The sequence below is a fragment of the Mytilus galloprovincialis genome, chromosome 11 (assembly GCF_965363235.1).
Source record: "Mytilus galloprovincialis chromosome 11, xbMytGall1.hap1.1, whole genome shotgun sequence".
Classification (NCBI taxonomy): Eukaryota; Metazoa; Mollusca; class Bivalvia; order Mytilida; family Mytilidae; genus Mytilus; species Mytilus galloprovincialis.
Window position 1 is genome coordinate 47,062,248 of NC_134848.1, and position 60,948 is coordinate 47,123,195.

Below are 60,948 nucleotides of genomic sequence, written 5' to 3' on the forward strand. Positions count from 1 at the left end.
ATATCCAGTATTTGCCCATGCGCGAAAATGTAACAAAATTCTCTCAAAAACATTTGAACTATTTAACATATATTTAGTGTTTTGGGATTTCTAATGATATTATGAATTGGTTTAATAACATTTTTTAAGGTTATGATACACATGTGTTTAACACTTTTGCGCATGTGCAAACTATTTATAGACATCAAGAGCAATTTGTATGCACTACCAAGCATTTCTCAGGTATTCGATGGTTAAGGCGAAAATGTGGTTAATCCCGGAGAAACATCAATTGTAACTGCAGATCAGCCACTTTTGGAAATGCCTAATCAAATTCAGTGGGAATGGCCTGATTTGTAAGGAAAAGATAAATGTATCATAATGTTTGGTGGATTGCACATTGAAATGACTTGTTATAAAACTCTGGGTGATATATTGCGTGATAGGGGATGGACATTTCGTCTTACTGAAGCCAATATTGCAACACCAAGAACAGCAGATTCTTTTTATGTATTTTCAAATGTACATAGAACTAGACAGGCGTATCAGACAACCGCATGTATTTTGCTTGAATTGTTAATTTCGGATTATGAAAGCTCAACTCAGAATGTATAATTATTTCATGACTCTGTGTCGTTCAATGAGTTAAAAGACTCGTGTAAGGAAATAGAGTCATGTCGACCACAGTTTAATTCCTGGCGTCCAATTATGAAGTAAGAACTTCTTCTGATTTTGGTATTATGCTCATTTCATGAGTGAGATTTCGTACTTTTCAAAAAGTCCATATAAAGCGCGAAAACGTATTGTTTTAGGTCTTGATGGTGTAAATTATGCTAGATCGTTACCGACCGTCTCCGAGATATGACTTCTCTTCCCGAACATCAATCACAGGTGGCAATGGAATTTGAAAATGAAAATTTCACTGTCCGTAAGACCAGCAAATGTCTTTCTTATGACAAAATTGATCAGGCACAAAAACAATTGTGAAGGACGATGTTGGTGCCATAGGATTAACCGAAGATCCCTTTTACAAAAATGGATGGTAGCTGGACAAGGAGTCAGTATACTAGAAGATGAATTTGAAAGATCTAGTGGTGTGGGTCATTCTACAACAGACGAACGACAAAATGAAGACTCTACGAAAACACAAAAAGATTTCTTTAAACAGCTTTAAAGGCATTGTAAAGTGATGAACGAGTTTGGAAAATCATTACTAGAAGAGTCGTCAGATTTGTAAAAAAAATATACTCCATTTAGGAAATTGTTGATTCGGAAACAGGTAAGATATGGAAATAAACTTCAAAATATTGGTCTAAACAAAACGAAGATCTTTTGAAGCAAATGCAAAACGAAGGAGAACCTGCTTTTTATAACCAAATAAAAAGAACAACTTCCTATTTTGGCCACAAAATTAAACTGGAAATGTCTTTGTCAAAAACAAAGCTAGAGAACCTTAAAAGTGATTTCGATATCTTTTCTAGACTTTTCCTTTCTTGTCACAGTAGACAGTTTTACTTGGAATATTTCTTTATCCATAAAAGCTAAACTGCTCCTCCGTCTTTATCTCAGGATGTCACTTGAAATAGTGGTAACTAATCACTGATCCAATGTCGGACGCATTTATCGTTGGTGGGGCAGCAATGGTTAATTCCAGGGCACAAAGTTTTGCAAAAATATATGATGATTATGCTAATGATGTCATACTGCCTTATATAAAATCGTGCATCGATAAGTATTAAAAAGTAGACATTGTATTTGATGTTTACTAAATGAATAATTTAAAGGCTGTGACAAGACAAAGGCAAGGTTCTTGTGTCAGATGGAAAGGTGTTGATTCTGGTAGAACACCAAGGGTTTGTAGCAGTTTTCTATGTGAAGATGACAACGAAACGAAATTGTTCAAGTTGCTTGCTGGCAAAATTGCTTCTTAAGAGACTCATTAAAATGTGTATGGTACTCATTGTTAAAATATTCTTTGCAATTTCAATAAAGATACTTCCTATCTACCCCCTTGTAATCATGAAGAAGCAGATACACGAATGTTTCTCCATGTTTGGCATGATTATGAAAAGTGTTGTAAAATGTAATTGTATATAGTACTGACACAGATGTAAAAGTTTCAGGAATTGCAGCAATCACAAAATTAGATAGAACAAATTGTGGATAGTTTATGGAAGAAATTACGTCTTTTGATGGCTTCCTGTACGTGACATATCAAATGCGTTTGGTCCTTGTGTAGTTGCTCCTCCTTTAGTGTCCATGCATTCAGTGGATGTGGCACTTTGTCGTATTGTCGTGAAAAAGGGAAGATGTCACCTTGGCTAACAATGGAAGGTTTTCCAGATGTAAAGGACGTTTTTTTTTTGGTTGAAATATGAAGCGAGGCACGATGTGTATTGTTTGCCAGGAAGCAGCGGCATTGTGATGCAATTCCGCCTACAAGAGGTTCTTTTCCAGAGCACATCTAAAGATAAGTATATCAAGGAGGAGTTGTTTGGGCTCAGCCTGATTCATGTATTCTACATGCACATGTACCAAGTCATGAACACTGGGGTTGGATGAAAGAAAGAATTTAATTTAAGTTAATTTGATGGAAATAATAACATATTTTCTACGTATTTGCCGTCATTTTTTAACCGGAAGTCACCATTTGTTTTCATTTATGTGTTGCTTTGTCGTACTTAGGAACTGTTTTTAACGTTTAATCATAACTAACTTGAATTATACCTATTACACATCTTTCAAGGATTAACATCCCTTGTGAGGTTGCTTGAAAGTATAAAAATTGAAATTTTTGACTTTTTGGTCGGCATTTTAAACCTAAAGTCACCTTTAGTTTCATCGATGTATTGTCTAGTCGTTATTTAGGAACTGTCATTTACTTTTTATCAAATCTAAAATTGGATTTTACATATAACACACCTTTCAAAGGATTAACGAATTATTGCCAATTTGTAATGACGCCATTTCCGAAATGTGTGGTGGCCATTTTGAAAAAAATGATTTTTATTCTGGCCAGTAGCGGATTTTTCTTAAGTATCATTAAGTCAACCTTTATACCAAATGTCATGGTTGTATCACGATTTGCACAATTATGTCCATAATATCTCCCACTATGTGATGTGTTTTCAAATTCATCTCCCAACAACTTCCTGTTTACCGAACACTTACATATTTTTACGCTTTTAAATTATTCACTTGCGGTGGGGGTATCATCAGTGGGCAGTAGCTCACAGTTTCACTTGTTTTGAAATTATTCACCTTTTATGTGTATATTTGTTTAGCACTCTGTATTGTCAATACAATTGAATTTTATGCAACTGTCAAACAAGTGAGAGATTTAACTAACTATAGAAGCAGGTTTAATCCATCATTTTCTACACATGGAAATATCGTTCCAAGTTAGTAATATGACAGTTGTTTTCCATTCGTTTAAATATTTCATTTAATAAATTACTTTCCGATTTGAATTTTCCTTGGAATTCGGTATTTTTGTTATACTTTTTACGTGGTTCATTAGTCATGTTAAGTTGACCTGGTTGTGTCTATTTCTCAAGTATGATAAGTAATATATCAGCTGTATTTGGAGTTTAGAATTATTGATTGGTGATTGCTCGACAGGGTTTATCAAACCTTTCTTTCATTTTTATGGTCAATATTTATTAATAGGTCGTTTTCTCAGAAACTGAAGGCAAAGTCTAACTATATGTGGTGTATGGTATATAATGTGCATCTATATGTCTGGTAGGGTTCACCTAACCTTGACCTCATATACACGAATAATTGATAACGATTATTATTGAAACCGTCGGATTACATGATTTAAAAATTAATTCAAATATGATGTATAAAGCAGGCGTTCAGCGTGTGCACCTTTATTATATGATATCGAAAAGAGGTTTAAATTACTATTTGTGGCTTGAGTATCAATGTCCTTGTGATAACTCTTGAAATGTATTGTACTGCTTGCATGAAAGAAACAAATTTCAAGCAACACTTATTTTTAATATTATAGATAAAGCTTACAACACTGAATGCCTGCATCTTCGATTTTCACGTTTATCTTATCAAATACAAAATAGCAACGTACGTTGTAAGTTTTAAAATATTTAAGTAATACAATTCCAAAGAATATACAAATTTGCGAAAGAATGTTAAATATCTTCACTTATTCATCCATTTAAGTAGCTTGTATTTGTTGAATTTGGAAGTAGACCTTTTTCAACAAATTGTCGGCATTCCTATGGAAACGAACTGTCTGCCTCTCCTTGCCGATTCCTTTTTATATTCATATAAATCAGAGTTCCTTCAGACTTTTGTCAAAAAACAAGAAGATCAAAGAAGCCAGGTTATTTAATTTCACCTTCAGCTATATTGATGATGTTCTCTCCATTAACAATCCGAATTTTTCTGATTGAGTTCCATTTATATATCCCCCATAACTAGAAAATAATTATATATAAAGAAACAACAGACACGGCATCCTCTGTCTCAATTTTAGATTTATACCTCGAATTTGACATACACAATCTCTGTACCAGAATCTATAACAAACGAGACGATTTTAATTTTGAAATGATCAATTTCCACCACCTTAGTAGCAATATACAAACTTCACCTGCATATGGAATATACATTTCCCAACTTATCTGATATTCAAGAGCTTGCAGCTCCTACTCAGACGCATCGCATCGTTGTCAATATAATGGAATTTGATGCGACTGTCATACAATTTAGAGGTTAATCTAGCCATAAAACTAGGTTCAATCCACCATTTTCAACATAAGAAATTACCTGTATCAAGTCAGGAATATGATAGTTGTTATCCAATCGTTTGATGTCTTTTGATTTTGCCATTTGATAAGGGACTTTCCGTTTTGAAATTTCCTCGGAGTTCAGTATTTTTGTGATTTTACTTTTTATATAATTTTAAATATGATGACAACACTTTCAATTTAGTCCTTTTTGGTGGTAAACTATACAACTAGGAAAACTACAATAACTTTTAGCATTGTGGGGACCGTCGAAAACAAAAACACATTCCAAATTAAAAAAAGCGTTAGCAAAGCAACCGAACGAAATAAGGTCAAACTTAAATGTATGAATGATTTTTCTCAATGTATATTACCTGTATATTAACTACCTTTAAAATATGTAAGCCATGGATTCCTGTTAAGAATAACCATGAAATGTCAATACAAAATTAAGGGAAGGAATTTTGAGGCATTACAAAGAGAAGTCCAAAGGAAGCGAAACGCAAAATTTGCAAAAACATTCTATATTTAATCTAAATAGTGAGCAAATAAGGTTGACACTGTATGTGTCGTATGAATCTCATATTTAACAGTATTATTTTAATTGCTATGGAAGCTAACATTTCATATTCAATCTAAAACTTTAGGACCCCTCTTTTTGGTTTAGTTTGTTTTTTACCACATTTGTTCTGTACATGGCAATACACCAGAAGTCGTTATAACCTTACAGCTGCTTATTGCATGTTTTCTATTCATGATTTGAGTGACATTTGTTAACTGTATCTAAATAGTTCATTGCGTACTCGATGTAGTTATGCAGGACATATTTGCGAGATTTTAGTTTAACAAAAGCCTAACAACGTATGACCGTAAAACATTTCAGAAGCAAAAATAACAGACCTTAACGAACATATCAAATACAGTTAGATTTACTCAAACTATTTTTTCTTTGTGTTGATTGTTGGATCGATTGCTAACATATTTTGATGTTATTTACAAAATACACGACAGTCACTCGGTAAACCTGATACATCGGTTGGTCTGTTTATCGGGTCGGTTATATGTCGTTTAAGAGTAAAACGCACAATTTTATGATAGACTGTGTCAAATATACAGATGCTTTGCTCATTTTTAGAATCAAATAAAAAAGATAAAAGTGTCTGCCAAAATGATATCTATCACAGAACATTTTCCAGCTGTAAAAACATTTCATAGTCTGCGCTTGCGCAGTTTTCAGTAAAACTTAAAGGCGTCACGCAAGTATGTGGTATTTATGCTTATACGCGTATCATGTTGTTTAGATAAGAGGCGAAAAAAACACATTTTTAGATATCATTCACATGTGCAGCAGGATTTACTTACCCTTCCGGAGCACTTGAGATCATCCCAAGTTTTTGGTGGGTTTCGTGTTAATTATTCTTTAATTGTCTGTGTTGTGTATTGTGTACTATTATTTTTCCGTTTGTTCTTTTTCATTTTTAGCCATGGCGTTGTCAGCTGTTTTTCGATCTATGAGTTTGTCTGACCCCCTGGTATCTTTCGCTCCTCTTTTAAAGGACACAAAATACTACTTTGGTTCTAAAAAAATAAATTGACATTGGTAAATACTTAATAATTGCAAACTAACGTGAGTAATACCACATTTTAGTGAATATTAGGGAAATAAAGTCTACTAAAGGGGTTGGAAAATATAAATTGTTTCAGTTAGGAGTTATTTAGATAACGACAATAGTGTACTGTTATGCTTTTCAATTCAAAAAGAAGAATGAGATGTAGTAGAAAACATGACAATACGGTGCAACGGTATCCTTCTAGTAAGAGAATTTTATTCTAACTTTGTTCGCATTTTATTGAAGGATATGTCACTCCAATAATATTTGTTTTTAATTCTCACCCGATATAAGGTGTGATTTGCTGTGGACACATGTGCTTGTCATTTAATTAAAACATTCCGAACGACGAACACCACCAACCCTTTTTAGGATTAGCCAACATTGTTTATGTGCAACTTATTTGAAAAAAAAATTCCAATATACATACACGGTGGGTATGGTTGTCCTGCGAGAGAACGTTCTGTGCTGGTGATTTGGTCCTGTCAGGTGCTGGTGGGTCCTGATTCTGTGCTGGTGGGTTTGTTTACATTGTATCAGAACGGCAATAAAACGACTGTTTTGTTGCTTAATTTTTCTCTGATGCGTCATTAGTACCATGCAAAGTATATTACAACAATATTACATTGCAAAAGTCGTGCAAGCTCGTTAAACGGAATTGTCATGACGCGGTGCTGGTGATAAGAAAAACGGTCCTGGTTCTGTGCTCCTATGTCCTGGTTCTGTGCCTTTATATTTTAGTTAAAAGTGGCATATATTCAAGATCATTGATGCTGTACTGTTATTGACTAATTAACTGTTGTCTGCTTTCTTGAAATTGACATTGTTGTGAATCTGTTTACTGTTATTATGAGAGAAAAAATACCCCTATTTTTTTTTTTTTTTTTTAAATTAACTGTAATCTTATTTATTGGCCTGTTAATGGAACCCTTCTTGCCCCCTTTTAACTTAAAGATAAGAAAATATGTTTACGATTTTCGGGATTACGATCATTTTGCAAGATCACCAAAATACGTTGTAATTTTTACAATACTTATATAAAGTAGATGATGTGTATGTTTGTTGTCAATGGACAAATTTCCATAAGAAACCAAAGGAAGTATGTGTTAACGACCATACGTCATCGTACGACCTTCAACAATAACCCATAAAATAAAAATGTAAAAGGTTTTTGCATAAAAATGGAGAGCAAAAATATATAGAATTTCTTTTTTTTTTTTTTTTTTTTTTACATAAATAAGGCCGTTAGTTTTCTCGTTTGAATTGTTTTACAGGGTCTGATCGGGGCCTTTTATAGCTGACTATGCGGTATGGGCTTTGCTCATTGTTGAAGGCCGTACGGTGACCTATAGTTGTTAATGTCTGTGTCATTATGGTCTTTTGTGGATAGTTGTCTCATTTGCAATCATACCGCATCTTCTTTTTTATAAAACAATACAAATCTACACACACAAAAAAGTGGCTTAATTTCAACTGGTTATCAACCCGAATCGCTATAAGATCATATATAAACTCACATGTGTCGAGGGGTTGTGTGAGGTTCATGTATTGTCTTGGCGTCCGCAATTACAAAAAGATCTTTTCTGAAATTACTTGACCAAATGTTACCAAATGATTTTTCAATTAAGAGTGAATCTAGGAAAAACATTATTCATCAACAAACATGACCACTGTCTGTTAAAATGTATTCGAGTTTTTAGATACAGCCGATTCCATTGAGTATGTAGGCAAAGGTAATATCTTTGGTTAGCTTGCTTGTTAGCTAAACCGTGACTTTTCTGTTCAGCAAGCAAGATAACCAAAGATATTCCCTTTGTCTACACACTCATTGAAATCGACTTTAATATTGCAATAGTTCAAGCAATTAGGGCAAAACTTACCGAGTAAAAAAAATCAAAAGGCTAATGTCTATCTACGTTGCACATTTCAGAAAATTCAGATCAGATAACGAAACTGGGTCCAGCAACATTTATAAGCAATTTAAGATTTTGACCCCACAGTTTCCATTCACCACAAATATTCTCGTTACAACGAATCATTTTAAATCCAAAAATACCAGTTGCAGCCTTTTGTTTATCTATTAATATATGTATACGGATAAAGTTATGAAAGACAGCAGGGTCACCAGGGTGAGGAGTCCATGTCATCTGAAATAAATGCTAAGCATAGATCTAGAAAGCGACAGATAATCATGACATTAAAAAAACTCTCTTCTTTTCGACTTTTTTCGAACAAATTGACACATAAAATGAATTATATAGTATTGTGGAATTTTTAACTTGTGTTCAATTCATTGGTTACATTTTTTACTAGGATAACAATCCTGTCAAGTATGAGTTGGGTAAAATATTTCAGAAAAGAAGATGAAAATGTGAAAGTTTCCGTGCGTCAGGTGCAACAGCATACGAACAGCTAACATGCCTCGTCAGGGTGGAAGCTAAAAAGTCCACGAATATTTGATTTAAAACCTTTATTCGTTCCAACAAAGTTATTGAGATTTTGTTGAGGATTTAACCATCTACGACAACAAGAATGTTTTTTTAGAATTTACAGCTCTTCTATAAATATATGCAAAGCAAACTATTGATCAAATTGCTTGCTATGATTGTTTGGATGTTTTTAAACGACAGGTAAGTAGTCTGTTTACTATATACTAGAATTTATTTGGACAATAAACATTAACTTCAATTCCTGTCAGTTTATATTTGTCAAATCAAATCCCAGTATGTATTGAAACTCCGCCTACCTATTGTTTGAAAACATCCAAGCAAACATATCAAGCAAGTCAATCAAAGTTTTTTTTTGCATGCTTTTATAGAAGAGCTGTACTATATAATGCAAAGAAGCGTTTAAGTCTTTCGCCAAAAAATACTATCAATTTCTTTTTGTCCTATGTAAACTTCCGTACCATTCATGATCATTAAATTGAACTGTAAAATATTTCTTGGTACCTTCTTAATTCCTTTATAAGTCTTATGTAAATATAATTATGAAAATAACTGTTGTGAGCACAAGCACACTTTTAAAGTTCTGCTTCATCAAACATTAAAATGTGAACTTAAGTTTTGAGACTTTTTTAATCGACACGATATCTTAATAACACTATTCTTATTTTAGATACAATATATTGTTATCTTATATTGACGAAAGATGTTGCATTTTTATGTAATTATGTAATACAAGTTACGATCATTTGAAAACATATATTAAACAGCCAAATGGATGCACAAGAGCTAAAATAGGAGTCATAGATCCTATTGACAACAATTATCTGCCCAATTTTATTGATTTTGTAACATTTGTTTCAAATATGACCAACTTCTTATCCAAAATCACCAGCACCGTATCAGGACCCACCAGCACAATGACAGGACCCACCAGCACAGTATCAGGACATGAATAAATTGAGAAAATGCTAAATTTTAATAAATTGCAATGTTTTTTCACAAAATAGTTTTGTCGTGTGGATTGCGGTATAGAAAGCGGACTCTATGAGCATTTTTGTTTTATTTTTTCAGTTCTAGATTTTCTGAAAATGAGCATTTTTGTGTTACGCTTACTGAAACAGTGTAGATGGTCAACTTTTTAATGGTTTATATATGAACCCATAAGAAACAAAATTGAAAAATCTCAACTGTTTTCTCCCATTTTTTATGAGTGAAAATGTAAAAAATCATCATTTTCGTCTTTGTTTACATTTTTTCATTGATCACCAGCACCCGTCAGGACCGAATCACCAGCACAGAACGTTCTCTCGCAGGACAACCATACCCACCGTGACATAGATGCTTGAAAATACATTTGATCTCATTTCTCCAGTTTAGAATTTTTTTTATAGAAGTTTAAATGATAGAACACCAGTGGGTATGAGGTAACCACCATGACTCACAATCAATTCATGCAGAGAAAGATGCAATTTAAACAAGTTATATACGTTTGAATAGTTTTCAGGAAAAATTGTAAGTTTTAGCATCAACATGGTTTTTGCCTTAAAATATATCTTGTTTGTATTATAACTCGAGGCTCTATATAGCCTGTGTCGCTCACCTTGGTCTATGTGCATGTTAAACAAATGACACATATGGATTCATACAAAATAGTTTTTTGGTGATGGTGATGTGTTTGTAGATCTTACTTTACTGAACATTCTTGTTACTTACAATTATCTCTATCTATAATGAACTTGGCCCAGAGGAAAATATTTTGTAAAAATTTACAAAAATTTACAAAATATATGAAAATTGAAGAAAATTGACTATAAAGGGCAATAACTTAATAAGGGGTCAATTATTCATTTTGGTCATGTTGACTTATTTGTAGGTCTTAACTTTGCTGTACATTATTGCTGTTTATAATCTATAATAATATTGAAGATAATAATTACCAAAAGATGAACAAAATTTCTTAAAATTACCAATCCAGGTGTAGCAACCCAACAACGGGTTGCCTGATTGGTCTGATTATTTAAGGGCAGATAGATCTTCACCTAATGAACAATTGTATCCCCTATCAGATTTGCTCTGAATCCTTTGGTTTCAGAGATATGAGCCAAAAACTGCGTTTTACCCTATTGTAGCCATAGTGGCCATATTGATTCGCGGGCGGGGTCATTTGACATATTTTAAAAACTAGATACCCTAGTAATGATTGTGGACAAGTTTGGTTAAATTTGTCTTGTAGTTTCAAAGGAGAAGATTTTTGTAAAAGATTACAAAAATTTACGAAAATTGTTTAAAAATTGTCTTTAAGGGCAATAACTCCTTAAGGGGTCAGCTGATCATTTTGGTCATGTTGACTTATTTGTATATCCTACTTTGTTGAACATTATTGTTGTTTACAGTTTATCTCTATCTATAATAATATTCAAGATAATAACAACAAATGACAAAATTTCCTTAAAATTACCAATTCAGGGGCAGCAACCCAACAACGGGTTTTTCGATTCATTTGAAAATTTCAGGGTAGATAGATCTGCATCTGTAAACAAATTTACTCCATGTCAGATTTGCTCTAAATGCTTTGGTTTCAGAGTTATAGGCCAAAATCTGCATTTTACCCATATGTTCTTTATTTGGCCTTGGCAGCCATCTTGGTTGGTTGGCTGAGTACCGGACACAGTTTTTAAACAAGATACCCCAATGACGATTGTGGCCAAGTTTGGTTAAATTTGGCCAAGAAGTTTCAGAGAAGAAGATTTTTGTAAAAGTTAACGACGACGAGGGCGACGGACGACGACGGACGGCGGACGCCAAGTGATGAGAAAAGCTCATTTGGCCCTTTGGGCAAGGTGAGCTAAAAAACAACATCTTCTTCAATATAAATTGATTGTCAGGTTAGTTAAGTTTTTGTATTTCCCTTATAGGTCCTTATTATGGCATCAAATTTGTTTTTTTTAATTTTTTCTCCATTTTACAAAAACGAGCTATACCGTAAAAACATCCATTGCAAATTAATATCAATATTGAAATTTATATCAATGTAACAGTATATCTTTATGTCTTTTCATGTCAACATTCAGGTGTTCAGTGACCAAATACATGTAACATAATACTGTTGGAAAGTAACTTCATTTCTTACCGAATGAATGCATACAGATTTAAATCAGGTTACTTAGTTTTGATAAATATGACGTGACAAAAATGACAAAGGTTATTTATCATGGAAGTAAAAAATGTTGAAAATACGGTATGTGTATTGAAATAATGACTGAACATGTGTGTACACTTCTGTTTTACAATGTCTCTTCATGTTTTTTTTTATTCAAGTGTCTTTCCACATTTTGTTCATTTATTATCTTCGTGATGTTTTTTGAAAGATCAACATATTGAGATAACCGTCGAAGTAACTAACCGTGAAATAGATACATAATTTTATATCTGAACTTCTTTTTTTGCATTAACGTCAATTTATTTTTTGACAACATTGTCAGATATAATTTCTCGTCCAAGTACTTTTAAATGTTATGGCTTTACAATTCATTTTATATAGCGAATACAAAGACGCTTGGAAGAATAAATAAGACAGTTCTACTGTTCTTACTCCCGGATCGTCTGCGTTCAGATAATTAATCAACGGAAATGAACTAGGGTCAATAACCGAAAATCGTAATCCAAAAGGCTGTGAAAAATTTCCGTTTCAAGACTTCAAGACGTTACAAAACACTGACCATCATTTAAGCTTTTTATTTATGATTTTTTTTCATGACGGTACGTCCAAATTAAAGTAAGGCGTAAAAAAACTGAAACCGTTGGTATTGGCCCATGTATTCGAAAAACAATATTACCCCTTGATTATTATTGACAGAGTAACGCCATCTGTATTGCGCCTGTTGAATATTCCTTATTAGGGCTGATATGATCGTATTATCATTTATGTAATACAATAGATTTCTACAATTTGTAAGTTGTGATGCGTCAAAGGACAAAATTAATTGAAAGTATATATTAAGTGAAGAAGTGTTTGTGTTTTGTTTCAATGGAGAACTACAATAAACGGAAATAATACACACATGTAAAGGGAAACAACAAACAACAAACACAGCGTGAACAGTTCAGATATAATTTTCCTATACAGAGGTGAAAGAGCTGGTAGTCGACTCATATCTTATTTATTAAATTGGCTATTATTGTCTTAATTGGCGTATTTAACAGATTTATAACTATTCTGTTAACTATTTATTCATGCACTTTATAGACAAATAATATTTTCTTACCTCGTGGTGATTGATGAGTTTTTGAATGCGAGTCATTTCATACTTGATAAATTTGACCATCCGCATGACTTTTCTTTTGCGAAAAGACGGCATGTGCCAGATTCATTTCTTTGTTATCTTAATAAATACAATTTTAATTTGCATTGCACTATTTGAATATAATTCGTTTCATACAAGCTTGATAGATTGTTTAACAACATGAAGACATATCATTCTTACTTATAAAGTAAACTTATCAAAGATACCAGGATTAAAATTTTACATATACGCCAGACGCGCGTTTCGTCTACAAAAGACTCACCAGTGACGCTTAAATCAAAAAATATATTAACAGTTATTTTGTCATGTGATGTTCTCCCTTATTTTGATTAATCGGATAACTACATTAAGATATAAAAGAATATATATGAAGAATCCTTGTAAATAAAGGCAACAGTAGTATACCGCTGTTCAAATTCATAAATCGATTGAGAATAAAACAAATCCGGGTTACAAACTAAAACTGAGGGAAACACATCAAATATAAGAGAACTACGATACAACAGAAACACAACATTAAAACGTAACACACACAGAAACGAACTATAATATAATGTAAGGTCTACATGTCTGTCAACCAAGGTTCACTTAGCCTTGACCAGGATCAGTAATCAAGTCCGTTTCTTAGATTACTTAAGCAATAAGTCAACTGTATGTGTATATATTCCACAATCAGGTTTCATATGACCTTGAACTCATTCTATTTGATCATTTGACAATGTAAGTTTTGCTGGTTTTTTTTTTGGTGTACGGAAAACCTTTTAGGTGTATATGTTTGTCTTGTAGTTTTATCTGACTTTGACCTCGATTTCATAGTTCAATGATCAATGTTAAGTTTTTAAAGGTTTTGTTTGTTTATCAGATACGAAAAGCAATAGTCAACTACTTTTGTGTCAAAAATGTCTAATTTCGAGTACCATGTACCTTCATCTCATATTTTTTTTTATCCTGGTATCTATTATAATTTTTTTTGCAACCACTGGGTTGATGACACTGCTGGTGGAGATTTATTTCCCCGAGGGTATCACCAGCCCAGTAGTCAGCACTTCTGTGTTGACTTGAGTTATCATTGATATGTTAATAATTATAAATGATCTGTTTACAAAACTTTGAATTATTGAAAAAACTAAGGCTTTTCGACCTCAGGAATAGATTACCATAGCTGTAGTTGGCAAAACTTTTAGGAATTTTTGGTCCTCAATGCTCTCTAACTTCGTACTTTGTTTTGCTTTTTAAACATTTTTTTAGATTCGACCGTCACTGATGAGTCTTTTGTAGACGAAACGCGCGTCTAGCGTAGATGTACAATTTTTATCCTGGTATCAATGATGAGTTTATTTTCATACTCCATTGGGAAGCAGGTAATTTCGTACCTTGACCATTTCGTACCCAAATTTGCCATTTCGTACCCAACAGTTACCATTTGGTACCCACGATTGTATCAATCAATTTCGTACCCTATGGGCCAAATTCATCTACCATTTCGTACCTCATGGAACTATTTCGAAATATATATTTGTAAAGTTTTTCATGATTTTGATGTTTAAAAAAAAAATAACATACATACAATTATGCAACTAGGCGTTGCAATTTATATAGAACGATGATTGGTTTGATTAAGTAGCAATTAAAAACTTTTATAGTTATAATTACACTTTGTTTGTTTGCCGGATTTATCATTAATTAATTGTTAAACTCTTGAAATATGAAAAATGGTTTACATATAAATCTTCCATTAAGGTACGTAATAGCACATAAATGAAACACATTTAAGTCTTCCATGAGCTACAACATTTCATGTATGTAATTCTTCCGTGAGGTACGAAATGGCATACATGTAAATCTTCCATAAGGTTTGAAAAAGGTATATATACAGACATTCTATTAGGTACCAAAACATCTGCCATGCGGTACGAAATGGTATACATTTTAATATTCTATGACGGAGGAAATGGTCAGGGTACGAAATGATTTTAGCCAGAGTACAAAATGGGGGGTACGAATTGGTTAGGGTACGAAACGACTTTTACTCGTTCATTGTCAATGTTATTTTTTGGTGTTTTGTACTGTTTCTTGGGTATTATTAGCTAAAGAACCCTTATGTTTAATGTATGAAAGGATTTAAAAATGTTTATTTTCGCCGGTAATGTTTCATCTGAACTTGACCCTTTTAAATGGTTCATTGAAGTTTGTTATGGTTTCCGCTAAGGTCTTTATTAAGATACTATACCCACTACGGCCACTATATTTGGTATATGGTAAAAACATAAGTTGTACATGTCTGTCTAGCATGATTCATCTGACCTTGACCTCAAAGTTCATCGGAAGGGTAAAGTCTTTATAAAACTCAATTCATTTATAAGCTATTCATTTATCTTTATTTCAGATATAAGAAAGATGGTAATTACCCAAGTCATCTCTACAATGCCGGTATTTTATAAGGTTCTGTTATTGGTAAGTTTGTGTTTGCTTTTTTAGTGAGGTCTTTACGATATGAGGATAACTATTGTTATGTATCAATTTTAAACAAAACGTTTGGAATTGGATGTACCTGCATACCACATACCAAGAAAATCATGCCGTGTTGTTTTAAATATTTTTAGTTAAACGTTTGATTACTTTTGAGACTAATATAAAGCATTTGATTTGGAATTAATAGATGATAGTACCTTAAAACTTGCTAATATTATGAATTCATCATGAAACCGCGTGGATAGCGTATACAATCTACTGCTAAGTACTTGTATTTTGTACATTGTATTGAACTTTTTTCTTCATTACGTTCAACAACAAAAGTTGATTGAAGATAAATGAACATAAACTATATGTTTATAACTTGGCTTGACAGAATCCTTTAAATCTGATTGCCCGACAAAGCATCGAGATGTTAACTTCAGTTGTAATTTTAATATTTGGTCAAAGTTGTCTTACGTGTTTCCGTAACTAAAAATTGATATCATAATTTAGAGAAGACATGCCCGATTCATGTATTACATATTGTTTCAGACGGTAACTTCTGATATGTGTGCTTCCTTAATTTTAAGTCCGTATGTGAAGACATAAGTATTTGCATTTACCAACCTAGTAGTCAACACTTCTGTATTTACATGATTTATCATTAATATGGTCATGATTAAAAATAACTGTTTACAAAAATGTGAATTGTTTGATAGGCATTGGATGTTCTACCCAAGGAATAGATTACCATAGCTGTATATGGCAAATCCTATTGGAATTTTGAATCTTAAATGCTCTTAAATTTCGTATTTCATTTGGCCTTTTTAACGTTTTTAATTCGTTCGTCACTGATTGGTCTTTTGTAGACGAAGAGCGCATCTGGCGTACAAAAGGGTAATCTTGGTATCTGTAATTAGTTAATTAGTTGATATTTGACTGTCAGGTTAGTGTACTCATAACTTGATGTGTCCATTTGGTGCATTAACGTGTGTGATAATAAATGACTGTATTTATTTAATAAGTTAGATATACAGACAAGTTTTGATAGTATTTGTAAGACAAATTTGCGCGTTATATTAATATGTTGAGGAGTGATATAATGGCCAATGAGACAACTGGGTCAAAATCTTTAATTGTTTTTACATAGGCGGTAATGGTAACGTTTTTTCCTGTAGCTCAGTCCATATCGTTAACTTGGATATGTATGATAGCTTGTTTCGAAGCTGTGACATTTTCACATATGTGGTTAAATTTTCGGGGTACGAAGTGAGATTACTTTTTCCGTAAATTAGCAAACCCCGAACATCCTGTTGTGATGCAGCTCCTTGTGGTAAAATATCCCCTTTTTAACACAATAAGTTCTTTGAAAATTTAATACTTTGAACACATTCAATAGCTCCATAGTTTTTACACATTTATTCTATGTTCCTCTACTTTCCTAATCACCACAAATAATTAAGTTCAGTCATTTGCTAAAAATAGAAATATGTCCAATATCACTACACAGAGATTTTTTCTTTACACGTGACTTTTGAGTTCCTCATTTCAAGGCGCATTAGGGATGTTGTCCCATATTGAAATCCATACTTCTGATTTTTCCAAATATTTTTATGTGATCTTCATCGGTATAATATTCTGAATAAATCTTTGTATTTTTGTCCATTTCTGAAAAAAAATAAAGTTGTTTTAGCACTATAAGGCAATGACACTTTCGTCGCTATATTCATTTATTTTGAATACAATGAGTATGTATAAGTAATTTCTTCCAGATTACCTCCACTAGTCAAAACAAGGACAAAACTTCTGATTATAACCTTTAATTACAATACACAGACCCTGATAAAGCATTCTATAAAATTTTCTTGTGCCTTAAAGTGCATTTTGACAGAGAAATTATGCAAAACTGAAGGTTTTATAAAAAAAACAACACCAAAATAATTATTCTTACTAGTGGAAATCTTGTATTTAATACTGTTGAAACCACTCTAAACTACTGGGAAAGTCATCCATATCATATAATTAGAGTGCAATATAGTGCAAATTTTCAAAACTTGTCCTTTCACATAATTCTATTTGAGAAAAAATGTTTTTTACATGTTTTTCAGTGAAAACCTTTTATCAGTGAGAAATCCACATGAGGTCTTAACGGAAACATTGTGACATCACATGTATTATGGCGTCATTAAATAACGACAGATCAAAATAGCGCTAAAAATAGTTTGCAGTGTTACGTGAGAAACAGTTGCCGCAAGATTTTACTCGAAATATTGAGTCCAAACGATCTGTAACTAAGCCTTTTCATTTAATACCAAGACCATAGCAACAGTTTTCATATTAGCATATTTTTAACATACTGACTGTAATTTCTATTGCATAAATACCAGAAATAAACAATTTAGAGCTTGCCTAATAAAACAAAATGCTTACCAGTTATTCAGGACTTTTTAAAACCTCTAGTTTGCCATCTCAGGTTGAAAAATAATGATATGTCTGGAACTGAAATAAGATAAAAAAAATACTCAGGCTGTGTTATCATTTGATTTAAATGCATAAGTATTATTGAGAGAGAAAAATCTATTCTTGAAAGTTTAATCACAAAGAAAGACAAATGCTTCTCCCTTGTGGCTTAGCCACCTTCATTTAAACCTTTTGTATTAGAACCATGGGTAGTAGCTAACTAGCTTAATAGTTGAATAGGTGCAGAAATATTGTTTTCAAGAAGGTTTGACCCTCCCCCTTTTTCACTGAGAAATGACAATATCTTTTGTTTTGCTCATGTGCATTAAAAATAATAATTCATGATTTTCTTAAAACATGTAAATGTGTTTGTCTGTTTTTTTGTGCATATGATATCTACTGACCAGGGGTCAAATCATTGGATAAAAGCACATGCGATGATGAATCTCATATTACTCGTATGAAGTGTGTTATCTCCCTTGATTATCAGGTATTCCTGTAGACCAGAGTGATAATTACATAACAAAGACTATATTGTGTCATGTTTACTTACAATTTAATAATATTTAAAAGTTATTTCTTGCCTTTTTAATGTAGTAAACAAATTCCTTTCGGATCTCTCGGAAGTAAACAAATTTATGATTGTGCCTAAAACAAGTGTTCAGCCCCGTGCCAGTTATGCATTTTAAAAGCGAAAATTTCCTCGAGTTTTTGCTGATCTTTATCAAAAACATTTATCTTAAACAATTTATGATATCTAGGTATAAATAAAAAACTACTTACCATCATTTTCGGTGGTGTACAAGGTGAAATCATCCATAAATCAGTCTGACAACTTCTGGAATTAAGCTTCTAATTTGGGTCAAAATCTTTAATTGTTTTTACATAGGCGGTAATGGTAACGTTTTTTCCTGTAGCTCAGTCCATATCGTTAACTTGGATATGTATGATAGCTTGTTTCGAAGCTGTGACATTTTCACATATGTGGTTAAATTTTCGGGGTACGAAGTGAGATTACTTTTTCCGTAAATTAGCAAACCCCGAACATCCTGTTGTGATGCGGCTCCTTGTGGTAAAATATCCCCTTTTTAACACAATAAGTTCTTTGAAAATTTAATACTTTGAACACATTCAATAGCTCCATAGTTTTTACACATTTATTCTATGTTCCTCTACTTTCCTAATCACCACAAATAATTAAGTTCAGTCATTTGCTAAAAATAGAAATATGTCCAATATCACTACACAGAGATTTTTTCTTTACACGTGACTTTTGAGTTCCTCATTTCAAGGCGCATTAGGGATGTTGTCCCAACTATTCACTAGACCTAAAATAAAGTGGTAATTAGCAAAAACCTTGTACATTGTTTTTCAACACTACGTGTAACATTTAAGTTGTAATAGTCAGAAATATCTTTATCGGCATTCAGCAGAACAATCATCTACATATGCAAGAAGGATCGTCTTAAACTGTACTTGAGGTTTGACCTTTTTACTTTGTGTTTATTGTTTTTAAGTGATTTGAGATGAGGACAGCAGGTTACTTGGTATTTGGGATGTGTAAAATTGGTAAAGAGATTTTTTTCTTCAAAATATTCAATGGCCAGGAGTAATAAATTATATGATTCAAAATATATTTTGTTACGTTAAGTGGACATAATTTTAACAGTCAGTCTTTTTCAGCCGACATGTGTAAATCAGACCCAGAATTCCGGTTTGTTGGTTGAATTATTATCACAGGCATAGAAGTGAAAAATACAAAAAAATCAGTAACATGTGCATGAAATTAAAACCTTGTACATACGTTAATTTACCCATTGTGAAATTTCGATTACTTTAATTGCATGAACAAAGAAAAAGAAAAAACCGCTAATTTTATGAGCTTATTAGGCTGACTCAGCACCTTACGGCTGAAAATCAAAAAGGGGATAGAATAATCATTGCTATCAGTTTAGTCGGTCATATGGTAGATGGCGATTTTTAAAAATCATGATGAAATTTGCCTGTCTGATTTTCTTTTCATTATTACACAGGCACAATAATAACTTATTCCTGAATGATGATCTCAGCAATATTTTATTACAAAATGAAAACATAGTTTTAGATTATATTAGAAAAACAAACTCAAAATTCGTACAAAATTACATACTCTAATCAATCGGGTGAATTCGAATGCATGTCCCGTGGCCGAATAGCTAAGGAAGTTTTTCTTACACTTGGCGTCCGTCGTTCGCTGTTGTAAATTTCACATATATATTCTCCTCTGAAACTAGTGGGCCAAAATAAACCAAAGTTGGCCACAATAATTCTTTAGGTACATACCTTGAAATGGGTGTTCGTCAACCCAAACCGTCATCCCAGATGGCCAACATGACTAAAAATGGAATATTTGGGTATAATGCATTTTTTTGTCTGTTATTTTAACAACTGTTATGAATTGAGAAATTCTGAAAGGGCAAAAAATTTCAGAATATTGAGCTCTTCCAATAGCTCGTAGCGACAATACTGTCAGGTGACTTTTTGTAGGTGTTATCTCCTTTCAATGACAAATTTTACAATCTTTATCTTGAAAACTTTAAAAGATGGAGAGATTCTTAAAGTTGTAATTATGATCAGCAAGACTGCGTGTTGAAGTTATTGACCTTAAATGACAATTTCTACGATTTGTTTGGGCGGTTGACTTTGATGAATAAAGGCAACAGTAGTATATCGCTGTTCGGAATGTTGATAAATAAATGTAAATTGTATATAACAAAAAATTATCAGTCAAAATCAACAAACAAGTCAAATGTTGCAATATAGCTAGAAACTGTCACTCTTCATAGAAGTGATTGCCTTTAAATGAGGATTTACTTTACTTTTTTTTTTGTAATTTGAGCAAAAACTAAAGAAGATAAAAAGAAATTAAACAGACAAATGATCAGCAATCCAAGATCAAGAAAAAAAGTTTTTGTCATGAACTGTACTCTTGTACTACTACAATGTTGGAGAGAGTTCATTGTTGAATACATTTAGGTGAACGACATAAGCAGGTTTGTTTTAAAACCGCTTTGTTTTTAATCTTACATAATGTCAAAGCATATATCATTTCTTTCCTGTTAAATGTAGGACAATATTCCTAATGCCCCTTAAAATTTAAAATAAGAATCTATAGTCGATATCAACAAAACTGCATATCAACCTCTGATCTATAGTAATTTATTTACACAAATTTGACAGACTGTACAAATCGCACTTCTAGGTGACTTTGAAAATACTCATCAAATCTCAGTTTAACTGTTAATATTTTTATCTTTATATTTTATGTTGCGTTTTCTTCTCCCTTTTCTCTTGAATTATGATAAGCATTTTTGTTGGCTATGTAAAACGAGTGCTTCGTCTTTTTGTTTTTTTTCGAAAATACAAATATAAATTTTAATTCTATGTTGTGTCTTGATTATTGAAAAACAACCGTTGTTTATTTTGTAGCTTTAGACGTGTTTTCTTCTTGAGTTTATTTTTAAAAGAGATCAGTTCTTTTTTCAACTTCGGATTAATTTAGAACTATAATTATCTGAAAATATTAGGCAAACCAGTTTAGTTTTCTCCCTCAAGTCAAAGAAAGACAAGAATCAAATAGAGTAACGGAACAAGGAAACAATACAAAAGATGTGTAGCAAGGCAGTTTGAACAGAAGCCTTTTCATTACCATGATACAGTTCCCAGAATAAATTAGAAAACATAATTACTTTCATTCTAGTATTTTGGATTTAAGTAAACTTCGATGTTGACATTTATATAAATTATATTGTCATTTTTAGCTCACCTGACCTGAAAGGTCAAATGAGATTTTCTCATCACTTAGCGTCCGTCGTCGTCCGTCGTTAACTTTTACAAAAATCTTCTATTATGAAACTACTGGGCAAACTTTAACCAAACTTGTTCACAATCATCATTGGGGTAAGTAGTTAAAAAAAAAATTGTCCGATGACCCCACCTGCCAACTAAGATGGCCGACATGGCTAAATATAGAACATAGGGGTAAAATGTAGATTTTGGTTTATATCTCTTAAACCAAAGCATTTGGAATAAATTTGATAGGGTAAGATTGTTTATCAGGTCACGATTTATCTGCCCTGACATTTACAAACAAATCGGACAACCCGTTGTAGGGTTGCTGCCACTGAATTAGTAATTTTCAGGAAATTTTGCAGTTTTCGGTTACTCTCTTGAATTTTATAATAGATAGAGATAAACTGTAAACAGCAATAATGTTGAGCAAAGTAAGATTTACAAATAAATCAACATGACCAAAAAGTCAAGGTCAATTGATCGCTTGAGGAGGTATTGTCCTTTATAGTAAAGATTTTAACAAGACTTTATAACTTTTTGTCTTACAAAAATCTTCTCCTCTGAAATTACTGAGACAAATTTAACCACACTTGGTCACAATTATTTTTATGGTGTCTAGTTTCAAAAATGTGTCCGATGACCACGCCTGCCAACTAAGATGGCTTACATGGCTTAAAATAGAACATAGGCGTAAAACGCAGTTTTTAGCTTACATATCTGAAACTAAAGCATTTAGAGCAAATTTTGCAAGGGATATAAATGTTTATCAGGTTAAGATCTATCTGTCCTGATATTGTCAGACGAATCACACAAGCCATTGTTGTAAACAGCAATAATGTTAAATCTTCAAATAAGTCAGCATGACCAAAATGGTCAACTGACCCCATAAGATGTTCATATGATGAAATCATAATCTTTCAGTCAGTTTAATTGAAGTCTGGAGCTGGCATGTCAGTTAACTGCTAGTAGTCTGTTGTTATTTATGTATTATTGTCATTTTGTTTAATTTCGTTGGTTACATCTTCTGACATCAGACTCGGACTTCTCTTGAACTGAATTTTAATGTGCGTATTGTTATGCGTTTACTTTTCTACATTGGCTAGAGGTATAGGGGGAGGGTTGAGATCTCACAAACATGTTTAACCCCGCCGCATTTTTGCGCCTGTTCCAAGTCAGGAGCCTCTAGCCTTTGTTAGTCTTGTATTATTTTAATTTTAGTTTCTTGTGTACAATTTGAACTAGTATATATTTGTTATTGGGCCAGCTGAAGGACGCCTCCGGGTGCGGGAATTTCTCGCTACATTGAAGACCTGTGGGTGACCTTCTGCTGTTGTTTTTTTCTATGGTCGGGTTGTTTCTTTGGCACATTCCCCATTTCCATTCTCAATTTTATTGCCCTTTAAAGACATATTGAACTATTTTTGTCAAATTTTGTAATTTTTTGTCAAAAGTCTTCTCCTGAAACAACTGAGACAATTTAACCAAACATTGCCACAATCAATATTAATGTATCTAGTTCATATATATTCAGCGACCCTGCCTGCTAATCAACATGGCAGACATGGCTAAAAATTGAACATAGGGGGAAAGGCAGTTTCTCTGAAACTAAAGCAAAAGTGTAACAACTCATTATTTCATGCATCAATTGTAAATAAAAATATCAGATGAGCGATACAGGCTCCTTGGAGCCTCTAGTTATAAGTTTACTGTTTGCGAAAGTACAAATTATTCTGAATACTAAGGATTTTATTATACCAGGCAGATAACCTTAGCCGTCTATCGGCACAACTTCTTCGAATTTTGGGTCATCATTGCTCTTTATCTTTGTTTGGTTTTCTGTACTTTTTGACCTGAGCGTCACTAATGAGTCTCATGTAGACGAAACATGCGTCTGGCTTTTTAAATTATAAGCATGGCACCTTTAAGAACTATAAGCATGTCGTAATGTTCTATTGTGTGGTTTATTAGTGCATTTCTCAGTCCTGTCATGTAATGTTGTCATTTTAGTTTTATATTTAACATTGTCATAACAGCTGAAGGTTTGGCTAGCCATAAAACCATGGTCAACCCACCATTTTTTCTCAAAATGTCGAGAAATAAGTCAGCAAAATTGTTATTTTATAGTTCTTTTATGGGTGTGTTGCATTGTCGTTTGTTTTTTTGTTGCACTTGAGTGTTTCTGTTGTTTCGTTGTTTTCCTCTTATTTTTGATGTGTTTCCCTCAGTTTTAGTTTGTTACCCGGATTTTTTTCTCTCAATTAATTTATGAATTTTAAACAGCGGTTTACTACAGTTTTCTTTTTTTAGTAGTTATAGTTAACATATAAATAAAATTGAGAATGGAAATGGGGAATGTGCCAAAGAGACAACAACCCGACCATAGAAAAAAAAACAACAGCAGAAGGTCACCAACAGGTCTTCAATGTAGCGAGAAATTCCCACACCTGACAGCTGGCCCCTAAACAAATATATACTAGTTCAGTGATAATGAACGTCATACTAATTTCCAAATTGTACACAAGAAACTAAAATTAAAATAATACAAGACTAACAAAGGCCAGAGGCTCCTGGCTTGGGACAGGCGCAAAAATGCGGCGAGGTTAAACATGTTTGTGAGATCTCAACCCTCCCCCTATACCTCTAGCCAATGTAGAAAAGTAAACGCATAACAATACGCACATTAAAATTTAGTTCAAGAGAAGTTCGAGTCTGATGTCAGAAGTTGTAACCAAAGAAAATTAAAAAAAAATATAAAACATTGTTTAAGGCATCAATAACTTCATCAAACTTAATGCAATTGAATAAAATGTGAACAGACGCTTTTTTAAATGTCAAAATGACAGTATTTAGAGCAAAAAATAAAATCATTATCCATAATTCACTGATAAACGTATTTATTTGTTTTATAATTGACTTTATGTTTTTGCGAAATTTTTAATGAACTTTTAAACCTTTCTGGAACGAATATGCTTATTTATGATAAACAAAACAGTATCCAGAGCAAAATGATATCTAATTTTTAATAACTTTCTTAAACTATCCTGAATTTTTACCAAACTTAAACAGAAGCTTTTTATGATCAAAGCTAGTATTTAGGAAGAAATTTTGTAAAAAGTTATTTCCTGTTTTTTTCGTATATGACTAATAAATGGACTTAGTTTTTCGGCCAGTGAACATAACATACAGTGTGCAGTTAATGTTTTTAAAACATTTATTAAATCCACAGTATTTGCGATTTTTTTTACCAAACTTGGCCAGTAGCTTTTAACAATAAAAATAGTATCTTGAGGAATATTATTAATAATTTTCCACTACTTTTTGTTGAGCCTGCAACGTTTGTCACAAAAGCGAGACACAGCGATCCAACATTCTGTCACTAAATATCACACTGAAAACATAGACAACAGCAGAAGTAGATGAGACACAGGGGTCGGCGGAACCCTTACGAAATTTAAGATATCATACTGATAGAAAGGTTTTTTTTGCAGTAAACAAGTAGATACATGCGGGTCTAACATGGATAAATCACCAATGTTATTGTAAAACCGTTAAACAATTTTATTTTCCCCTGTTTAACTGATGTATAGACTTAATTGTTTTCAGTAAACATTTACAGAAACTCTGATATTACAATTGATAAATTTGTTAACCATGTGGACAATGTATGATACAAACAAGAACATATCAAAATATGTCAAATCTAACTGATTGAGATATTGACTGTCTGCTGAAATGTGAAGGCAATTTATCAGTTTTGAATGTCCTTGGTTTATCCCTTGCCTCTCTTCTATCTTTTATTTGTTCAAACAGAAATCTGAAGATGGTGATCTCAATGCCCAGAGTAAAGGAGTAAAGTATGAGTTATTTAAAAGATGTTCAAATTAAGGTGAAACTATCACTCCACGAGGTCTCATTCAGACAAAACAAATCTTCGATTTGAATCTCTGATATTACCATACCACCAACAGGATCACGATTGGTTTGTAAATTGGGAAGTTTGAGACAGGGGGATTGCTCGTTAGTTCCAAGATATTTTCAAGATCCATTTTCCTTTGACGTTTTTTACAGAATCCTTTTTTTCACATAAACAGAAAAAACTGTGTTTGCAACATTACGTATGGTACAATTGAACGATGACAATTTGTCAAGCAAAACATTTGTTCATCTAAGGATGATGCTGACTTTATAAAACTACGTACCAATCAGATTATATTCAAAGGAGAGGAAATATTTATTGAGATAAATGAATATCAATAACCAGTATGCCGTATTTTGCTGCCTCGATTTGATATTTATAGTGAGCTCTATATTTATCTCTCTCTCTCTCTCTTCATCTCTATCTCCAATAAGTGCCAGTAGTCATCGAACTGGACATGGTAAATGTGGTTTGTGGATTTTTAAACGATTATGCTTTTTGTATTAAATATTGTACAAGAATTTCATACCATAACACAATATCGTTTTACCTTTACAAACCGTTTCTTTCCACAAGCAAATTGAACAGAAACAGCTACAATTTTCCAATATTTACAGATTTTTCGTGCGAAAAATATATCGTCTTTCTTTAAATCCTCGAGAAAAATTTGTAAATACAATTCTTATTGACCTCTCCGAATGTTGGTTAAGAATGTGAATCATATCCCTAAATAATACGACATTACAATTAGAAATGTATCTAAAACACATAAACACTGCTCATCCGTTTGTAGCACTAGGGTTCATACAAATTCATATAATGTTCACATTTTTCAAGTTTAAGCTTTTTGTGCACTGTTTTAGGAACCTCTAAATCGTGTGTTCTATTGTAGTTCTCGTTTTTCTCTCTTTGACAATAGCGTCATACATTTGAATATTTTTTTTCAGATCATACTCCTGATTGTCAACGGGTTTGCTTATTGTTATTATATAACATGCCCACATCCGTCGCAAAGAACTCTGAAAGCACAGGCTATTTGTAATAATAAATCTATAACAAATTATCAGTGCCTGCCCCACTTATACGGAAAATATTTACCAGATCATGAATCATGTACTGAAGAGCCAGAATATGCAAAACCAGGTAAACATACGTTAATGACCTGATTTTGTTTTAATGATTTTAATTGTAAACAGATATTAATTACCTCTTTATAGATACCTGAACAAAAGATTCATCAGTGGCTCTCGAATGAAAAAAAGTGTAAAACTAAGGTCAAATATAGTATGAAGATAAAGAGCATTGAGTACCAAAAGAATCAATTTATGACATTTGAACACCGGTATATGTTGACTTTTTAAAAATATACTTGTACAAGTACAAGTAATGCGCAGTTGTTTCTATAGCACCACATAAACAAATGGGTGTGACAGTGTGTGACAAGTTTTGACACTTTAAATATTTGTTCCTTGAAACTTGGGTTGATATGCATTTTTATGATAGCTTATTACTTTCCGATTTGAAGAATTCATGGAATAGGCTTTTCTAGCAATTAACTGATCACCAGCCTCACAATTTTTAATAGCAGAAACTTCTTTATCTAATTTGAGATTATTGAAGGTGACAAAGCGAGTGGTTACCATCTGGATTTATATTTGGAATTGAAATACTAACAAGTAATAAGAAATCTAAATATTTAAGACTTGTTTTTAGCACATTTATAGGTATAACTGAATGTTGAATTTCTTGACTATGAATTAAACCAAAGACACCATTAAGAAGTTATTCTATGAAGGTTAATATGTGCACACTATTAATACCAATCATTACCATGTCAAAGTATTGATTCATTTGGTCAGGACGATGATTTGCATTAAAGTTTGCAGTTTAGAACTTTTTTGGAGGAATATCTCATTTACTTTACTGGATTCGTAATATATGACATGCCATATTTATAATATTTCAAGTTTAGATACGCCTATCCAACTTGTTCAAGCTTTCATAGATTTAAGTTTGTTTAAGCTCTTCTTTGTTTGAAGTTTATATGATCATATAGCTTAAAAAGTATTTAGACATCTTTGCCTTTAATTCTAATACCTTCGAACTTTACAGATGAAGGTTAATCAAGAAAATCGTGTTGGATACATCAAATGTATATAATGTCTTTTCCAATCTCTTGCCATTTAATTATATGTGATAGTATCAAGCAAAAAATTCCAATGAAGATAGACATGGTCTTACATTTTCATTATGAATATACATGTTATAAAAATATCATTTTCAGGGGAAAAATTAGTTTTTGTACCATTTCATCCAACCTATCATATCAACTGCAGAGAAGAGAGATATCAACCTTTTAGATTCTGGGCAAACGTTAGTAGTCAGTGTGTATTACAAAAGTCCAAATGCAATGAATTAGGACAGGTTATTTACCATAATGGAACATTGCTGGAAGATAGATTGTGCCGTTGTGACTATACACAAGGATTTGCATTTGTGACGAAACCGCAGAATCGCTGCTACTGTAACCTTTCAAAAGAAGATTGTACTTGTTACAAAAAACAATGTACTGGATTGCTTACCTCAGGCAAGTACGAAAAAGGCAAATTCAAAACTTCTCATTTAGACTCAAGACCGATATTGTACCGTTGTTTTTAAGATGCATTTGGACAAGGTTTTATCCAGGAATGGGATAAAAGTAACATGCTTTCGTAATCGATTGTAGCAGACTTTTTTTTTATATTAGCGATATTTATTTATGAGTTTGACTGTCCCTTTGACTTCAGTTTCTATGAATTTTCGACAGGTGAACTACTCTGTGGTAGGATATTTTAATTCTCGGTCAAGTGAGAGCAGCCGAAAAGAGTAAAATAATTGCAATCGGGTGGGAAAATTAGTATTTTACAATCATTTTGTCGTGTATAGAAAACATATAAACAATTAAACCCAACCAACTATATCGATTGTAAGTTTGATTTTACTTATTTTAGTTGCTATCACTTGACCGAGTACCATGATGTCCTACCAAAATATTAATTCCAGATAGTATGACAAAAAATCTAGCAAATAAATCATTGTACATATTATTTGATTTTCGATTATGAATATACATATGTATGGAAAAACATTTATTTGGGGTATCCGTCCATGACAATAAATCAGTAGATACAAAACAAAAAACAACTCTCAAAAAGCAAAGAAACAGCGCTTTCATTGCATCTTCATCTCAAAGTCACAGTAAGGTCTCCAATACGAAGCGAATTCGGACACGGTCAAAAAGAGAATACATGGGAAAGAAGTACATATATAAAACAAAATAGTTCCTACGCATACGTATGAATCTTAACTATTTAGCAAATACTTAAGTAATCGAGGTTTCAGATAAAGGCGAGGGATTGGTGATTCTTGTAGAACACACAACTTAATGATAATTTTGAATATAACAAAAATGTATGAATGAATTCTAAATTCGAGGGCATATTTAGCCTGTTTCCTAGATATGAAGCGTGGATTGGTGTATAAAAATTCTGGTAACCAGTGCAATACGGTCTAATACATAAATACATGTTTATCGATCCCGATTCAATAACATATTTTGAAGTGAAAAATTAATGTGGATAGGAATGAGGATCAAGAACAGATGATGAGCATCTTATTAATATTATAGCATAAAAGTAGCATAATTAGTTATCAAAGGTACCAGAATTATAATTTGATACGCCAGACGCGCGTTTCGTCTGCATAAAACTCATCAGTGACGCTCAGACAAAATAAAATGATTGAGAGAATAATGGGGCACATATAAGTTATCTTTAGAATAAATTTACAATATCGTTAAATCTACAGAAGAGCATGTCCATGTAGCATAGATATGTGAATTCATTTTGACAAAATAACAATTTCGATGTTTTTCTACAAATACAGACTTTGCGTTCATGTTATACATATTATACAGACTTTAGTCCTGAGTTTAATTATGTTTATAAATCATGAAATAGCTTTACATAACATTGCCCTATACATATAAATGTACTTCACTTAAAGTATTACAACCTGTGGTTATGATTTGATACGCCAAACGTGCCAAAAATTAGTGACGCTCAGATAAAAAAGCAATAAAGCCAAACAAGTACAGTGTACAAAGTAGAAGAGCATTGATGACCCGAAATGACAAATACGGATAAGGTAATCTATGCCTTGGATGAGAAAATCCTTAGTATTTCGAAACATTGATACTTTTGTATTGATAAAAATTGGTTGGAGTCCCCTCGGAGACGAAACGTCCGCCAGCAATGGCATCGACCCAGTGTTGTATCTAGTTATCAAAGGTACCAGGTTAATGATTTAATACGCGCCAGGTAGTATCATATTCCGGAAACGGTTTTCCGATGTGTGTTTGTCGTTTAACATGAACTCTCTCTCTTTTCCTGTTTAACGATTATTTAACTGGGCAGGTTTTACTATGTTAGTCAATAAATAGACAATATCTCAAGTCGTACATTTGTGTAGTGACTTTCGTTATTGGCGTGGTGGCAGCGAGATTACGTCCCAAGTTCTTCGTATAAATGTGTGTAAGTCATTCCGTAATAAAAAAAACTAACATTACTGTGAACGCAAGAGACTACATAATTGTAAAAATACCTACAGACATGGTTTCAACTGATGACATATATTATATTGAACCTCACAAAAATGATTCTTATGAAAATCTCAATTCTTGGCCTGAACCAAGCCTAGTTTCTAGCGTTGCAGGAAACCTACGAATACCTAACCTCACTGATGAACCTCTCGTTTTGAAACGTAATGAACATTTCTGCAATGTACGTTCTACATATTCACCGGATAATATTGAAATTAAAAGCCCGGGTCATGCAGTTGCTTCTAAATCTCAACTCAATAAGGCTCAAGTACTACATTCCGATCTTGTTCGAGTTAACACTGAGGGTCTATTACAACCTTGTATTAAGGAAAAATTTAAATCTTTACTTAGACAATATGACAATGTTTTCAGTCCAACATTAAAAGGCTACAATGGAGCAGTTGGAGCTCTAGAAGCAAAAACTAACATGGGACCAGCTCAACCACCACAAAGAAAGGGACGGATACCACAATATTCAAAAACGCAGCTAGTTACTTTACATGAAAAATTCAATGAACTCGAAGACATAGGTGTGTTTAAAAAACCAGAAGACATAGGTGTATCAGTAGAATAACTTAATCCATCTTTTTTTTTATTATTAAAAAAAAACAAATGGAGGTTTTCGACTTGTAACAGAATTTGCTGATGTTGGCCGCTACAGTAAACCTCAACCCTCATTAATGCCAGACGTAGATTCTACACTTCGACAAATTGCTCAGTAAAAACTTATTGTGATTTCTGATTTGACTAATTTTTATCAAATACCGTTACATGGGGACTCGATGAAGTACTCGCCTCAGACCCATTTTGTGATGTAAGAGTATATGTGAGATCTGCAATGGGGAAGTGTAGCCTCAATTTATCAGCTACAAAAACAATCATTGCACCTAAACAAGCTACAATTCTTGGTTGGATTTGGGATCAATCCGTGCAAGCCCTCACCGCATTGCTACACTTTCAAACTGTCAGCCTCAAAAGACCGTACGTGCACTTACATCATTTGTTGGTACCTACAAAGTGTTGTCTCGTGTAATTAAGAACGTTTTTGGACTTCTGTCACTTCTTGAAAATGCAGTAGCTGGATCTGAGTCAAAAGATACAATTTTATGGACCGACGAGCTTAACTCAGACATTACAAGAGCACATAAAGCGATACCTGAATGTAGCTACATTAGCTAACGACGGACTATTAGTAGTAAAAAAAACTTTCCGTTTACACCTTGTCTTGAATTGATAATTGTACCGCGGCAAGTATTAGATGGATTAATTACTTCAATTCACATTAAACTAGACCATCCGTCATATCAACAGAAGAAGTATATATTACAACGATACTTTTACACATTAGACATGGACAAGGCTATCAAATCCGTAACTAGTAGCTGTCATCTGTGTGTTTCATTGTGGAAGACCCCAAAGGTCCGCGAAGAGCAGAATTCAGCAGACCCATCTGCAACATTTTGTTCTTCATTAGCCGCAGATGTCTTAAAACGTGAGCGTCAGTTAGTTTTTGTTTTACGAGAATGTGTAACTTCTTACACCTTTACGAGATGCTAGTATTTAACTGCTCCCTGAAGTCCACCCTCTAGACGGCCCATTTGCTGTTATCAGGACCGACCCTGCATCTGGTTTAAAACAAGACGAATTGTTAGCTAGACAACGTATCACTATAGAATTAAACCGTTCCAAAAATGTAATCAAAAACCCCTTTGCTGAGAGAGCTATTCAGGAACTAGAAGATGAAAAACTTCGTTCAAACCCGTCAAGCCCAGTATTAACACCATTAACGCTTTTACTTGTCTCGGCTCGACTCAATACACGTATTCGAAATCGAGAATTATCCGCACGTGAATCGTGGACACAGAGAGACCAGCTTTCAAATATAGCTCACCGATCAAAACCTAATCATCCACACAGCGAACAGACAAAGTGTCCATAAGGCAAACTACCCGTGTGTCCGGATTTAGAAATTGGCGACATAATATATCTACATAATATATATACGATGTGACCTCAACAAAACTAAGTCACGCGATAGATACCTTGTGGTAGCTGTTGATACCCCATGGTGCAATATCCGCAACTTCATTGGATCTCAATTAAGACAAAATTATTATCGTGTACAATGTTCAGATGGCTACAAAGTTGCCTATGAAGTTTCACAACTTGAAAAACGTTCATCGTCTACTACCGCATTCCGATGATGACGACGACGAAAGAGTTAACGACAAATCCTCACCTCCATCTGTGCCGGTAATTCCTTAAGCTATATCCGACCTTCCAACATTGCCGTCAGTAATACCGCATCAAAATACTCAATTAGAAAATGTTGAAAGTCCTCTAGTCCAAACAGTCCGGACATAAAGGAGTAGGTTCAGTAAGACCCCTTTTTGGCCCCAAAATATAGGAGTTTTAGAAAATTGTGAAAATGTAATCTTTAAGCTATGTTTTGGAAAGTTAAATGCTTCTGCTACATAAATATGAACTGTTTTGACAATACAATGCACAAATATCGCGTACTAGCATCATTAAGTCATGCTAAATTACTGAAATCTTCAAAACTTTAGCATTGGATCATTTTGGTTATTTTTAAGACGGTTTCCGTCTAAAATGAAAGTGGCCGCATTCGAGTTCATTCATAATATTGAAGTGAAAGTTGTATTTGATGATAATACAAAACATATATAAAGGTTGAGGATCAACAAGGATGCGGCCACTTTCATTTTGGACAAAAACCATCTGAAAAGTGACCTTTTTTTGGCATATTTGATAGATTTTTTATATTTAAGCTTGAATCAGACCGTTTTTATGACTAAATCAGTTAAAATATTTAACTTAAACTAATCAAATCAATTGAAATAGACACTTACGTGTTTAACAAGTGTAAAAAAAACTTTCGTTTGATGAACCTGAAATTTGAGGCCAAAATCGGCCCTTTCCGGACCTACTACGTTAAGTAACGATAACTTTGCAATGAACACACCAGAGGAGCATGTATTGACTTTCAAGAAAATGAACAAAACTTCTCACGTCGAACGGATCGCAAGCGCTCACTTCCAAAGAAATTCAATGACTATGTTGTGTACTGAGTGAGTGTAATGGAGAGATTCCTAATTGTATATAGAAAAATTCATTTTTATATTTGTTTTAATTATTGCATGAAAGATGCAGAATAATCTCTATTCTGGATCACATACGCAACTATATTTACTATAAAATCTATTGGATTGAATTTTCAGACATTCATGTTTTCCGGAAATAATCTGGACTTATCCGTATTTTCACTACCGTTTACTTTCTCTTCCTCACCTGTCTATTGCAAATGGATGCCACGACAAATCTGCTCCTGTGGATATTGTGACAAATCACCGTCAAGTACGTTTCAAATCGATTATAAACTGTTAAATATATACACCGTTAATTCCGTTAACTTGAATTCCACGTTTATTCAACAAATACGAACTGTAATTGTTTATTTCTATGAATTGACCTGAGAATTCTACTTTCGTTTTTGACTTGATATTATTTTGCATTGAACATTCATATATTTCTTTCGTACATATTATAAATATTGTATTTTTATTTCTTTCAGTTTACCAAACAATACACACTCTGTAAAAACTCCTGTACCAATTCTGGTGGAATTATAATCTACAATCTTCACACACAAGTTGTTATTCTTTATAATTTGCCGAGATTGCGATACAGTCCCATGGTTATACTAGCTGAGTCAGGCTCAGCAAAGTAAATTGACGACAACCTGTCTTTACATATCCAGACAAGGAACGACAACGTACATACCTTCACACTGACAGTGGACTACATATCTTGTGTATACTGGACAGCAACCTAACAACGTTGAGTCAACATGGATCCCAGTCATGTGCAACAACAAGAAGAGATTCAGCCCCAAGAAGGAGATGTCCCTGAACCATTAGAAAATCCGTCTAATACATCACAGTCAGATGAAACTCCCGAGGCTATGCGAGTACGTGACCTCACGGAAAAAGGACAAGGAGCTTTCACTGAAAAACGTGACAAGTTCTGTCAGGAACTAGAGGCTCTCTGGGCAGACATTGAATCCCAGTTATTGGAAGTAACAACGCCTCCTAACGATCTCCAGCAACTCCTAACAGTCCAGGACAAACTTGTTAAAGCCTGTAATAATTATCGTAGGCTTACAGATGAATACCTAGACTTTCTGAAAAGGACCCGAACATTGGAGAGTCAAAAAGAAATTGATGCATGTAAACTCTCTTTGGATTTACGTCTGTCCAAAGTGGAGCTAGTTATGGAAAAACTACACGAGCATCGCCTCGCTCTAACAAAGGCCAAATCCACTAAAACAAAGACCTCAAGGGGTAAGAAGACCTCGCACAGCGGTAGCTCTAACGTGTCAGACATGTCAAGCCTGGCACGGAGAAAGCGAGCCAAGGCAGAGGCTGCAAAGTCTAAGATAGCATTTGTCGAAAAACATGCCCTTATCCTACAACAGGAAGCAATGTTAGAAGAACAAGCCCTGTTCAGACAAAATGAAATGGAACAGGAAGCAGCACGCAAAAAAGCTGAAATGGAGCAAGAAGTCGCTCAACGTAAACATGAGGCCGCACAGAGAACAGTTCAGCTAGAACAGGAGGCCGCTCACAGAAAAACGCAATTAGAACAAGAGGCTATGCGCAGGAAGGCTCAAATGCAACAAGAAGCCGCACGAGTAAGCCGGGAAAAGGCCGAGCTTAAAGCCAAATTTAACCTTCTTGAAGCACAGAGAGAAGCTGCAGCCGCAGAAGCCGAGGCTCGTATCCTGGAATACGATGATAGCCAAGCGTATAGCGATCTACCTGACGAAAAGGAAGACCCGCTCCAGCGTGTGCAAGATTTCGTCAATAAACTTCCTGTATCAACTGTTGTTAAGGAAGTAACAGGACCTCAAAAGAATAAACAAATTCCTGTTAAGATCGAGCTGAGTCACGAAGCACCAGCGTTCGTGCCATCCTTGGCATCGAACTTGCTGTCACAGACATCTGCCGTCTTGCCTTCCGATAATAAGTCACCGGAAGTTACCTTTATCCCAGATCTGGGATTAGTAACCGGCATACAAAAACTAGGTCTTTCAGATGAGAGCCCTACTGAACACCAAAAACAGGGTGTTAAAGAAGCGATCCCTGTCTTACGCTCAAAACAAGACGTAATAGAAGAGATCCCTGTTGCACACCAGCAACAAATCAACCTTACATCAGAGATAACTAGATTCCTCTTACGCAAGGACCTGCTTTTCTCCCGATTAACAAGCTTTAACGATCGGGCAGAATCCTTTCATACTTGGAAAGCAAGCTTCAAGAACGTGACTGATGAGTTACAAGTCTCTGACTCAGAACAGATCGATTTACTGATCAAGTGGCTCGGTCCAGAGTCTGCTAAACACGCCATTAGCATAAGAGCGTCGAACGCCAATAATCCTTCAATAGGTATACAGAGACTATGGAAAAGGCTTGACGAGCGGTATGGTGCTCCAGAAATGTTGGAAGCCTCTCTCATGAGTAAACTTGCCAAATTCCCTACATTGACGAATAAGGACAACGCACGTCTCTACGAACTGTCTGACATTCTATCAGAAATAGAATATCACAAGGAAAATCCCAAGCTGGGATGTTTGCTAGCATACTTTGACTCTTCGTCCGGGATAAATCCAATTGTTGAAAAATTACCGTACGGACTCCAAGAAAAGTGGACAACGAGGGCTACAAGATACAAGTCTAAATATGAAGTTGCCTTTCCACCTTTCACAGAATTCTCTGCCTTCATCAGGGAAATAAGCAAAACAAAGAACGATCCTGGGTTCATCTTTGGGTCAAAAGTCACACCAAATACAAAAGGTGCTGCGCCAAGGTCTACGTCTTACCCTAAGACTAAAGTTGGTGCTCATAAAACAGCAGTTGAGCAGCAATCTGGTGAAGCCAGCAAACAAGGTCTTTGTATTCTGCACAATACAAAGCATTCCTTAAATGAATGTCGAGCGTTCCGAGCCAAGTCAATAGAGGAGCGCAAAGGTCTTTTAAAAGAAAACAATGTATGTTACAAGTGTTGTGATTCTACCACACATAGAAGCCGGGATTGCAATGCACGCATAAGTTGTAAAGAATGTGGAAGTAAACAACACACTACCGCACTTCACATCACTAGACCACAGCAACCTGCAAGTTCACAGTCTAGCTCGCCTAAGCAAGCCTACGGCGGGGAGCCTATAGAATCGGCTGAAACTAAGGCAACCTCAGTTAACTCTACCTGTACTGAGATCTGCAAAGACACATATAGTGGAAAATCTTGTGCTAAAATACTTCCTGTGAATGTTTATCACAAAGATAACCAGTACAAAGTTATTCGCATGTACGCCATCATTGATGACCAAAGCAACCGGTCACTAGCATCGCCCGAATTCTTTAATCTTTTCGACATCAAAGATAAACCGGAGAACTATACCTTATCAACATGCTCCGGCAAAGTAGTAACTTCCGGCAAAAGAGGAAGAGGTTTCATCATGGAATCAATCAACTGTAATGACAAGTTTGACCTTCCTGTACTGATTGAATGTGATCATATTCCCAATAATAGGGACGAAATACCTACTCCTGAAGTAACAATGCATCACCCTCATTTAAAAGAACTTAGAGGTAGCATTCCACCAATAGAGGAAAATTGCCAAATTCTTCTCTTAATTGGCAGAGACCTTATAGAGGCACACCATGTCCTCGACCAGCGCATAGGACCACCCAGAACTCCATATGCACAACAATTGAAACTTGGTTGGGTAGTGATAGGAGAAACATGCATTAACAAGCAGCATGTTCCTCTTGAGTTAAATGTTAAAATAACCAACATTTTACCTACAGGACAACCTTCAACCTTTCAACCATGCACAAGCAAGTTTGACATCCGGGAAAACTACACAGACCCTGTAACAAAAGATTTGCAATCGCCACTCTTTGAAAAAACAAGGGACGATGATAAGCCTGGACAGTCATATGAGGACAAAATGTTCATGAAACAGATGGACAACGAATTTGTCAGAGACTCGGAAGGAAGTTGGGTAGCACCGTTACCGTTCCGAGTGCCAAGACAGCCATTGCCAAGCAACAGACCACAGGCTCTTCACCGTGCTAACATGTTAGACGCCAGTCTGAATAGAAACCCAGTAAAGCGGGAACATTTTCTTACATTTATGAGTAAAATCTTAGATAATAATCATGCAGAACTCGCTCCACCATTGCACGAACATGAGGAGTGCTGGTATTTGCCATTGTTTGGTGTTTATCATCCGAAGAAACCCGATCAGATAAGAGGTGTGTTTGATTCTTCCGCCAAATGTAACGGAGTTTCACTTAACAGCGTCCTGCTTACAGGTCCAGACTTGACCAATGATCTCTTGGGAGTATTGCTGCGTTTTAGGAAAGAAATGGTCGCAGTAACTGCAGATGTTCAACATATGTTTCACTGCTTTGTTGTCAGAAAAGACCACCGAAATTATCTGAGATTTTTATGGCATAAAGACAATGACCTACAGAAGAACCTTGTCGAATACCGCATGAGAGTTCATGTTTTCGGGAATAGTCCGTCACCTGCTGTTGCTACGCTTGGACTCAGAAAAGCAGCTCAAGCATCAGAACAAGAGTTTGGCAGTCACGTGACTAGCTTTGTTACAAGAGACTTCTATGTCGACGACGGTCTTACGTCATGTCCTACTAAAGAGGAAGCTGTTAAGCTCATGAAGGACACACAGCAAGCATTAGCAAGATATGGAAACTTACGCCTTCACAAGTTTGCCTCTAATTGTGCAGAAGTTATGTCTGCATTTCATGCCAGTGATTTGGCTTCAAATCTTAAAGATCTAGACTTAGAATGCGACAGCAAACCCCTACAACGTAGTCTTGGTCTCAGCTGGGACGTGAACACTGATAACTTCTTATTTCAATTATCATCAGAAAACAAACCGATCACTCGGAGAGGAATTTTATCAACGATAAACAGTCTCTACGACCCTCTGGGATTCTTGGCTCCGGTGATTATACAAGGGAAACTCCTATTAAGGAAAATAGTATCAGAAACCGTCGATTGGGACCAACCTCTCACTGATGAGACAGCAGATGAGTGGAGATCTTGGAGAGATACTCTAAAAGCTATCGAAACACTGCGCATTCCACGTACTTACGTGCCGTATCTCAGTAAAACCGCCACAAAGGAGTTACATGTATTCTCTGATGCATCAGAAAAAGCCATAGCAGCTGTTGCATATCTACGCACGACCGACAGTAGTGGTGAACCAAACATAGGTTTCATTCTTGGGAAAGCTAAAGTTGCACCAACAAGTGGTCATACTATTCCACGTCTTGAACTATCTGCTGCAGTATTAGCAGTCGAGATAACACAGACCATTATGGATAATTTAGATTTACATATAGACACCGTAAAATTCTACACAGACAGTAAAGTAGTCCTAGGCTACATCAGTAACGAGACAAGAAGGTTCTTTATCTATGTCGCCAATCGAGTAGAGAAAATAAGAAAATTTAGCTCTCCAAGTCAATGGAATTATGTGCCAACTAACCGTAATCCCGCAGACTCGGGAACAAGGTCCGTACCAGCCCATGCAATTCACAGCAGTGAATGGTTATTGGGACCTAAACAACTTCTTTCCTCAGACCAGAAGAATTCTGAGGACATATACCAGCTTATAGATCCAGAAGAAGATGGAGAAATCCGTGCTACTGTTAATGTTGCAAAAACATTTGCCACACTTGAGCAAAAAGGTATCGGAACTGATAGATTCAACAGATTCTCCAACTGGACATCACTTGTGCGAGCGATAGCCTTTTTGGAACGTTTCTCCCGTTTACACGGGTCAAAACAGACATCACCAGTGACTTCTCTGGAAGGCTTTTCGAATGCCGAAAATTTCATCTTAATATCTGCTCAATATGAAGTTTACGGAGATGAAATAGATTGCATTAAACGTCAGGAACAAATTCATAAGCGGAGTCCGATAGCTAACATTAATCCGTTTTTGGACGAACGAGGACTATTACGAGTAGGAGGCCGTATCGCCAAATCTGACTTAAACCTCCGTGAAAAGAAACCATTGATCGTCCCTGGACGCCATCATATAGCGACATTATTAGTTCGACACTACCACAACAAGATAAAACATCAAGGTCGACATTTCACAGATGGAGCGATTCGATCCGCAGGATTTTGGATCGTAGGAGCAAAACGCTTGATCTCATCTATTATTCACAAATGTGTGACATGCCGCAAACTCAGAGGAAAAACCGAGTATCAAATCATGTCTGATTTGCCAGAGGACCGTCTTGAACCTTCACCTCCGTTTACTAACGTTGGAATAGACACCTTTGGACCCTGGACAATTGTTTCACGTAAAACACGTGGTGGATACGCCAACTCAAAGCGTTGGGCAATTTTATTCACATGCTTAGTGACAAGAGCTATTCACATCGAATTAATCGAGGAAATGAGTTCTTCAGCCTTCATAAACGCTGTCAGGAGATTCACCGCTATAAGAGGCCAAGTTAAGATTTTCCGATCTGACCGTGGAACGAACTTTATCGGCGTAATCGACGATTTAAAGATTGACTCAATCAACGTTGAAGATGGACCCTTCAATAACTTTCTGTACAATTCTGGTACAACTTGGATCTTCAATCCGCCGCATTCGTCCCACATGGGTGGAGCCTGGGAAAGAATGATTGGTATCACTAGGAGAATTCTTGATTCTATGCTTCTTAACGCAGCCGGAAGAAGCCTAACACATGACGTGCTCAACACACTAATGGCAGAAGTTTCAGCAATAGTGAACTCTAGACCTCTGGTACCGGTATCAACAGATCCAGAGAATCCGTTAATATTAACTCCGGCTATGTTATTGACGCAGAAAACCGACTACATTTTCACTTCAGACCATCTTGGGGAATTCAACAAACGAGATCTCTGTCTTGCCGAATGGAGACGAGTACAGGCTCTAGCCAGCGTTTTCTGGTCCCGTTGGAGGAAGGAGTACCTGCCGTTACTACAACAACGACGAAAATGGACCGAAGATCGCCGTGATCTCATCGAAGGAGACGTCATTCTTCTAAAGGACAAAAACATTTGCCGTACCCAATGGCCCGTTGGAATTATAGTGAACTCTTTTAAAAGTTCAGACGAACATGTCCGAAAAGCAGAAGTGCGAGTAATCGTTAATGGAAAAGCCACAACCTACACACGCCCTATCGTGGACATGATTCTTCTCATAGAGAACAAACCTGTGTAATTATATGTATATATTTTGGATTAATATAGTGACATTCATATTTGGAATTATACTTTCTGGAATAGTGATATCAGGTAGATTTCAGACGGGGAGTATTCTGGATCACATACGCAACTATATTTACTATAAAATCTATTGGATTGAATTTTCAGACATTCATGTTTTCCGGAAATAATCTGGACTTATCCGTATTTTCACTACCGTTTACTTTCTCTTCCTCACCTGTCTATTGCAAATGGATGCCACGACAAATCTGCTCCTGTGGATATTGTGACAAATCACCGTCAAGTACGTTTCAAATCGATTATAAACTGTTAAATATATACACCGTTAATTCCGTTAACTTGAATTCCACGTTTATTCAACAAATACGAACTGTAATTGTTTATTTCTATGAATTGACCTGAGAATTCTACTTTCGTTTTTGACTTGATATTATTTTGCATTGAACATTCATATATTTCTTTCGTACATATTATAAATATTGTATTTTTATTTCTTTCAGTTTACCAAACAATACACACTCTGTAAAAACTCCTGTACCAATTCTGGTGGAATTATAATCTACAATCTTCACACACAAGTTGTTATTCTTTATAATTTGCCGAGATTGCGATACAGTCCCATGGTTATACTAGCTGAGTCAGGCTCAGCATATCTCCAACACCAGAGGGCAATCTACCCTGTGAAGATGTTTATAATTGTCTAAAAATAATGATAAAAAAGCGATAACACCAGGTAGTTTCATATTCCGGAAACGGTTTTCCGATGTGTGTTTGACATTCAACATGAACTCTCTCTCTTCCTGTTTAACGATTATTTAACTTTGCATGTTTTACTATGTTAGTCAATAAATAGACAATATCTGAAGTCGTACATTTGTGTAGTGATTTTCCTTATTGGCGACGCTTTGTCTATATAAGACTCACCAGTGACGCTCAGATCAAAATAGTCACAAAGCTTCATAATAGAGGCCGTCCGGGATGAAGGTATGAGGAAATGTGTACTGCCACTATGAAATGAGGGTATATTGGATATGAGCAGATGTTTTGCTTGCAAAAGGCGACCTGCAGATTCCTATTGATTATTTACAGCAGAATTAACGGATATCATCGATATGTTTTTCTATTAAATGAAATTTAAACTGACCTTTCCTGACCCTGTTCATAATCTGTTCTTCATCACAAAACAGGAACAATTCTGTTGAGACTAACTTAAATTAAAACACATACAGACTTTTCGAAAGAGAAACCCAATTGAAAAATCAAAAGATATCCTTTCATTGTGACTTTATGATATTGTGTAGAATTGTAGTGTAGGGAGTCGAGAAGTTAAAACCGTTGAACAGAAGTCGAAATGAAAAAAATGAAGTATTCTCATAATCCATTAGTGATAAATGTCATGTCTTTTTAACACAATCTAATAGATCGTTCTTTGACAGTAGGCTGTGCTTTAATTAAAACAGAGAAAAATTATTTGTTGTGAAACATTCATAAAAAGATGAAACGATAAATGATGTGGGTTTATGTTATTTTGGGTAGCCAAATGAGACAAGGGACCTGAAAATATTCTGAGGAGGCCTTAGGTTACCATCAACTTTGAATTGGACCATTTGAATATATTTCTCAAAATCAGTATCCGTATTTGGACATTTAATCGTCCTTAAATGTAGCAGGCACACATTTGGGAAGAAAACAAATATAAAAGCAAATATTGGAAAAATTAGGTAACTTACAAATAGCAATTGTCCTTATCGGTCACTAAGGTCGTATTATTTTAACAGTTTCACACATCAGTAATTATGTTTAACAAATATGCAGAGAGTTTCTATTAACTGTTGACTTATTATTTTGTAGATTACTTGTGTACAAAAAACGAGTCAACAACATATGCATGTCCGCCAATAATAGACATAAAGTAAGTATTCGTATAATGTATTCTAACATCGAAGCTGACAGTTTAAGTACGCCATACACAAATCAGCATTTTTCATTTTAATTTATAAATAAACATACTCATTCTTCTTTTTGATGCAAACACCACATTTCGAAATAACAAAACAAATGAGTTATACCTTCATTTTAACTCGAAGATTGATCGCTGGCATTTGTTATTACTGTGAGAAATAGATGTGCTTGGTTCTTTCATAATTGCTCCCTCATCTACACCAAATGGAGAGAACATTGTTGCTAATTTATGTTAACGAAGGTCTAGATGCCATCAACCTAGGTAATATCCTTCATCAATAATAAATCACTCGAAAAAACCTCCATTCTTTAAAGATCAGTCTGTACCTATCAACTCGTATACATATATCTAACCAATAAAAACTAAAGTTTTCAATTACAAACAAGCGTGACAGGATATCAAAATTAACGACTTCAAGTCTTAATCTCATGGTTGCTCCTGTGCTAACTCCCCATTTAAATATGATACAACCGGCCACGTTATTACTGGCGACTTGCACATTGTCAATAACAATTCTCTTCAAAATGTTTAATTCAAAGGACAAAAATGTCGTGAGCATAAATTCATCAATTGAAAACGAAACTTTAAAATACTGATGGAATCAGTCGAGAATAATGCCACACAAGGGACTCAATGCGATATAGAAGACGTAGATACTCTTTTCGGATAGATGTGTAAAGGCTGCTAGGTTGTTGATACAGAGTAGAATAGAAAAAACAACCTAAAAACGTCTATATACACATTATACAGCAATTGTTAAAGACTTAAATATTGCAAACAGCACCTGTCCTACCTCCATGGCAAACATGTTACTGTCCCCGCAGATAAAACCCTTAACAACAACGTTTTTGCTTGATAGACAGATTATGTTTTGACAATTTACTTTGAAACTCAACACATACCCAAAGACACTTACCAGGAGGGAAATGCTAAAAAATCATAGGTCTGTTTTTGTGTTCCTTTGGAATTTCAACCAAAAATGACGAACTGGATCTACATTCACTGTATCGAATACCTTAATTACATTAGCGTAATTCAAAACAACGTTCCTTGTACTTTTATTGTCAATTGAAAGTCGTATAAAGAAAATGATAAAGAAATACGTTGTAGGACATTACCTACTGCATATATCAACTGACAAATAATACCAGCATAAAATAAGACTATAAAATCTGGTAATGACTTGAGTTGGGGCAATAAGGCCCTTATTTGGCCCAAACATTACTGCAAATTTAAAAAAGTTATCATACATATTTTTAAATTACTATATAGTATCTAAGGTACAAGGTATTCAGAAAAAACAAACAATTTTTGACATTGAACAAGTTACCATGACAACAAATCATGACTTAATTTGAATAATTTGTAAAATTTCGTGATTTTCTTCGTTTTTCATCAAATTTTTAAGTATATTATGGATTGAAAAATAGGTGCGCACCCAAGAAACAACTTTATATTTAGTGAGACTTTGTCAATAGTTATAATAAAGCTTATGTTGAATTATTTTGTTGTTTGTTGGATGCGCACGATGTTTCCACAACAGAAATAAAGATATATAAAACTGCATAAATTCTGTATTTTTCATCGTTATTGTGAAAACAGTACAGATTATGACGTAGTTGTGACGTCATCACACAAAAATCTTAATGTTTTTCATTCATATTTCTTGACCCTATGTCTTTCTAAACATTATGTACCAATTTGAAAAAGTTATCAAACATTTTTGTTTCTTTGGCCAAAACCAAGCCTTAATGATTTTGCCTTGGAGATCGTTTTTGTTTTGTTTTACTTATTCGATAATTTGTCGTTAAAACCAGAAATATAATTTGTGCTAAATATCTGCCCTCAATTTTTGTACATGCTTACTCAAAGCCTTGTATGATTGTTAGTATTTTTATCATGTCATTGCTGGTCGAAATATACATTCAAATATTATTCTGCTGACGATATAGAAGTGTAGGATGGCAGGATTTTTTTTGGTGAATATGCTTTCGCCGTTTGTTTTACCAATTGTATATCGGAATGACAAACCTTTAATAGTATTATCTTTTATGTGCATTTAGTTTTTCTACATGTTGAGTGAATGATATTTTTGTATCCCCTAAGAATATTTCAGTTCAGTATTTCTTATTGTTTTGATATTTGTTTCGGTATATAGTTCAAAGTGAAACTTGTATTGTTGTAATTTCTCAGAAATAAAAAAAAGTGAAGTTCAAAAGAGTAATTTCAAACTTTCTTTATCTATTTTCTTGTACATTTATAACCAAATGGGAAAAATTAAAACAAATTTGTACTATCAACAAAAACTTAAAACCACACATATTATAATACGTTTTTAGTTTCATTAGACCAAAAAATGTAAACTGTGGTGGTGAACTGTAAATTAATGTCAGGCTGTACGAAAAGTATTCATTTCCTATACGGTTCAAGTTTGTATTTTGTTTTTAAAACCATAGCATTCCTTTAATTGGTAAGGATAAAATCAAAACTCAAACTTCTATGTCACATGCTGAATCCGATACAGAATTACAATCTAGTAGACCAATCATATAATTGAGTTTAGAAGTGTCATTCAAATCATTAAACAAAATGTCCAGTTGCGGAAACAACTTATTTTCATCAACTGTACATTTAACACACGTCGGTCGAATATATTTTCAATTTAATTTGCAGAACCATCTGATCCATCAACTATTTCTTTTCTAATAGGTCATATATTAAGTACGTTTCTGTGATATCTACACTTTTTGGTGTGCAGAGTTGTGAAGTTCAAAACTTCTACATTACATTACTGGTACAATTATTCTTTAAAATATTTGATCTTACTTGATGACTAATAGTAAAATCTTAATCGGAACTAAAGCCGTCTCAAACCTTAAAAAATATTCATGACTTTTACCAGTTTAAAAAAAAACACTTAGAAAAATATATCAATTGTTTAAATTTAGAATTAGAAAAAAAAAAAAAAAAAAACTAAACGTTGATATACAATTCAGCTACAATTTATCATTATTATAACATGTATAAAGAAACTGTAACTGCAGAAAATCAATGTTTAAAATGAAATAAAAAACAATTCAGCGAAGTTTTATACAAGTTTCATGATTTGCAATGTATCATAAGATCATTCTATAACACTTATTAAGTGCAGAATCTTGTGGCGACAACATTTGTCACTTTTGATTTTTGATCATTAATGTTCTGAATAAATGATAAAATATAGATGTTTTGCAATGCAAGATTCTAAAATCTATCTTTTTCTTTAACTCGGACAATTGCTTCAAGTGAGCGCAATTCAAATGCAACAAAATTTTCAAAAAAAATTATATTCAGCTGGTTTAATTTTAATATTACACAACCGCAGAAGAAAAATAATTTTCCATATCTTGCACTGTTAATGAGTTAATGAGTAAACAAAAACACGAGTCTGACTGATACAGATAAGAACATGTAGGAAGTACTTTGTGGTTATTCAATAGAACCATTTGATAGCTTTTTGGCCAATGACCAGCTATAAAAACCACAGTCTTAGAAATGAAATTGAGGTATCGGTTTATAGAAAAAGGAAGAACATATAAATAAATTTGAAGCTACAGAGGGAATCAAACATAAGAGTACAGTTATTAAACAAACATAATTGTACAACAGTTAATGTTGCTTATGTTAATGCTGATGATTTTATCGGATTGTCTTGAGGAGAATGTCAAGATATGAATTCTTGTCAAAAGAAAACACAAATAAGATATTATATTTTTAACTTCAAAAGTGAAAAAATGTGTAATTAAACTTTGAGATCATTACTGGTTCATGTTTATCCAGATAGGCGCTATTTTGACCATATTTGTGGCAACTGACTTACAGCAAGGTCAATAATGGTATAATTTCTTCCGTTAGATCTGATTTTTGATGCATAGTGTTTATTCAATTTTGACACATACTTTTTTGTCATGAAAAGTAGTTTACAATGAATTTAAACGGTGCCTAACTGTTGTTTCTTTTCCGTTTATCTGCAAAGCCGTGTTTCAGATTACCAAAAAAAAAAAAAACAAGTAAAGAACAAATTGTATACCCTTTCAAATTGAGTGATTTCTTATGAAGTAAGGTTGCAAACTTAACTGAAGGGTTAACAGAGAATGAAATACAATCTGGGACAAGGCTTTAGAGGTCTGTGTTGCACAAGAATCTATAACACATTTTGGAGTTCTATTAATAACAAAGAGGCTAATTTCATTCAAATGTGAACATCTGAATCTACCAGCTAATTTCATACAAATGTGAACATCCAAATCTAGCAACTTATGACATAATACTGTAAATTCAGAAATTATTGCGTGCATATATTATTGCGATTTTTGAAGAATTGACAAAAATGCAAAATTAATTATTGCAATTTCAGGAAAATCTGAAAGCAAATATATGAATCAGATATTAGAATGCGAGTTCTTATTATTGCGATACACACCCAGTTGCATTATTTGCATTAATAAAACCTCTCATTAATTTCTAATTTACAGTAATCAATTATGTTATAGTTATGTAACAATGCAATTATCATCATATGAAAGATTAATTTCTTCTATCATGTCTATCTTTTGGTTCCTTAAGCCTCGGTCACACCTTACCGGATAGCTCAAACGGACGCCTAACGGATAATTTTTTTTCAATCCGTTCATGTCCGTTAGACGTCCGTTCTTATTCGTTAGACGTCCGTCCATATCCGTTGCATGTCCGTTAAGCGTACGTTTTATTCGTCGGCGTCCGTTCTCTCCGGTGGAAAATTTTGAGCATGTTCAAAACTTTGAACGGACGTCCGACGGATAAAATGTCCGTTGAACGTCCGTTAGGCGTCCGTTTTGTACGATACTAGTCCGTTTCGTTTCCGTTTTGTATCCGTTACGTGTCCGTTATACATTCGTTGGAGGTCTGGAAGATAAATTCACCAACGGACTTCTACCGGACGTTTAACGGATAAAACGGATGTTGAACGGATGAGAAACGGACTTCTACCGGACGTAATACGGATAAAACGGATGATGAACGGATCTGAAACGGATAAATGAAAATTGAAAATTCGCGTCAGAAATGCCAATTATTGGTATGTCAGATTTCTTAAGGTTCATGAATTCTTATTATTCATAATCGATCTTAGAGTATAGGCACGTCTTCACATTCAAGCAGTTCTTATTCAGGCCAGACACTGCCCTTTGGCGGAATTTCGAAGAATAAACCAAAACCAGTTACACAGAAACATTTTGAATATATATGCGATTTACATGTATTATTATTGTCGCCTTTGATTTTTTCGTATATCTTGTTCATCCGTTTTATCCGGTACGCTTCCGTTAGGTGTCCGTTTTATGCGGTACTCGTCCGTTGGATGTACGTTCGACATCCGTTCTGTACGGTACGTGTCCGTTTCTCGTACGTTGCATATCCGGTGTGTGTCCGTTATGCATCCGTTACACGTCCGTTTTATTCGGTCAGTACATCAACGGACTCCCAACGGATAACAATTTTGTCAACGGACAACTTTTATTTTCATCCGTTAGGCGTCCGTTCGTGCTATCTAGTAAGGTGTGACCGAGGCTTTATGTATAAAGTTTAGAGTTCGATGATAGTCATTTAATTAAGTTGTCTGATTGGAGGTGGAAAACTCTTTTGTTTTGAGCTACCTTAAATATAAAGTTAATCTTATGTCATTTTTGGTAAATAGCAGGTGACCTTACCACCTGTGACAAAACGAAAAATATCCGACGGAGGAAAACAGATCGCGGATACAGAATTAACTGATATTAATTTAAAGTGTCATTGTCATTTACATTAGAATATTATTGCTATTGATATTCTCTTCGTTATTTTTATTTGAAACTATTTTGAGATTGATAAAATGTATTATTCAAATTTTTGTTATCACAAATCACTAGCGAAGTAGCAAAATATACACGGACAAATTTCGCTTGCGTGAATTTCCCATTTTTCACATGAGATTCATCTCATACGAGCTTATACAAGAATTAAAGTGATTTCTTTTATGAAAAGTTTCACGTGAACTAAGATTCAAATGAATCTAATGTAAACAAATTTACGTGAATTTTATGCTAACTTTACAAAATAATTTAAAAAGTATTTTTTTCATTATTTGAATTAAATTTGAGGATGAATATGTTATTAGAATAGTATCATTTCAAAACGACCATAAATTTCACGTGAAAAAAGTATTTGAGATTCACGTGAAACGGACATGAACTGATTTTAAGTGAGTTTCATGCTTGAGCTCGTTTGAGGTTGAAATTCACGTGAATTTCACATGCATTTAAAATTCACATGAAAATCATGTGATAAAAATTGCCCTGTGTATACCGTTTTTTTTTGTTGAAGTTGTGAAGTGCACCTGTACACTAATGTGTAGGTAGAATAAAGAATGACGTTACTTCGAAGTTCGCTCAGTAAAAAAAAATCTTTAAATCTGACTACTCTTGAGAAGAAATGTTTGTCAAAGGAGATTTCAACAGGCTGGTGTCTTTGTATATTTTCGCCGAACATTTTGTTTTTGCTGTGCATGTACATATTTTGTGTAATAGGCGAATTCCCCATTTCTTTTGTTTTAATATTGTAAAGTCCTTTGAATAAATCAATTTTCTTAATATGATTCGAAATTGAAAAATTACTTTCGATTTCGCAAGATTATTGAAAAATTATGACAAACATTAATTTTTTAACATTTCATAACAAATGTTAATATTAAAAAGAAGATGTGGTATGATTGCCAATGCGACAACCCTCCACAAGAGACCAAAATGACACAGAAATTAACATCTTTAGATCACCGTACGGCCTTCAACATTGAGCAAATCCCAAAATTACAAATTTTCAATTTCGACAACATAGATAAAACATGTTTAGAGTTAAAAAAACATTATTTGTTTAGTTGTATTTGTTAATAATGCTATAACCTTACAAATAAAATTTTCAAAAAAGGAAATGCTGTGATTTGTCATGTTAAAACTTATAATAGTTTTCATGTTCTTTAAATTCAATTTTTACTCTCAAGGCCAGCTGGGGCATATAACAACAGAAAGGACAAAACAAAAGACAGAAGAGGTTTGCACTTAAAGTATAAGTTAATGGAAGCAATATTTATTCGAGACCTAATGTATTCAAGAGAAAATTCTTCAACAGAAAAACCTATTGGGGCTTCAGAATTGATGTAAAAATTTGGTTTGGATTTTAAATGAATTAGATTATTAAAATCTCAGAGAAGTAAAACAATTAATATAAAAAGGGACATATAAAGTCGTTATTGCAGCCCCATAAAATTAAAACATTATATCAATTAATCATGATGTACATTTGTTTTAATAAGGGATCAGTACTTCTCATGTTTAAAACAATACTGAATACTAAAACAAAGACCATATTAAATAAGGCAAATACAAAATAACTTTCCGGAGAAATTTATATCCATCATATAAACAAGCCAAGGTCGTCATACACATACCATTGTAACAAACCTAAAAAAATCGCAAATGTAGTCGTGAAGTCGGGTAGAAAGGGCTTACTAGTAACTGAAAAAATCTACAGATAAAAACGTTTGGTAAGATTAATCTTCATTCTTAAATTGAAAAACAACATCTTACATGAAAACACACACTTTCATTTTAGTCATCTGTCATTTCCTTTACACGTCTTAATAAAGCAGTTATCAATAACTTTACCTTTCTTGGTTCTGTAATTGCAGATTCTCATATAAAATAAAGCGTACTAAAACATTAGAAAGGAACCATAATAAGTTTGCATAATTATCGTATGATTTAAATTGAATTTTACATTAGTCCAGTGACAAATATTTTATGTATACGTACATTTCAAAAACAATAGGTAGGTCTAGAACAAGTCAGAATTTATATTCATTTTACATTTACATGTGCTCGTCCTGAATATGCATTTAATTTGCCGTAGGACTTTAAGCAGACATCCTCGCCTATTCTACCGTTCCTATATTATGTATATAGTTCAGTGTTTTTCTATTTTATTTTTATTACATCTTAAATCCACCAATCGAGATAACAACCGGGACGCTGACGTTTTTAACAACACAAAAAGTTCTGGTGCCTCAATATATATCTTTGACGGTAAATGATATTAAAATGCTCTTTATTTTTAAGTCATGGTTATGCTTTGATCAAGTTGATCTGTATATATATATAAATTAGAAGATGTTGTATGATTTTCAATTTGAAAACTAGCGGTCTTATTTATTTACAAAGCAATAAGCAAAAACCAAATATAATATACAAAAGCAAATCGACAAATACTAAATAACACGATCCTGACTTGCAACAGCCACATGCAGGATGTGACGGGGTTAAACTTGTTTGCTGGCGCAAATATGAGAACAAACAATAAAAAATCAGCTGAAAAAGCTTAAATCATCAGATCGATTTAAACATAAAAAAAACTTACAAAACACAGACCGGACGTGTCAGGGTATGTTTAAAACCTCACAACAAAAGTGACACTACTAATACAATAATCCTGAATTTAAAACTGAAATATCAATCATGTCCAACATCCAATGGATTAAGTGTAAAGTAACATGACCTTGTGGAATGCCAAAACACAGGTATCGACAGATTGTAGAACCATAAAAGTGCATACGTACATTACAGTAGATAAATATTTAAAATAATAAACACAATATTCAAAGATCCCATTACTGTGTTGAATTTGAAACCTTTAAGATTAAATTTCCGGGCTCGGTCTATTACATTTCCGTTAATCAGGATGTGAAATCCCGTTTGAAATCAGTTTTTCACAAGTAAAACCAAACCTCTAAACCAAATCTTTGTAACCAGAGTTTTCGCTAGCGGTCGCCATTTTCGCAATTTGAGAAAAAATAATAATTTTGGCGATAAAAAATCGTCATATGCGAAAGAATTTGGCGAAATAAATATTTATAACGATTTATTTCCTCCATCTTGTTTATTTACTTTTTTTCGAGTTTCTCGGACTTTACCCGATAAGACAATACTCGGAATTCACCTTGACCTCATTAAGATTTGGACAGAAAATCAATAATCAGCTGATTGCATTTTATAGCTATCGACAACAAAGGACTAATTAATAAAGGTGTTGATTGTATTGTTTGAAAAAATGATATGGTTAAATGGCTTCCGCTAAATGTCACATACATAACTTATTTACCACTTTGCGACGCACGTGTTTGAAGCTAACTTTTGACATCTCCTCTCCTTTTAAAGATAGTTTAGAAAAGAAAGCTGTTGTTGTGACGAAAAATGTTCAAAAGCAAGAAAATCTCCGATTTAAAACTTTTACTATCCTTTCACTTTAATATAGGTAATTGCTTAGGGAGTCTTCTGTAAAGTCGTTTGAGTGACACACGTGTTTCAAGCATAAAATTACGTCTCAACTTTTTCATTTACGATGGTCAAGAAAAGAAAACTGTCCAAAAGGTTGGAAACAATCCATCGAAAGAGAGTAACCCTTCAATGTAATGACTACACATGAAATGAGTGATCAATTTCATGTGATAAAAGCTTTTGTTTTGTTGTAAAAACCACTTCTTAGCTAGTAAAAAGGGCACATCAGTATTTTTCTGTTAAAGAAACTTTCCCAACGAACTATACTGGTATTATATGATCTAAACATGTCTATGAATTTTGTTATATTCCAGGACTTATATCTTCTTTATTATTAAAAGTATAGTTGCCCCCTCATTTAGAAAAGTTGTTTAAAATACAATGAATATTTTTCCCTTTTAAGTTAAAAAAAAAATCTGTTGTTTTCAAGTAAATGTTTAGTGTTTATTCATTAAAATGTAGACTCTAAAATAAGTTTGAGAGAATAATCATAGATACAATGGCGCGAAATCATCTTATTTATGGGAAGTAGGGCATGTAGGGGGGATGGTAGAAAAAAAGGTACATTTTAAACGAAAAATATATTTATGTTACTTGGCGAAAAAATAATCAAGTGGCGAAAAATATATTGTTTTGGCGAAAGAAGTTTTGTTTTGTTAATGGTTTTTGATTCTGTTGACAATACATTACAAAAAAAAATTGTTTGATGAAATACCTGGCCCTTATTAATTACCAGTTATACATAGATCATGTTCGTTGAAATAAATCCAAAACGTAGTCACAGACACATAGTTTACTAACGAGTTATGATATATAAACACTGTTGGACGGTGCCAAAAGGACATTATCGTCTAAAAAAATAAAAGGAAAAATAGGAACAAAACAATCGTTCCTTTTGCCGTAAAAGTTTGCGTAAAATTTCCGTGTTATACTGAAATATCTAAATCTAAGATATTTTTGTTTTATTAAGTAAGTTCCTTTGTGTAAATGTCGGCAATATATTCAGAAGATTTGTGATGATTAAATGAACGAAACATATTTTCAAGTAAACGGTAAGTGTTTTTGTATTCAATGCAATTTAGACGGGTCTTTAACTAGATTGACTATAAGCTGTGACCAAGAACAATTAAAAAACAAGTCTGTTATCATAGGAGCGAAATTGGTGCCCATAAGATTAAAAAACAAGCTGTCGATAAACGGTTTGCCGAAACGTACATGAATGTTATCAAGGAGAACATTAACAGCTGCAGTAAGTGTATATCTAGCATATTGACCTTTCTCATTAGAGAAGAAGGCTTGAGATAATTTGCAATTACATTTATCAAACAATCATTTAATTAATAGGAAAAAGTTTTCTTGATAAGATTTTGAGGAAGTGTAATGTATTGTCAACAGAATCAAAAACCATTAAAAGTACACAATTTATCAAAAAAATGTCAAAAAATTTGTTAAACTGCAAAAACTAGTTTACACTACTATTTTCAAATGTTTTATTGCACATGTTAGTGATAAATGAAGGCAACAGTAGTATACCGCTGTTCGAAATTTATGAATCGATTGAGAAAAAACAAATTTGAGTTACAAACTAAAACTGGAAAAACATCAAATAAAAGTGGAGACCAACGACACAACAGAAAAACTAAAATGCAACACACACAAAAACAAACAATAAGATAACAATAGCCATTTTCCTGACCTATCACAGGAAAATGGTAGGTTGAACCTGGTTTTATGGCTAGGCAAACCTTCCGCTTTTATGGCAATGATAAATATAACTCTGAAAAGATAACATTACATGGTAGGACTACAATACAAATAAATGGAAGAACATTCAGGACAGTGAAATACACAAATAAACAATAAGTAGAACATTGCGACATGCTATTAGAAACGGACTATAAGACGCCAATAGACGTTTTCCTGACTTGGTACAGGTGGGTTGAACCTGGTTTTGTGGCTAACCAACCATCCCGCTTTAATGTCAATGTTAAAGATAACACTAAAATTACAACAGTATATGACAGGACTACAATACAAAAGACTGGAAGAACATACAGGATAGAAAAGCACACAAATTAACACTGAAATATTACATTACGACAAACTGATAAGTTCTTTGACAGTGGTTGAAGAACTTGTTAAATGCACTATAAGATTTGTTGCAGAGTACTTACTAGAGGCCGAGATGAAATGATCTTTTACATAATTTTTGTGTAGTTTAGGTAGCCACTACATAGTAGGGACCTTCCAAAAATCAGAAAAGGCCTTACACTGCGATGTGGTTATAATATGAATGTTTACTACATATGTCTCTCTGTGTAGCGCACGGACTAGAATGTAGATTTTTTTTAAATTTCATTGTTACAAACTGCCATGCCATCGCCACATTTTAGGCTGGCAGGTACAAACACAAATCGCATTGCTAGTACTTGAAGTTTGATTCTTGTTCTAGAAATAGACGACACCGGGAGCAGTTTTCTCGCTGCATTGAAGATCCATTGTTGTCTGCTCTTTGGTCGGGTTGTATCTTTGACACATTCCCATTTACATTCTGAATTTTATGTAGTTTATTTTCTTTTAAACCAGATTTTTACCGTTCATACCGATTTTTACACTGCCATGAAAGAGCGTATTTCATGACCCAACGAAACTGTTTGCAATCTATTGTAGATGGAAGACGAAATGTTGGTCTTTTTCAAAATTTTTTTATCTCTCGATCGGAACGATATTGAGGTCCCTTGTAAAAACATCTAGAGTTTGTTTAAAGTTTGTATATAAATGACACCTATAATCCACGCATTCCAGCATCTATCCAAATCCTGAATGCAAATACAAACTTATTCCAAAGACTCCATATACATAGTATTCAATTGTAATTAATTAACAATATAATGGTAAAGAGGATGCTAATGTTACTAGACTTGTAATTGCTTACAACAATCCTACACTAATTTAGTGTTTCGGCGGCTTTTGTATTATATGCTAATGATAAATGTATAGCATTTATGAATGGGTTTAACCATTGTAGGCCCACCATTATCAGGGATTTACCTATCAGTTTATTTTAATTTTGTCGTTGTCAATAGATCTGCAATATTTTAATGCTTTTGATAAGCTACTATTGGTTTGCTTGAAAATATTGCGTTGAAAACTGCATCCTGTCTTAGTAGATCCCAATGTTTACTAATGCATTGCTTTAATCTATGAATGCATGGATTTAATATCGTTGCCAATACTAAAGGTATTTTCTTAGTGTGTTTTTTTTTTTTATATAAATGACACCTAACATTCACGCATTCCAACATCTATGTCATTTATATTCAAAATTGCGACAACTACCAACAAATAAATGATAATGATATTGTGGTTAAAAAAAACCAAACAAACATATGTTCATGACCGTGAATCCAACCATCAGTTAGTCGTCACCATTACTATCTGATTAACATAAATCAATATTTCTCGGCCATAGATATTTTTAAAACATTCTCTATAACTATTCACATGAAAACGCCGAGTTATCAACTAGGAGAAAGATAAGATGTGATTAAAGTATATGATGATATTTGTTTTAATTTAATCAAAAAGAGAATGTGGTATGATTGCAAATGAGATACTCTCCACCAGATACCAAAATGACACACAAACTTACAACTATAGGTCACCGTACGGCCTTCAAAAAAGAGCAAAGAACATACTGCAAAGTAGGCTATTAATCTGTCCGTTTTGTCATTATTTGAGAATGTAACTATTTAATTTTTACTTCAGGATAAATTTTCTTTATTCAATTTCAACAGGATTTCGCAAGTTGTCATCATATCCTTTTAATATAATTTGTGGAATACTGGCCCTATGGACAGCGTGGATAATCCGTAAGTGACGATATAAATAAGAAATTGAATGTTTAAAATTTCATTTGAAATAACCTTTGTGTCGACATGTACGTTTTGAAATTTTACAATACGTAGAACATGTAGAACTAAATTTTAGTGTTTTTGTCATGATCTATATTTACTTTCAAACTTATTGGATAGACAAAACAATATATATAGAGCACATTTTTGCTCTTTGATAGCTAAATCACGATACCTTTTCGAACAATATGGGTAAAGGATGTTTAGATTTAAAAAACAACAACTTTCACTAAGAAGTTTCACTGACTTCAGTTTGTTAAGAACTGTTAACTAGTATAAGATTCATAAGTCAGTGTAACTTGTATTACTTATATAGAAAACTTTTTAGTATGATAATTAAGAAATGAATGAGTGATCGGTTGATTTCTTATAATTCCTGAATCTAAGTAAAAGGCATGCAAGATAACAATACAGGCGACATTGTTTACCAAAACTTTAATTAGCCTTATCATACAATCCTTTCTTAGCAAGTTCGAATCACCAAAACAAACTTACAACAGGACTAACAATCAAATATGGTAACATCTAACACTAGAAGCAAGATTTTCAGTCAAAAACGGTCATTTTGTCTTATCAAGAATTATTTGACTGAACATGAAGACTTTTTCAGACTTTCAGACGCCGTTCCGATTGATAGTCACGGCTCAAAATTCATTCAGTTAAGTCATGTAAAAATAAACAAGACGAGAGGTTGTAGTGTTCGATTGACAGATGTAGATCTGTTATTATAAAAAAGGAATATGGAATGAATGACGATTAGACAACTATCTACTCAAGTTCAAATGAAGAGGATGATAGCAATCATTGTAGGCAATCTACGGCTTTGACGGTCTGATATGAGAACAGACAATGGATACACAATTACGTTAAGACTTTGTCAGATCAAGTGATGTCGTGTTTAGCTTTTATCAATTTAAATACAACACGGATGAAACTTAACAGCTGAGTATCAGGTCTTACAGAAAGATCTCTTAGTAATATTTGGTGAAAGTATATTTCATTAAATATCCTGTAATCCTGTAATCCTTAATTGTGTTCTACGTAATCATTAGACACTTTTGGTATTTACAAGTAAATAATACTTGTATCACTTGTTCTTGTGTCATTTGATACTTGACAAAACATAGTATATTTAAAAACTTAGACATTGTTGAAAAATTAAATTAAGGTTTAAAAGGTAAATGTCATTGTGTGTTCATGCGTTTTTAATATACGGACGTTGAACTATGCAGCCAACTCGACGGACGTAAAATGTGTTAACAGTTTTTCAATTTGTTTGCAAGCTCTTTTATTCAACTTATAATGAAATTAAAATAGCATAGTTTTTATTAGTCGCAGACTTACCTTTTCTGTAACTGAAACCTTAATAACAATGACAGAGCTACAATAAAGACAATATTCGTAAACTGGTATAGTCATGAATTGATTAAACGAAAACATATCCGGGTAATAAACTAAAACCGACGGAAACATTTCGTTTTTAAGAGGAAAACAACAGTACAACAGAAACACTAAACTGCAGCAAAAACAAACGACAATATACATCGAAACGTACAAAATTAATTGTTCACACTTGAAAAAATGTTCTTCAGCAAATATTCACCCCTCAACACATTTTTAAACTTTGAATATCAGTGGTGTCATGGTTACATTTCGTTTTATTGTAAATCAATAGCGACAAAATAAAGTGCAAACAAAAAATAAGAAGAGAGCGTATAATGTTTTGCTCAGAAATATAAAATCTAAAATTTATAAAATCCGAAAGGGAGGATACCTCAAAAGATATAAACAATTCTCCAAAGTTTTCATGTAAATTGGTTACAGCGTTTTTTGAGTTATTTTCGACTTTCTGACGACGGACAGACAATGGTATACCATAATACGTCCCGTATAATAAATCTTGGGTTCACAGCGAAAAATATCATTACCTGTGACAAAAAAAGAACCATGAAATGAATCTGAAAAGATTATGAGTCCCCTGCACTAGATTCTTATAAAGAATTTTCTAATTTCTAATTTAATACTGGAATGTTGTGGTAGAACGTTTTCCGAATAGAATTAAATGAAAAATATTTTTTATCACCGTAGTAATATGGTTTTTTGATTTGTCGGGAAGATATGATGTTTCCCTTCACTTGATTACAGTTATAAACTAGAAAAATCATTTTTTAAGTTAAGAATACCTTTTTTTATCACAATTTTCTTTAAAAATCCCGAACCCTTTGTTAACAAAACCGGACGATTTCACAGTTGCTCTCACAAAAGCCCGAACAATAACAAACACTCAATTATTTGTTAGAAACAAGGAAATTGTGCTCTTTTGTTGATCAAGACATGTAAAGTAATCAAAATAAGATGGATAGTCATGGAAAAAACTATTGTAATTACAGATTAGCAGTTAATTGACCTTATCGCATTTTTTTTCACTCGAAAAAGCCCGAACTACACTCGAGAAAAACGGACCGAATCACTCGAAAAAACACGATCCTAGCCGGACCTACCGTGATCATATGCAAAACGCGTACGTTCTCAAATTTTCCATGTAGGAAAGGGTTATATCTTGAAATTTATTCGAAACACTAAGATTATGTTTGACGCAACTCTTTGGAAAAACATGTTCTTAATGTTCCTCCAAAAAAATGATATAGCAGTTTTATAAACTTGGTGAAGTGGAAACTTTATTGATTTTCCTTCTAGATTTATCAGCGAAAATAAAAAGAATCCTGTTAATACTACACATTTTTGCAAACAACATGATAAAGAAATCCGCTAACAGCATTATCGACCCTAAGCTAGAAAATAAAAATAATGCTCTATAAATCTGGTGTTATGAACCTCGCATTCGTAATTAATTTGGTCTTTCAACTGATTCATATTAAATAGTCCAACTGATACAATTAAGTGGCCGTTAAGCAAATAGAATTAACATCAAATTGTTTACAAACATATACAATGTAACTGAATGTTTCTAGTTAGCCATGACGTTAAAATGGCGACTAATTTCAAAATTGACTCCAAAAAATGAAATTGCAATTTGTACACAATTTTATCGATTGCGAGTCCATGATACATATGTTTTGCTTGCAGGACAATATAATCAAAGATCCCATAAATGGACACATGCACACGTATCTAAGACGTCATCTACATATGTTTTACCGTTTAATACTGTCTGATAATAGATATATACCACTTCTTCTTGCCACAATACTTTCTTTTTCCTTGATTGCAGTAACATCAAGAAGATAAATAAATACGACTAATCACCGATTTTTTTTACCGAAATATGTAACATAACGAGTGCTACCAGTTCGCCAGAAACTATAATAGTGTTGTATTTTTTGCTGTGTTCTTACAGTTCATTCACCTATGTTAAAACAAGGCAGAGTTTATAATTATTTATTTTAACAACATAACATTAGAATCAAATTATTAACTACATTATACCATTGTGTTTCGGATTGTGTTCTTCGTTATTCATTAATGATTTATTATCGTCAATCTTAGTTGATCTTGGCAAATCTAAAGTTGAGTCAGGAAAACTGTTAACTGTCTATTTTTTCACAGTTTGGTTTGTCCTTCAAAAATGTTGTGAAATATACGGTAAGTGATTAATATCATGTACTATTCCTTAATATCCTAAAGGTTGATTGCACCTGGGACAGTACCAATTATGAAAAATCCTACGAAATATCAAAATACAAAAGCGACAGAGAAAATGTATATGTCTGGCAGGGACATGTTGATTAATAAGAAAACGAACACAGGTGGGTTTTACCACTTCACTTGAATAATGAACAGGATATTAATTTAATTAAGTCCGAATAATACACAAACCCCTATTACACTTCAAACTTATTTATATTATATTTATTATACTTAATAATTATTTCAGATAAATAAATAAGTTATAAAGGTCTACGTAGGGTTACAATTACACTGTTTTATTTAACTATTTCAAGATCATAAAGGCTTTCGCATAGAACAATACAAAAACCTAAAGTTAATAAATAAAAAAATAAACTGACAATGCCATGAAATAAAGGAAATCGACAAAAAAAAACCCAATACTTAAGAAAACAAAACACGAAACCGGAAAGAGACATGCTGATAACTCGTAGCATAGCATTTAAGAGATTGCTGGTACACAAATGTGAAAAATAGTGCTCTTGAATAAATGACAAATAATCGCAAAAACTGTCAAATTCAGAAAGCAAATCTGAAAAACACAACATATAAAGGAAAGGTATTTATAGTCTACGGATTTAAACTTTAAAATATTCTCAATCAAAAAACAGCATAACACAACTCATAGTATTCTAGTCTAGTCATTCCTTTAATGTAACTGCAGAACTAATTTCATATTATTTGCTTAATTGAAAAAAAATTAAAGATAAAGTTCCAATTTCTTTTACATGATCTACGTTGTTCCAACAGACATACATCGTGGTAAATATTTTAGTAGGTCTTGCATGTACTTCTACTGGCTGTTGAATTGTGTTTAATGTTTGATTAAAATTCATGTTTGTTACGTATATAGAGCACTTTTATCAAAAACTTTTTACATTTATTGTGAAGTCATTGATCAAAAACAAGTCGTTGTTTTTGTATTCTCTCAATTTATATACCAAATATTCTCTTTTGTTTTAAGATAATTACTTCTTTGGCTTCAATAGACCATACATGGGCTTCCCGTACATGCCGCATAGACGGGAATTGTATATAACAGAAGAAGAAAAGGAAGCAATAATAATCTTAAAGGTAATAGTTAACCTGTTTATTTCGGAATCAAAGAAGACGGACATATGTATTTAAATGATCAAAATGAGCATGTACAACAACCTTTTTCTACTCAACTCATATACAGGGCAGATATAAACTATATGAAATAAAATATTGTAGAGAGCGATTTGCTTTATTTCAGTGTTACAAGGATTTACAAGATTTTCAAAAATGTTTTTTTTCAACTATATG

At 33.6% G+C, this 60,948-nt stretch overlaps 4 long non-coding RNA genes across 4 annotated transcripts; 3 read left to right on the plus strand and 1 right to left on the minus strand.

Moving 5' to 3' along the window:
- Positions 1–16,906: 16,906 nt before the first annotated feature.
- Positions 16,907–19,258, minus strand: LOC143052276 (uncharacterized). The gene is made up of 3 exons (XR_012971059.1): positions 18,792–19,258; positions 17,979–18,047; positions 16,907–17,216 (listed from the first exon to the last, which is right to left on the minus strand). It is a non-coding gene; the product is annotated as an uncharacterized LOC143052276 (long non-coding RNA).
- Positions 19,259–33,582: 14,324 nt separating this feature from the next.
- On the plus strand, positions 33,583–34,064 carry LOC143051187 (uncharacterized). Its single transcript, XR_012970636.1, has 2 exons — positions 33,583–33,769; positions 33,987–34,064. It is a non-coding gene; the product is annotated as an uncharacterized LOC143051187 (long non-coding RNA).
- Positions 34,065–34,292: 228 nt separating this feature from the next.
- LOC143052277 (uncharacterized) lies at positions 34,293–41,295 on the plus strand. The gene is made up of 2 exons (XR_012971060.1): positions 34,293–41,000; positions 41,218–41,295. It is a non-coding gene; the product is annotated as an uncharacterized LOC143052277 (long non-coding RNA).
- Positions 41,296–42,529: 1,234 nt separating this feature from the next.
- LOC143051188 (uncharacterized) lies at positions 42,530–60,735 on the plus strand. Its single transcript, XR_012970637.1, has 5 exons — positions 42,530–42,629; positions 49,732–49,781; positions 55,858–55,932; positions 59,542–59,577; positions 60,626–60,735. It is a non-coding gene; the product is annotated as an uncharacterized LOC143051188 (long non-coding RNA).
- The last annotated feature ends 213 nt before the right edge of the window (positions 60,736–60,948 follow it).